The following is a 72,089-nucleotide window of genomic DNA, read 5'->3' as shown; positions in this document are numbered from 1 at the left end:
TGTAAAAGTAGCACTCATACTCATGCTTCTGTTTTTCATTGCCTATCAGCAAAATCAAATCTAAATTGTGTACTTGTTTGCAGTTCTAGCATATTGATTGTTTAACAAATAGAGACCTCATATCAGGAGGCTATCATTATAAAAAAAAGCTAAATCGACATAAAAATTGAACCCATAGACACTGCATTCAAAGTCTAAATTTGTCAGTAGAAGTACTATTTTGCTTCTTACTGCCCCTAACCCCACGCTTTTATGACTTAGCTATCTGACTTGTATTCCTGTTTTAACGGCTTGAGAATATATTGAGTCTGTGAATTTTATTATGCATCTTCTTATACTCTTAAAAGTAAGTGGAGTAATACTAATTTTTCCTTCTATGTGTGTATTTTGTAAAAGATCTAAATCGTTAACTAATGAGAGGAAAATGCGTTTAATTGTATATTTTGCTTCTTATGTAACCCTTTTACAAAACTTGTGTCAGAATTAGAAAGGCTATACCAACCTGAATGTGCTTGAGCAAAGATCAATATTACAGGAAAACTGCCAACTAAGTGATGCAAACAAAGCAGCAGGTTACCTGTTATCAGACTCCTTGTCGACTTCAGAGGACTGTTAAGTCTTTAGTAGAATTAAACAGGAAACAAAGAAGAAAGTTGCTCATTAGTACTCCATAATGCTGCTACACTTGAAAAGTGGACATGAGGTGAATTTTTTCATATTTATTAAATTGCTTGAAGGGATCATTAAGAAAGAGATTTCTGCTAAAATAGCAAGATCAATTAGAAATGGCCTAGTATAAGGTTACAAGTCATTAGAATATGAGATGTTTCTCCTCTCTCTCTCTCTCTCTCTTTATTTTTGGCAAGTATGTGTGAGGGGATTTATCTTGGTGCCTCATCAGCACATTGAATCTGAGCAAGATCAAATCATGGACTTGAAGGTGCCATAAAAATAATGAATTAACAATGAGCCTGAGATCATGCATCTGTATATGTTATTTATTTAAAAAGTGTTATCAATTCGATCTCCTCAGTGACTCTTGGAGGTAAACAGAGTTCTATTCTGATTTCAGAAAATTGGAACACAGTAATTGAGTGATGTATCTAAGGTCATGAGAGCATTGGGGGTTGAACTGCAATAATACTTTTAAAACTACTGTGTTTTTAGTTCTAAATCAATGACTTCTTGGCAAAGAATGCACACGTGCTAAAAAGAATGAATAAAAAACTGGCATTTCCATAGTTTAGTGAATGCCTTTTTCTCTAAGCAAATATTGAATTAAAAGTAAACAAAGCCAGATTTAAAAGTCTTAGAAAAATTCTAATTTTGACTATTCCTACTGATATTGGTCATAGACTGTCAAATATCTTAACATTTTCCCTTTTTTATTTTTTCATTTTTTGAGTAAATGTGAAAGTACAAAATTTATCAGTATTACCTTACAATTTAGACAACTTTAAACTTGGGAAAAATGGTAATTCTCCTTTTAGATGCAGAACCAGCTTAAATGATTATGTTTTCTTTTCTCATTTATCGTATTGCACTTGTTTTTCTATTGTTAAGACTTAAAAATAGCACTCAGACACCAAATAAATAAATTTGGCTTATGCTTCTTGCCCAGTGGGATATTTGAGATGATCTCATCCACAATCTTCACCCAATCGTGGGGCAGGTGCAAGAAAAGTGAAGCCGTGCACAAAGCCTGGAAAATCACCTTAGTCATGGTAACAATATTAACAATGGTGATAATTGAATATTGAATAAATATCAAAATAATGCTAGGTCATTTTCAAATTTAACTCTAGTGCTCATAGTGCTGCTAAAACTGTTTTTCAGTTAATAATATAATTACTGCTTCAGAAGCTATTCTGACAAAAAGGAGATATTTACAAACACTTTGAAGTGAGATACTGTGAAATGTAATAAAATCGCCAAGCAGGTTCTGGTGTTTGTGTTCTGTTTGCAGTGATTTTCTTCAAGAGAGGATGGACTATAGGAAAATAAATATAACAACTTTTTCTATATTTCTTGATGCTTAAATCTATATGTTTTTGTAGCTGCTACCTTCATTTTCACAAGTCGCCTATTCCATATATTCAAATGGTCACTTGTTAGAAATCACAGTCATAAACTTTTTAAATTATTAAAATTTTATTAAAAATATGGTATAATTAACATCGGACCAAAATGACTCAAATCTTAGGACTATCATTTCTTCCTTACCTAGGTTAGAAATATTTGAGAGATACACATAATTTGAGAAAGGGGAGAATGATTTGGCAGTAATAGAATGCAATGCCTATTTATTCCATTCCTTTCCTTTCACATTTCAGATGTAACACATCAGCATCAAAAGATCAGAGTTGTGGAATTTCTGAAATATGTTAACATTTTAAAAGTAAAAATCACTTCTTCCCCACCCAAGACTTGAGTACACACACACAAACATAAGAGAAAGCAAATTTGGTGGAAATGTAAACATTGTCAATGCCTTATTTAAAAAGTAGAAATTACTTTTATTTGTAAATTTAATTTTTACATTGTTCCTTAATAAAGATAGTTTGATTTTTAAAGGTCTGTAAGATTGGTAAAGAAGCAGCAAAGAAGTAAACGTTGAGACAGAAACTTTAAATAAATGTTTGCTCTCCTAATACCAAGTGAGATTTTTAAACAAGTAGGACAATTTGTTGTTGGAAGGAATATTGATGATTTCTTCCCATGTTGTAATCTTATACCCCAAATGTGAACATTTCTGTTAAGACTTTACTATTTAACTCATCATCCCAAAAAGAGAATAATGTCTCCTTCTTGATTGGTTGTAAACTGATATTTAGTAGAATGTGATCACATTTTACTGATTAGTTTCAATGAAAGAATCAAGGTTTCTTTTTCTCACCTCTTTCCCTCCTAGACAGCAAGCTCTCTGAGCTGGTTTTTAAGGATTTTGTACCCTAGAAAAGCCATGTTTTAATCCTGATCCATCCATTTTGTGGAGGTAGCTGTTTCCTTTAATCCCTATTCAGCATTGTAGGCTAGAAACCAAATCATTTTATCTCCACAGAGATGTGACACACCCAATTGTGGGTATTAACCCTTAATTAGAGGGAGATGTGACTGCACCCATTCCAGCTGGATCTTGATTAGTTTACTGGAATCCTTTTTAAAAAGGGAACGATTTTGTAAAAAGCTTTAGAGCCAGGATAACCACGAGAGTCCATGCAGCCAGAGACCTTTGGAGATGATGAAGGACTATGACCCTGGGGGAGCTTCATGAAACAAGAAGCCTGGAGAGAAAACTAGAGACTTTGCCATGTTCACCATGTGACTTTCCAGTTGAGAGAGTAAACTGAACTTTATTGGCCTTTCTTAAGTGAAGGTAACCACTTGTTGCCTCTGTAGCCTTGTTTTAATTTGGACATTTTCATGGCCTTAGAACTGTAAACTTTCAACTTAATAAATTCCCACTTTTTGAAAGCCATTCTGTTTCTGTTATAGCACATTCCAGCAGCTAGTAAACCAGAACACTCTTGAACGTGTGTTTCCCTCCTGGACTAGACACATTAAGGGCTTTTTTCTTCCTTTCCTGTGTCTCTGTGCTAATCACATTCCAAGTTCTGAGCGAAGTTGATAATTCAAAAACCAAGATTTATGGCAAAGCTTTAAGCAAAATAGAAGGCTTAATCTGCCCCTTCCAACTGGGTTTTTGCAGAGTCCTTCATCTGCAGTCACATGGTTTTTCACAGAGAAATAAAATGATCACTGTTTCCCATTTGGGGTATGTGTGCTTCGTTAGTAAGACTCTTCAGAAGTCTGGAGGTAATTGCTCAACATACCTGACATTTCTAATTGGGAGGACTCTAAAGAAAGAAAATAAGTATGTCAAAATTGCTTAGATCTTACAAGAAAATATATAAAATGTTTCACGGTTGCAGATGTTTTCATTAGACTGTATCTAAATATGTATAATATTGGGGATAGACAGCAATACTTCATATGTTTATTTTTCAAAGCAAATCTTAATAGGTTGTGTCATAAATGGAACAATTTAAAGCTTTGTCTAAGTGAAAAATGACAATGAAGTCACTGAGTTTTATATTTCTTTCTTCTTCATGACCACAAGTTTCCTATGTCTACTGGAACTTAAACTGTACATACCTGTATATGAACAGCATTTATCTTAACACATACCATGCCTCCATTTCATTGCAACTGCCATTAAATGGGATGCACTTTGAAAATATCTTAGGATAAATGTCCAAACATTTTGCATTATTTTGTAGACCTGAAGTGAGATCTCCCTTCCTTTTTTTGTCATGGTTTGAATTGTTTCAAAGACACATTTCAAGGACAGAGATGTTTTCAATCTTGCGGTCACAGTTCCAGTCCTACAAAAATTGAATAAATTATTTCTCATTTCCCAATATTCACAGTGGCATAAGTGTCATTGACATGAATGCTATTATTCACAAGTTTTCTTATCCCTGATGATTTTTTTAAATTAAGATATGAACACAATGGATTTTATCAACTTAAAATAACTTTAGATGAGAAAAGTTAAAAAAAAAGTGCCATACTTGTTCATGTGATACTCAAATTTCCATTGGAGGATTTGTGTTATAGGAAAAAAAACAAAAATGAGAGAAGGAGGTGGTAAATGAATATATCATTTCTATAAAAAATAATTCTATTAAACAAGAACAGGTGCTACATCAAAAATGCGATGTAATTTTTCCTATGTTGTGTTTTCCCCTCTAAAATAGTGAGCTTAGTTTACATTAAGATTGAATGTTAGGACTAAGCTAGAAATTTTGGTTTGAGTTTTGCTTGCTATTACTTAAAATACCATTCAAAAATACTTTTTTACAAAGGAGACAAAATATAGGGGCATTATTAAATTTAATTTTTAATCTCATTTAATCTGCTGAAAAAAATATAGGCAGGAGTAGTTTTATTTTTAATATTGTATCTATAAATGAAAAAATAGTGTGATACTTACATTAAAATGAAAAAAAGGTGAAATCAATGTTGATAACCAGATGAGAAAAAGAAATAAACAGAACATATTGATGGTCCCCAAAGACTCTTGAGGAACCTTCCAAGTTTTAAAATACTTGAAGTATTTGCCTTCTGAGTGTTTATCTGTAAGAGAAATGTAAACTACCTCATAAGGAAGGGAAACTTTCAAATTACCCTGAATTGATTATAGCCTGAGCAAATATATTACAACCACAGTGGAGAAAACGTTGGGTCAGAATGAGAGTTCATCAGCCATTGAAGCAAAGTGAAGTCAGACGTAATTTATCAGAGCCAAAACCAGGGGAAATAAAACATGAGACTCATTTTTCCCATAAGTTACAGCCCCACTGGAAGATTATCTGTATTATGTAATGATTCTCTATGTTAATTTACCTGACCTCCGATAAATAGTCAATTCTTTGAACTCCCTGTTCCTGACTCTATGGTTAACCATCAATCTTTCTGACTCTGATTTACTTGGCATATGGTCTACCTAGAAGAAGAAAATAGTCCCATTATATCAATTAGATGTTTAATAGCATTTCTCTCCTACAAGTTCAATTTTCTGATATTTGTTTATGAATCTACTTTTGTAGCTTAGCTCCACGTACAGAATGTTATCAATCATGTGGAATCGAAAGAAATTCATTAGAATGCTAATGAATATCTTTTTTTTAACTAAAAGGAGCAAGCCTGGTGGCATCAATGCATAGACAGAACAAATTGCTGACATTTTTAAAAAGAGGACAACATAAAAAAACATAAAAACTTGTGAAGAAATCAAACTACTCCTGGTATCCATGGAGAGAAATTGAAGTAGTAGAAAAAACAGCTCTTCACAAGTTATTATTCTTTGAAATTACTTGCATGAGGAATAGTTGATAATGATTGTACTATCACAAAACAAGGCATAAATATACATTTCATGATTAACATAGAAAAATCCAACATGCTTTATAATTTAATCTTTATTTGTGCCGAAATTTTGCAGACTAATTATTCCATAAGCTGCATTGCTAAATGCACATTTCCATTGCTCCTGCTTCCCTCACATATACGCCTAATTCCCAGTGGTGGTTAGACCTCTACCTAGTTATTTGTCTATTTATCCCCTGCCACTAAATGGCATATTTAAAATTTAGACATTATCTTGGAATTTACTAATGCTAAGGATGCAAATTCTACTCTCTTCCCCGACTGAATCACAACATATATACACAGGGTCATCCTCCTGTTTAAATGATTACGTATAAGACCATAATATGTTGATCCATTTTATGGTTCAGTGGTATGCTACTTGACATATATTAAGGGCTGTGTGTGTATATGTTTAGTAGGACATAATTATATGTTTGTGATAAAATGCTAATATTAAACATGTCGCAAAAAGTATTGTTAGGTTTAAAGATTTCAACTGTCCTTTGGGAAAATTGCGTAAGTATATTAGTGAAGTATTTAGATGTATGGTAGATGAAAGTTATCAAGTATGAAAAAAGCAATGTTCTACAGTAATAGTTGTATCATTTCAAGTACTGATCTTAACATCTTCAATATGAATGTAACATTTATATATTTTTGATACAATACACTTGTACTGGTTTGAAACTATTGTGTACCCAGAAAAGCCAAGTTTTAATCCTGATCCAATCTTGTGGGGGCAGCCATTTCTTTTATCCTGATTTAAAATTGTAGGATGTAAACTTTTGATTAGATTATCTCCAGGGAGTAGCACACTCAACTGTGGGTGTGGCCTTCTGATTAGAAGGAGATGTGAGTCCACCCGTTCAAGGTGGATTTGATTACAAGAGTCCTTTAAAATGGAAAACATTTGGGAGAAACCTCAGATGCAGACACTTGGAGAACAGTTGCTTCAGAGTTGGCAGATGTTTGGAGAAGCTTGGAGTGCCAACAGAGAGGGCAGATAACTAAAACCATGGGCAGAGCCCAGCAAATGTTGCCATGTGCTTTCCCAGGAGATGCTAAGCAAGCCAGAAGCCAGAGTTGCATCCTGGGGGAACTAAGTGAAGTCCCACAGACACAGAGAGGAAATCACTGGCATGAAAAGCTGAAAGCTACGAACCGGGAACTAGGACTAGCAGATGCCAGACACATGCCTTCTCACACTGGCTTTCCTTGAGCCAAGGTATCTTTCTCTGAATGCCTTGGTTTGGACATATTTATGGCCTTAGAACTGTAAACCTGTAACTTCTTAAATTTGCTTTTTAAAAGCCATTCCATTTCTGGAATATTGCATTCTTGCAGCTTTAACAAACCAAAACAACACTTTTGAATACAATTTCCTAAACTTTTTGATGAATCTTTTCTATCAAAAGTTGCAATTTTAAACGTTTTTACTTTGTTACTTTGTTGTATCACTCTGTTACATATATAATTATATGAAAAAAATAAGTCAACTTATTTGCTACTTTGGAGTAGCAAAAGACAAAAGGTTCTTACTGTTCATAACCAAAGTTTAAATTTATAAATATATTTGTAGTATAAGTTGTCTCCTTCTCAAAACAATCTGGCCTTTGTCTCCCATGAAGTTAACAAAAGTTCTCTTTAGCATTTCCTATTTTAGAGTTTTTCTGGAGCAGGAACTTTTCTAATACTTTTATCAACATAAAATCCTTTGTTTCTTTATTAAATGCAATGTACTTTTCCTTATTTCTAAAAGATTTATTTTCAGTATTTTTAAATATTTTGCCTAAGCAGTATTTAATCAACATTTAATAGTTCATATAAGCATTACCTAATTAATGGTGTTATGAAGGTTACTTGTATAATTATTTGTCAGCCTTCAACAAGCCAAGAATGATAGGGATAACTTTTAATGTAATAAACTTATTATGATGAATTTGTTGTGTTCTTATAAATCTACAGTGGGTTTGCCTGTTTTATTATTAAGATAATTTTATTGGTTCTACACTGAGATTATGAAAACTAATATCTCTCCGTAGCTGTACAATAATTCACGTGGGAAGTAAAGAATTATCTTATTTGCACAGTAACCTACTCTAATTCCTTTGAAGATATTGTTTATTGATACACACAGATAAACGTAGAGATGATTATTTTACAAATCACATATTTTACAAAGAAGAGATGATAAAATAATGTATTTCTGTGTCAGGTATGTTCTCACATTTGAGGAAAAAATAACTATTTACCTTTAGAGAGGAGGTGATTAATACAACCTCTCAGCATAAAGAATATAAACCTGGATTCAATCTGGCAGAGGTCAAAGCTTGGACCTGATTACTGAAGAAGTGTGAGAAGTTAGTGATTAGAGGAATAGGTGCAACATTCCCTAAAGTTAGTTGAATTTGTAAACAGATACATATTGTGATGTAAGATTTTCTGCCCTTAAAAGTTGTATGCTTGACAGCTAGAATGAGGCAGCTCTGATTGAATTGTGAAGCAGATTTCTGATCCAGGCTGTAAATTTTAACATTCTATTTGTATGGAGTGGCAAGATCATTTAAATTTGTATCTGCTAAACTTAATATACTTTAATAAGGGAGTGTAGATCCCTTGTGCAACTTACCAAATCTATGGAAGACTGGTAAATCAGTGGCCTCTGGATTGTAATAGGACATTTCCTTCTTTTTGTTATTAGTCATTTTGATTTGTGAATACTTGGATAGTATTTTGCTCACATAGTTTATGGTAACATTTGTAAATTGAACATAACTATGACAATAATGATTTTAAAATAAAGTAGTTCTGAATTTAAAGAATAATATGCTAAAGTATCATTAATATTAATGAGTATTATTAGGAGACTACATTATATATTTTGATTTTTAAATAAATTTTATAAATTGATTCTATTCAAAATGTGATTTTAATTTTTCTCTGATGATCAAAGAGTCACATTTTGGCTGGTAGAAGCACTTAATTTGGACCCTAATTTTTCTCAAAGATGCTTTACACACATCTTTCTATTTCCTTATCCTATATGAGAAATCTACTCTTTTCAAGTAACCAAAATCTCTAAAATAAAGGTAAATATCAAGCCTTTATTCCTGTTCATTTCTATGATTAGAACAAGAAAAGAAAACAAAAAGCATGGGGTCAGAATAATTATTTATGTATTTGTTTATTTTAATCCAATACTTTCCCTAAAATTTGTTTCTTTCCTTTTGTAATTTTTAACTACATGTTTTTATGGATTCCTGAGTGTAAGTAACATAATTAGTTGCTTTGTTTCTAGGTGATAAAACAGACAGTAATTATGTTATGTATATATGTATAAAGAAGTTGTAGGTTTACAGAAAAATCATGCACAAAATATAGATTTTCCCTTATACCATACTATCATTAACACTTTGTTTTAGTGTGGCACGTTTGTTACAATTGATGAAAGAACATTTTTATAATCATATCAGTCAATGGAGTCCATGGTTTATATTGGGGTTGGCCATATCACACAGTACTGTTTATTTTTAAATTGTTATCCTAATAACATACAAACTACCTAAAATTTTCCCTTTCAACCACATTTAAATATATAATGCATTGTTGTTAATTACATTTAAAATGTTATGCTACTAACACTACAATTCCTTATCCTATTTGGGGTTCTGTGGGCTTCTTGAACGTACATAGTCATGTCTTTCACTTTAGTTGGGAAATTTTCTTCCTTTGTTCTTTGAATATTCCTTCTTCCCTTTTCTCTTTCTTCTCCTTCTGGGACTCCCATAAAGCATATGTTGGAGTGTTTGATGGTGTCCCACACATTACTTAGGCTCTGTTTTTTGTTTTAGCTTGGTTATGTTTCTGTTTCTCAGCCAGAATCATTTGAATTGTCTTTTCTTCAAGACACTGATTCTTCCTTCTGCCACCTTCAATCTATTGTTGAAATCATCTAGGGAATTTTTCATGTCACTTATTCTGTTCTTCAACTACAGTATTTCTATTTGAGTCCTACTGAGAATCTTAAAACTATTCCCATATTGTTTATTAATTGTTTCTCTCATATCCTTTAGTCCTTTCTCTGTTTTTCTTCATCTCTTTTGAGCATATTAAGGATATATATTTTTTAAAATCTCTCTCCAGTAAGTATAAAGTCTGATCCTCTTAGTCGATGGTCTCTTGATTTTTATCTTGTTCTTTTGGATGGGCCATCATTTCTTTCTTCTTTTGTTTGTTTTTTAATCTTTTGCTGCACAGTATTTAATATTTAAAGTGTTAACTCTGGGAGTCCCTGAGTTCTCTGTTCCTTAAATCTGTATCTAGCTAGTGATATGACTGATATTTTTTTGAATGCCAAGAACTAATCAAAACAAGCAACCCAAAACATAAAGCATCTTTTACTGTTTTTGCAAATTAGCTCTTCTTTGGCTGGTAGTTTCATTTTAAGCTTAAACCTCTTATCAAGAAGATCAGCCCAAGGCAAATGAAAAGTTTAGAGCAGTCTTATCTGAGTTTGTGTGGAGCAATGAAACCTGTTTCTTTTCCCAGGCTTGTGCTCACTCATTGCCTTAGGAATTCCCCATTTATAGTTTATAGGAGTTCCATTGAGAATCCCTATACTCCCTTTGAAATACTTTTATCTCGTCCTGTGTGCTCACTTGTGTGACTTAACACAAGTAGTCCTTTGCCCCATGTTACTTCAATTTAATTGTTTCTCACAGTGTTCCATCTGTCTGCAAGCTGCTTCTTTGCCCTAACGACAAACTCTGGGAGGAAAAGCCTGAGAAGAGTTCCTTAGCTTAGTCCCTCAGACTTCCACCAGATACACTGTCACTGCACAGGGTCACTCTGCTCCCTTTGGAAGATGGGCAAGGACCCACAATGGAAGTGCAACCTGGCTCCACCCCACTTATGGAGGGGTGGGAGAAGGGCCAGCAATGGAGCTTCTCCTGTGAGTTTTGCAGCTGCATATTTTGTGCAGCATTTGCTCACTTAACGCAGCCCTTTAACTGTTTTCCATAGTTTTGAAGAAGGATACTTGTCTTTTACCTGAGAGGGGTTGGAACAATAGCCAACTTCAAAACTGGCCTCCAGTGATCTGAGGTAGCTAATCAAAAGTAGTGATAAGCAATCAGACAACACACAGGTCCAGAGTTTGGAGAACTATGTCTTTATGTCCCACCCTTGCACCAGACTTTACTGCAGGCTACCACAAGGCTGAAGGATGGGGGATCACAGCCAGTGCATCCAGAGTGGAACTCATCAGTTATTTTTTGCAAAGTAATTTACTGAATTAATAGCCTAAGATGTATGCCGTTCAGTAAAGAGCTTTAGTTTCCCTTAACATTCGAAGTTTCATTAATAAAGATTACAGATCCTATGTAGAGCAATTACTTTAGTAAGAAAGAATAAATAAATGTTTGATCTCATCCTTTTCCTACTTTAAGCAACAAAATAGTTGTTTATATAATTGTTTATTCCGGATGTTTATTAAAAAGGCATTAATAGAAGGGCATACCGTGTTCATGGATTGGAAGACTAAATATAGTTAAGATGTCAATCCTACCTAAATTGATTTACAGATTCAATGCAATACCAATCAAAATCCCAACAACTTATTTTTCAGAAATAGAAAAACCAATAAGCAAATTTATCTGGAAGGGCAGGGTGCCCCGAATTGCTAAAAACATCTTGAGGAAAAAAAACGAAGCTGGAGGTCTTGCGCTGCCTGACTTTAAGGCATATTATGAAGCCACAGTGGTCAAAACAGCATGGTATTGGCATAAAGATAGATATATCGACCAATGGAATCGAATAGAGTGCTCAGATATAGACCCTCTCATCTATGGACATTTGATCTTTGATAAGGCAGTCAAGCCAACTCACCTGGGACAGAGCAGTCTCTTCAATAAATGGTGCCTAGAGAACTGGATATCCATATGCAAAAGAATGAAAGAAGACCCATCTCTCACACCCTATACAAAAGTTAACTCAAAATGGATCAAAGATCTAAACATTAGGTCTAAGACCATAAAACAGTTAGAGGAAAATGTTGGGAGATATCTTATGGATCTTACAACTGGAGGCGGTTTTATGGACCTTAAACCTAAAGCAAGAGCACTGAAGAAGGAAATAAATAAATGGGAACTCCTCAAAATTAAACACTTTTGTGCATCAAAGAACTTCATCAAGAAAGTAGAAAGACAGCCTTCACAATGGGAGACAATATTTGGAAATGATATATCAGATAAAGGTCTAGTATCCAGAATTTATAAAGAGATTGTTCATCTCAACAACAAAAAGACAGCCAACCCAATTACAAAATGGGAAAAAGACTTGAACAGACACCTCTCAGAAGAGGAAATACGGATGGCCAAGAGGCACATGAAGAGATGCTCAATGTCCCTGGCCATTAGAGAAATGCAAATCAAAACCACAATGAGATATCATCTCACACCCACCAGAATGGCCATTATCAACAAAACAGAAAATGACAAGTGCTGGAGAGGATGCGGAGAAAGAGGCACACTTATCCACTGTTGGTGGGAATGTCAAAGGGTGCAACCACTGTGGAAGGCAGTTTGGCGGTTCCTCAAAAAGCTGAATATAGAACTGCCATACGACCCAGCAATACCATTGCTAGGTATCTACTCAAAGGACTTAAGGGCAAAGACACAAACAGACATTTGCACACCAATGTTTATAGCAGCGTTATTTACAATTGCAAAGAGATGGAAACAGCCAAAATCTCCATCAACAGAAGAGTGGCTAAAAAGGCATTAATATTAAATGTACAAGTTTGAGATTGAAAGTTAAACATTTTACTAAAATTAGAGCAAAATGTTTATGCTAATGTCAAAAATCAAGGATTAAAAAAAGTATTAAAATAAGTTAAATTAAAGTGTAGATTTGAATTATAGAAAGAAAAGATAATATACATTGTTATAGATCTTTCTTCCTCTGATGAGCTGCCATATCTTAAACAGGAAAAGATATTAACACAATACTAAATGAATGTTTGCACATTAAAATATTAGCGCGTACAGTGGACCACAGTGGCTCAGCAACCAGACTTCTCGCCTGCAATGCCGGAGACCCGGTTTTGTTTCCCAATGCCTGCCCATGCAATAATATTAACATAAATAAATAAACAAACAAACAAACAAGCAAACAAAATATTAGTGTGCAGATTATTTGCACATAAACAAATGCTCATTTGAATAACTACATTTTATAATTTATTTCCTCACAATAACTTTGAGATATTTTCCCGACCAGTGCATATTTAAAATGATTTCAATTAATCTGATTCTGATTCTGTCATGTTTTTAATATACAAGACATACATTATTTTTTTAAATCAAACACCCTAAAAGTCACCCTATCAGTTGTCAAAATTTAAAGTAATACAAGCAAAATTATTGAACACACCTAAAATATATTCTGTGAGTATAGTATCCTAACTTAATAAAAAATGAAATTGACACAACAAAATATGTGTCTTCAATTTGACTCTTGTAGATTGCACTTTATTTTCCTCAGAATTTCCTGATCCACTGAAATTGCAATACTTCATATAAAGGAGCTGATAAATACTTTCCATATATGTGTCTGTATTTGCAAATGTATGAGATCCATTAAGGATTTTGAAGAAGATTGAAAAATGGATATTGAAATAATGGATATTGTTTATAGTGTGTTTGGTTTCCAGGTATAAATATATAAAAATGATATTTAAAAAGTCATAGCCACAGTCTGAAAACATCGCACATTGTTTGCTGGATCTGGAAGTTATTGTCTACATGTGGAAACTGATAACCCTGTTTCAGATTAGGAATAGCATGTTCTTGAAATAAATATATGCTCTGTTTGTGTGTGTGTGTGTGTGTGAATTATAAAAACCTTTCTTTTACATATCATGCACTTGCATACAGTTCCCAAATCATTCCCAAATCCTTACATTTTTTCCCCCAAACCTCTCATTTGTCACCTGGATATTAGCAATTTTAAGTCAGAGCAAGGTTTCAAAATCAGAACTTTAATCATAATAGAAGTTAATCTTATGTATTTATTTTTAAATGTTCGTTGAGTTATAAATTATATACCAATTCACAAATGCCAAGTATACAATTTGATGGTGTTTTGACAAATGCATACAGTCATATAACTACCACTGTAATAATAATACATTGCCTCACTGGCAAAACATTCCCTCTTGTCCTTTTGCAACTAATCTACCTCCTAGTCTTGGTCCTCTGCAAACAGTTATCTGCTTTCTGTCACTAGAAGTTTGCATTTTTAGAATTTCATATAAATGGAAATATAAAGTATAAAGTCTACTGTGAGACTTCTTTTACTTAGCATGCTGCTTCTGATAATCATCTGAATTCTTGTGGATTTACGGTTACAGAGTATTGAATGCATTATTGGTGAAGAAAAATATGTTGAGACTCATTTTTCTGAAAATTTTTAAAATGATATTTTAATCGAGCCTATGTATAATGCCTCAGAGTCCAAAAGCTACATATTCACTAGTCCTCAAGATAGACTAGATCAATGCAAAGTGTTTCCCGAATCTTTATTTTAAATCTGTAGAAACACCCAGCAGTTTTCCTTGCACTGCTTGTCTGTGTTTGAGTGTGTGATTTTGAGAGGGTGAATCAACCTTTATAGGAAAGGATGTATAAAATATATGTGTGCTGACAATAGAAAAACATTGCACCCACCTCCTGGATAAACAATTAAATATGAGTTCATTGGACCACAATGACCCATCCTGGTCCCATCTTAAACATCTCGAAACAAAAACAGCCTAACAAAACAAAACTATCTTCTCATATTATTGGCTAAGCATCCCTTTGCTTTCCTTTGTTTTTCTCAGCATTAAGAGGTATAATGAACACATCATACAGTATATCAGTTTAAAATATGAAATTCAAGAGCCTTTAGTATGTTCATATAGTTGTGCACCCACCAAATTTTCTTGGCACCCTTGTCAAAAACCAACAGAGTGCAAATGTTAAGGTTTTTTTCAATATTGTGAATTCCATTCCATTGACATATCTGTCTGTTCTTCAACAAGTACCATGCACTATAGCTTTGTATCAAGTTTTTAAATCATTCATGAAAGAGTAAGTCTTACTTTGTTCTTTTTTAAGATTGTCTCAGCTCCAGATCCTTGAATTTCCATATGAATTTTAGAATCAGTGCTTCCGTTTCTGCCGAAAAGGTAACTATGATTTTGATTGGGGTGTCGTGGAATATGTAGAACAATAAGTGGGGTTGTTTGTAAATATTTACCTACAGGTTTGTATTTTTATAGTCTGTTATTTAATACGTAGCTTTTTTATTATTTTTATACAAGAAATATCATTGTATGCTTTGACTTCTTTTTTTTCCTAATATTTTGAGGGTCATTCACATGGATATGTTTTTAATTAATTTCAATTTTATAGCTATATAATGTTCCTTAGAATGTCACGATCATAATTATATATCTTTCCTATCTTTAATAAGGATTTGTATTTCTCTTCATTTCTGATTATTATAAATGATTCTGATAAAATTAGTGGAGGCTTAAAATATTAATTGAATAAAATATACTAAGCATCACTAAATGGTTTTTCAAAGTGATTGTGCCCATTAACATTTCCACCCTCACTGCACAAGATTTGATTGTTCTATAACCTTGCCAATTCTACCTATATGTTAACTTTTCACTCGTATCTGTAAGACTTGAATTCTTTATTATTTTGGAGTTAATTTGCCATACCTGACTTAATAATAAGTTTAATAATATTTTTTATATTTGTTGGACACTCACCTCCTATTTTGTTAAAAGTTACTTTTAGTAGTTTTCCCCTATCTTTTCTATTGTAGCATTTGTCTTAATGCTTCACCGAGGATCATTATATATTCTGGAAAATGTTTGGCAGTATTATATTTGGAAATATCATGCCAATGTGGGGTGCATGTTTGGCCTTCTTTATTTTTTTTGTTAATGGGATTTCTTAATGTAATATAGGTAATTTTATCATCATTTCTTTAAAATTAGGGATAGCACAGAGTTGTAACTACAATATCTTACATTATCTTCCACAAATTTTATAGACTTTCCTTTTATAGTTGTCTTATATATTTAGAACAGGTTTCAGTAAATGCACAGGTGCATATAATAGCATCTTAATTTCCATAGCTTTAAATGTTTTTATTCTGGGAAAGGCAAGTTTACCTTCCTTATGTCCTATAAAATTATTTAAAAATTTTAAACTAATCTTAAAGTCTATACTGAAAGTGAATTTTATCTATAGACATTTTTTAATTGTATTTTATTTTGTTTGCAAGTTTGCAATTTACTAGCAAGTCATATGTCTATATTTATTTATGTTGTTAGGCTCTCTTCATTATCTTTTATAACTTTCTACACAGAAACTTGCTAACTTTTCAAATCACTTCTATTTCCCGATTTTTCTGCTTCATCCATTAATGTTGATAGCAGATTTGTCAAATTCTCCTCATACGTCTATCTATACTTTTATTATATTTGAAGCTATCACATAAATTTCATACTATTTTTAATTGTTTAATCTTCTCACTGCAGAAAGATGTTCTTAGTGTCCCTCTGTATAAGCAGTGCATATATTCAGAGCCATCGTTTTAATTTTACTTTCCCCAAATCAGAGTCAGAGCAAGACTTGAGCGGAATTTGAGTCCTGAAGCACGAATAGAGAAATGGGAAACTGAAGCGGGAAGAGGAGAAAGCTTAATAGGCTGCCTGACACTGGCCGTCTGGGCTCATCCCTGCTGGTGACTCACTGGAGAGTCCTTCAGAGTTGCCCGGCCAATGGATAGTGGATGGGAGAACGTGTCTACTAATACCTGGCACCCGCAGGGGCATTACCCTTATTACACCTTCAGTATGGCACTGAGCGCGATGGACCACCTGTTCAAGCTTTGGAGAAAACCCAGAGGCAGCAAAGCAGATGCACAACAGGAATATGTTTGATGTGAGATGCTGCCGGGGCACATGATTTGTCTGAACATAGCACCGCTATCAGGTGGCTGAGGAGTAAGGGCAGTGCATGGCCGCGCTGGGCGCAGCCTCGCGGTGCCAGGAGGTGGCGCGTTATGCGGTCTTGCCACTAAGAGATTCCATCTGAGACTCTCATTCTGCCTTCAGGACTTAAGTAATTCTCTTTTGCGGGGCCATTGCTGGTCGTTGTGTGTGTGTGTATGGGTTTTTTTTTTTTTTTTTTTCAGTATTAGTCTAAATGGACATCTTAATTTTTTTTTAACCTAAATCATATTTTTAATACTGAGGGTGAGTTTGTTTTCTCTCTTTGCATATCTATGAAAAAAATACCATTTTGGTATAGACAGAAGCTTTCTCCCTTTCTGTTTCTGTCTATGGCAACTCATATAGGTTTCCTCAGAAACAAACCTTGAAACAAGGTTTTGTTATTTATTTGAGAGGCTATCGCAAAAAATACCAGTAAGGGAAGGGGCAGGTGAAAAAAAGGAAAAGAAGAAAGCCTATTAGTAAAATTACCTCTGTGAGCAATTGTATTTTCATCTCACTGGAGAATTTAAGAGAAACATTAAACATGTGGCTACAGTTATTTCACCTGAAGGTGCAGGAGCTGATTTATCTCTCTTTCCTTTCCTTTCAGTTATTGGGGTATGGGGACCTGGCAGGCAAGTTATACTTTGGTAGTCAGACACAGGCAAAAGAAAAAGAAAAAAAAGTTGTGCAGGAACAGTCATTTGGAATTTGTCCTGGCATGGGCAGAAGGTGATATGAGTGGGTCACTCACAAAGTCAACTTTACCTATGTGTTCCCTACTTAAGGGACTTAGATTGTCACCTCCCTCCTGTTAGGGAGAGGCTATGGATTGAATTGTATGTCTCCAAAAGATATGGCTTTTTCTAACCTTGGTGCATGAATTGGACTTTATTTGGCAATATGGTTTTAATATGTGATTAGTTAAAATGAAGCTGAATTGGATTAGGGTGATTCCAACTTCAGTTGAATGACTGGTCCTTATAAAATAGGAAGAGGAGAGCACAGACCTACACGGGGGAGAAGGTCACATGAAGGTGGAGGCAAGGCAGGCCAAAGAATGACAATAAATTGCCAATGAACACCAGAAACTAAAACAGGCAAGAGAGGGTTCTCCCCTCAGGGTTTCAAGCAATCCTGCAGAGTAGATTTTAGCCATTTGCAAATATTTACTATCAAATATAACTAACCAATCGTTAGTTATATAACTAACTAACTATATATATAACTATATATATAACTAACTAACAATCGCCAGTTGATTTGTACTCCTTGCAATGGATTTACACTGAAGTAAGTCCACACAAGATGTTATATTTATGAGTGATATAATTGGGATTCTAACAAAGTACTCATCAATGAAAAATGAAAGTTTTGCTTCAAGTATGGGTACACAAACTCCAGTTGTATATTCTAGCATAAAGACAGTAACTAACATAATCTGGATTATATATGCATGTAATATAAAATATGTGTAATATAATATATATTATGCACATTATACTTTTCTTTTGCCTTGCAAATGAGGGGAACCTCAGAAATTCAAACTATAAAATTACTAGATGTGCTTTATGCTTTGGATGTGATCACCGCCAGTGTTTACTCAACCTGTAGAAATATCATCAAGTGCTTTTCACCTTCAATTTGTCTCTGTGGCAAAACAACTTTGAAAAATAGATCATACCCTTAAGACATCACTGAGCAAAATATATAAGGCCAGTATACTGCTAAGCATTACATCATTGGCTATAAAAAGCTTATAGCATGGTAGACAGAATATTTTGCAATCTATTTCAAAATGTAAAATATGTCACATTTAGAGGAAAGGATGACTACATTTATGTTCTGTAGGATAATCCTTAACTATTACCTGTAGATTTTGTCTAGAATGCTATTTGTCTAGAATGTGCTTCATGGAGTTGCACATTGAAAAAACAGCTCCATCTGCAATATTGAGTGTCAGCATGAGTGCCTCTCTATTTGTATTTTTATTTGAAGCATCAATTTGTTTTTGTTTTTTTCATTAGGGATGATTGTCTCCCATACTTCAATATTGGTTCCTCCAAAATATTACTTCCTAATTATTTAAAACCTCTGCATGTTTATGTATGTGTTATAGAAATGCATAATCTTTATTTGAAGTCAGTCCATTCAAAATACACCCTTCAGTTCAGTGGAAATACTTACAATTCCTCTTTCATGAAGCATTAATGGAGAGATAAATAGTAACTCTAATGCATTTATAATGACTTGAAGAGAGTATAACATTGCATACAAATCATCAATGCCTTCTTCTTCTTCATTGTTATGTACATATATACTTTTCATTTTTAATCTCTCATTCTGACATCTCATCAGCATTTACTAGTAATATTTACCAATCTCATCAATAAAAAATCCTTTAGAGTCAGTTAAACTGTCTTATTGTTTTATTTTACCATTCCATTTTGCATCTCTAGTTTGAATCTCACCCTCTACTTACCCCTATTTACTTATTTGCTTAGACCATCTTATGTTCTTCTGTTCATCTTCACTGATCTATTTCCTTACGATTCTTAAACCACTCCATAATCATGAATGACACCAAAATCCAGTTATCAAATCCAAACCAGAGAAGCCTCAGGTCCCTCATTTATGCTATCACAGGCACTAAACTAGTCCGACACTCTGACCTCTTTCCAACAACTTACAGCAGCCTCATAAGTGGTTGTCTTAGTTTCCTTAGCTGCTAAAAGGAATACAATGCATTGGGACCGCTTAACAATGGGAATTTATTGGCTCATGGTATCAGCGGTCAGAAAGTTTTTTTCCTCCCAGTGTCAGTATTTTGGGGCTGGTCTGCAATCTTTGGAGTTTTTGACTTTCCATCACATGGCAATGCACATGCCAGCACAGCCTCCTTCCTTTTCTGGATTCCATGGACCTCCAGCTTCTTGCTTCTCCCATGGCTTCTTTTTTTTCATGCCCAATTTCCTTTGCTTATAATTACTTCAATCATACTTGATTGAAGACTGCTGTCATTCAGTTTGGGCACACCTTAATTAATAACATTTTCAAAGTTCTATTTACAAATGGGTTCACAATCATAGGACCAGGGTTGGGACCTAAACTTGAGTTTTGTGGAGAACATGTTTCAATCTTCAGCAGTGATTTTGCTTCTTTCTTGTCTCATACAAACAATTTCTGAAACAAGAACTAGACTGAGTTATTTAAATGCAAATCTAAGACACATGAGAATTTGAATAATGGCATATTTTGAAGCAAGATATGGCAATTCATTACGACTTTTATTTAAAATAGATGAAGGTCACTATGAAATACCTATGCTTAGGTATTTGTAGAGTGCTTAAATATCTAAAGAATACCTAAATACCTCTTATATAAAGTAGAAATACCTATCATAAAGTAGAAATTCCTCACTGTTTTCTAAAAATGTATTTTTAGGAGGCTTATAGTCTATGGCATATGTAATGTAAATAATACAAAAATAAGAAACAAGGAAAATGAAATTGAGGAAGAAGAAAATAAACCACCCCCAAATAACATCTTTTCAAAAGAAAAAAAAAAGGCACCATGATGTGTTTTTTATATTTTTAGACAAAGTTTCGGTAAGGGCATGGATTTTTGGAACTACAGTGTCTGTACATTCAAGTCATGTTGTAACTTGCACTTCGGTTACCTTGGAAATCCTTTTTACATGTTGACGTCTCAGTTTCCTTGTCTTTAAAATTGGAGAGGGAGGGTGGTGGTGATAAAATGTTATCTAAAAAAAAATCTATGGAACTGTGCAACACAAACAGTAAACCCTAAGTTAAACCACGTATAAATTACTATTTATAATTAAGAGTGCAATTATAAAAATATGCTTATTCAAGATGGTAATAATAGGATGGTATATGGTAATTCTGTATTTAAAAAAAAAATTTATCTAACCCCCGGGAGTTTTAATGAGTATGTGAGAGTTAAAAGTGTTGATGCAAAGCTTTTAATGTGTCCCTGACATACTGAAGTACTTTATTATTTTCATTATTATCAATATGGGTATTGAATTAAAAGAGATGCTATTTTTTTTTCCTCTCCCAAATTCCTGAATTGGTACAGAAAGTAAAGTAAGGGAAAATCATTTTATAGAAATCCTACTTAACATACCTATATGGTCATGAACTTCAGGCATGTTAGAAATTAAAAATTAAAACATTGGTGTGGATGCAGTGTGCAAAAAAGCCAGCAACCTCACAACCCACTTCTACACTCATCTGCTCCACCACCTTAGATGTTCCTTATTTAATACTAAGGAGTTTTCTCCTGGGTTGATAACGTTGGTGGTTTCTTCTCTGATTGCCATTTGACTGCTGCCAAACCTGAGATCCAGGGCTATCATTTCAAATCACAGTCTGCCCACCATATTTTCCTGAGCTCAAATTTCTTTTCATTTTTTTTACAATCATGCTCTTTCTCAAGGATTTCATACCATAAAAAAAAATTAATTGGATTATTTATTTCCTAATCCCAAGTATGCAGGAACATACTTAAAATTTTTGTCTGGTCCATAAATAAGCTTACTCCATGTTCTCTTTTCTCTTTCATTATCATCACTGGCAGCACGTTAAAAAAAAAAGATGAACATATAAATTCCAAAAAAAACATTTATTATGGTAATTTGGTATGGAGAATGTCTCTTGGCCCTTTTAGAATCTATGTAAAAAGACAAATTGCATGTGGGGGTTTCCTCATATTCATTCATCTATAAAAGAATCATCCATGGAAGCTTAGAGTAAGAGCCCACGTAAGCCTATCGTGGTATGGATTTATCACAGAATATCATTTATTACACGAAGTGGGCCTTGTGTTAGTTATAAAATAAAGACAGCTGTAGCACAAGAATGACCATCCAAACACTATTGCTCAGTGTAGAGAGCTGTTTTTTGTATATGATATAACATTTTACTTCCATCTGGATGGAAAACAAAATGACCTTAAATAAAATCTGTTGATTTATGGACATGCTCAGGAAAACACACATTTTGAACTGAAAGCAAAATAACCGGCAGGAAACTCTACAGGAAAAGTCACAACAGAGGGCTAAGGTCAGTCTTATGGGCGCATGTATCGACTTAGTCTGATATGAAGGATTTTGAGCATATTATTTGTCAGAGTACCTAAAACTCCGCCATTCAATATCTTTATTTCAGATGTTAAAGGTTTTCCTTTCAATTATCTCCTATTAAAAAATAAATGTCCTTGATAAAATCAATACACACAATTTTAAAATAAATCTTATATTTTAATAAGCTTCATTTTATATAACACTAGCTTTTAATAATTGTCTGGTGCAACTTTTTATATAAAAGGATCTCCTTTCATTTAATATGCATAGAGAAAAAAGGTTTTGCATTGATTGGCTCATTATTACAGTAATACTTTTTTTCTGAAATCAGACTTCCTTATAAAATATCAACTTTAGTAAAATTCAAGTTAAGCCTAACTTCTTAAAATAATACATCAATTTTAAGGTAGCCATCTAATCTTATATTTTGGCCATTTTTGTTTGGTGGCAATGAGACAGTATGAAATTCTAACTTTCCCTGGGATAAACATAGTGAAAAGGAACAAGAATGAGATTATATTTTAAAATTTATTATCTTAAGTAATAGGAACTGATTTTTTTTTTTCCACATGGGCAGGCACCGGGAACCAAATCTGGGTCTCTGGTATGGCAGGTGTGTCTATGCTTAAAATTTCGAATATCTATTTTCAACAGGAGGAAATCTGTAGTGAGAATCAAGTTGCATTTTGCATTTTGGATCCTTTCTTAACATGGAATAAATTTTATTAGATAATGATTTAGGGAAGCATTAGTCAATCACATTTTTATGTTATACAAAAAATATAAAACCATATTTTGTTCAGCCTTCTCCCACACTGAAACTTCTGATTAAAGAATCTAATGGATTATGGTAAAAACATGTTGGAATGTCTCACTCTATGGTTCAATAATGTACTCCAGTAGGAATGGAAAGCAAGGTGGGCAACTTTTGAGAGATTGCACTTTCGCAGCTAAGTTCTTAGTCTTCTGCTACTCAGGGGAGTAGGGTCAGAGCGCTCATAACAGTGGATCACCTTGGACACAAAGTTGACTGTCAAATCGCAAGCTGTTATATATAGTGCTGGACATTTGCCACAGTCTGTCAAACATGTGTCTCACATTCTCATTTAAATGTGCATTCAAGGCATGTGAAAATTGGTGAAATTTAATAAATTGAAATTCTGGAGAGCAAAGTTATGGTAATTAAATAGTTGAGGGGAGTTATTCATTCAGCTAAGAAATTGGGATATCGCTGATCCAGATGATAGAAATGGGATATAAGCACACACATTTGCAAAATGATCATTTTGATTAAAAGAATTAATAATTGCTTCAGCTTATTATTCTAAATCAACATTTATGATTGCTCTTTCTTTTGCAACCAAGGGTAAAATTACCAAACAGAAAAAATGTAAAGCCTCATGAAGAAATGGTTTCATTCACTAATGCATAACTTCCTGTGAAGGGAAAATATTTAATGAAGTCACTGAGAATGTTAAAGTAGATGAAACAGAAAGGGAATGATAACATTTCCATCAATATAAATGGCATTAAATTTGGCATGTGGAAGAAATAAAAATAGAAATCAAATGATAAGTACATATCATGCAGGGACTCTTATTTTTTTATCTATGAGTATAAACAATTTCTGTTCATATTTTTAATGGGTAAAACTATGATGTTTACTTTTTTGATAAACGTTTTTTAGCAAATATAATTGATAATTTTTCATTTTATATATTAATGAACTAACAAAGCAACTTTTGAAAGTGAAAAAACAGTAATAAAGATATTCTATAAACAAGATCTTTTAAAATTGAGTTAGTAATAGGAAACTAGAAACTCTTAAATGTTTATCTTTCCTCTGAAGTTCACCTCAAAAATGACTATTTTTAAGTATTTTCTATTGTTGTATTTTAAAATAGAGTATTTTGCTTCTGTTTTCCAAATTCCACCAACCATTCCATGTAATTGCTTAATCTTAAAACAGGATAAATATTTTAAGACCAACAAAGCTCTTATTAATACTTTTAAGTTAGTCTACTAGAATTAACATTGCAAAAGTAGCAACTGCTCTAATTTTTAAGAGAATCTTAATTAAAAACTGGACTAATTTTTAATTTTAGGAAAAAGGAAAATTTTCAAGAAAGTTCAAATCTCTTGTTCTTAATCTGCAAATCAAATCCTTAAGAATTACGCAATATCCCCTCTCTCAGAAATTCTTACTTAAAAATTTACTTGGACATGAAGTCAAAAGAGAGTTCTGTTTGCTGTACAATATATCTTATGGACCAATTATATTTTGCCATCGAAAATGAACATCTTTAGTCCTAGATATTCTGAATCCTAAATTATAAGGAAACTTAAGCACCTGCTTAAATTGGTATGATTAAAGCTGAATTTTTCTCATTCATGTTTTAATTAAGTCCTGTACACGTAAGTTTAAAAAACTGAAAGCCAAATTGCATCCCTGCTGTATGATATAGAGAAATGGGAGCAGAAGCTTCATCAACTAATTGAAAAAGAATTTATACAGCCTTGTATGCTGAGCTATGAGTAAACCAATTACAGGCAAATTGAAAGCATTTTAAATGTGATGTATGATATCAGTTAAAATGACTATGTGCAGAAGTAATGTTTATGGTAAAACCTGGGATTTGTTCAGTATTTAAACTTAATGGTCTGTACAAATGCAAGGTGGAAGTAAAACTGTACTTTCAACAAATCTGCTTTTATCAAATTTGTCTTCTTGTCTCAGACTTTGTTTTTGTTAGTATAGCTGTAGCATGTACTATAAACTCATTCTAAATTTCCGCAGCTGAAAAAGAGAAACAATGGTGAAATGATTTATTATCATTCCCTGCCCATTTGGTGCATAACTTTATTAAGGTTGTTTACAGGTTAAAATTTTGAGCACCTTTTCCACCCAATTGCAATTACACTGAATGGTAATAAGCCTACTCAGTCTATTTAATAGAGTTTATCCCTTACAGAAGCTATAGTATATACAGTTAAATCTCATGAATCTCTATTTGGAATGGGCCTCTCATAGAGACAAAGACAAATTTGAATAGAGGAGAGTGTACAGCTTTGGGACGTAGTCACAAGAGTTAATTACCTCTCCAATCTTTTCTGGGTTTTTTTGTTTGTTTGTTTTAATGTTTTGCTTTGGTGAAATTGCTTCCCACCAAGTACATAAAAAGGTTTCTCTAGCACCAAGTTGAAATTCTTCAGCATTAGTTCCAGGAACACATTTTGATCTTCTCCCATACTATATGTCTCTCATTATTCTCAATATTTCCAAAATTATTTTTATAAATGATTTTCTTTATTGCCACACAAGTTACCTATTGTTTCTACCTTGTTACCTTTACAAAATAAGCACTTTCTCCCTTTCTACAGTGTGGCTTCAGGATTAACCTTGTGACTCCTTTCATACTAGTTATGTCCACTCATCTTTCTTCCTCTAGTTTCTTCTCTTTTCTCAACTTCTTTCTGACACACGCAACAGTCTTTTTTTTTAACCATTCTTTTAACTCCATCGTCATGACAAACTTCCTCAGACATACTGCAAGTTCAGCTCCAGACCTGCATTAAAGTTGGCCTATCACAGGGAAGTGGATTACATGAATTTTTTGGTTTCCCAGTGCATGTTAAAATTATGTTTATACTATACAATAGTCTATTAAGTGTGAAATAGCATTATGTCTAAAAAAAAATGTAAATACCTAAATTAGAAACACTGTATTGCTAAAAACAAACAAACAAACAAACAGAAAAAAACCAGTGCTGATCATCATTTGAGCCTTCCTTAAGTCATAATCTTTTTGTTGGTGGAAAATCTTGCCTGGATATTGAAGACTACTAACTGATCGGTGTGTGGTTGCTGAAGTTTGAAGTGGCTGTGATAATTTCTTAAAATAAGACAACAGTGTAGTTTGCCACATCGACTGATACTTCCTTTCACAAAAGATTTCTCTGTGGTATGCCATGCTATTTCATGGTATTTTCCCCACAGTAAAATTTCTTTCTAAAGGAAAGTCAATCCTTTCACACCATACTGCTGCTTTATCAACTAAGTTCATGTAACATTCCGAATGTATTGTTGTCATTTCAGCAATGTCCACAACTACTTCATTGGGGGTAGATTCTATCTCAAGTAACCACTTTCCATGCCCATCCATAGGAAGCAACTCCTCATCGATTGAAGCTTTATCATGGTACTGTGGTGATTCAATCACATCTTCAGCCTGTACTTCTAATTCTAGTTCTTTTGCTAGTTCTGTCACATCTGCAGTTATTTCTTCCACTGAAAACTTGAACTGTTCAAAGTAGTCCATGAGGGTTAAAATCATCTTCTTCCAATCTCCTGCTAATGTTGATATTTTCACCTTCAACCTGAAATAAGAATGTTCTTAATGGCATCTAGGATGGTGAATCATTTCCAGAAGGGTTTCAATGGGCTTTACCCAGATCCATCAGAGGAACCATTAACTATGGCCCTCCAGCCTTACACATGAACTTCTTGAAAAATAAGACTTGGAAGTCAAAATGACTTCCTGATCTATGGGCTGCAGAATGGATGTTGTTTTAGCAAGCATGAAAACAGCATGAATCTCATCAGACACCTCCATCACAGCTCTTGGGTAACTAGGCACATTTTCAGTGAGCAGTTATATTTTGAAAGGAATCTTTTTTTTTTCTGAGCAGTAGGTCTCAACTGTGGGCTTAAAACATTTAGTGAACTATGTTGTAAACGGGTATATTGTCATCCAGGCTTTGTTGTTCCATGTAAAGGGCACAGGCAGAGTAAATTTAGCATAATTCTTAAGATCCCTAGGGTTTTCAGAATGACAAATGAGCATGGGCTTCAACTTGAAGTCACCAGCTGCATTAGCCCCTAACAAGAGAGTCTGTCTGTACTTTGAAGCTTTGAAGCCAGTCATTGGCATTTCCCCTCTAGTTACAAAACTCCCAGATGGTATCTTGTTCCAATATAAAGCTGTTTCATCTCATTGGAAATCTGTTGTTTAGTGTAACCACCTTCATCAATTCACTTAGTGTGATCTTCTGGATATCTTGTTGCAACTTCTACATTAGCACTTGCTGCTTCATCTTGCACTTTTATGTTATGGAAATGGAGTTTCCTTAACATAAGGAATGGAGTTCTTTCCTTAAACTTCATGAACCAACTGTTGCTAGTTTCAGACATTTGTTCTGAAGCTTCCTTATATTTCTCAGCCTTCATAGAATTGAAGAGAATTAGGGCCTTGATCTGTATTAGGCTTTGGCTTAAGGGAATGTTGTGGATGGTTTGATCTTCTATTTAGACTATCATTTTTTTCTCCATATCAGCAATGAAGCTCTTTTGCTTTCTTATCATTTATGTGTTCACTGGAGTAACACTTTAATTTCCTTCAAAAATTTTTCCTTTGCATTCACATATTTGCTAACTGTTTGGTACGAGAGACCTAGTTTTGGCCTCTCTTGGCTTTAGATATGCCTTTCTTACTAAGCTTAATAGTTTCCAGCTTTTGATTTAATATGAGAGAAGCATGAATCTTCATTTCATTTGAAGTTAGAGGCCACTGTCGGGTTATTAATTGGTATAACTTCCATGTTGCTGTGTTCCAGGAAATAGGAAGACCCAAGGAGAGGGAGAGAGACAGCAGATTGACTGGGTAGTGGAGCAGTCAGAAAACACACACATATCAACTAAGTTTGCCATCTTATATAAGCACAGTTTGTCTTGTCCTCAAGCAAGTATGCATTTACAATAGTAACATCAAAGTTTCCTGTTCACAAATCACCATAACAGAAATAATAATAGTGAAAAAGTTTGAAATATTGCAAGAATTATCAAAATGTGAACAGAGATGTCAACTGAACACTTGCTGTTGGAAAAATAGACTTTCTTGATGCAAGGTTGCCACAGGCCTTCAATATGTAAAAAACACAATATTTATGAGGTGCAATAAAGCAAAGCACAATAAAACAAGATGTGCCTATACTTTTTATATGCTAATATTTTCTCATCATCAAAATTAGCCCCTTCAAAGTCCTTTGAAGGACTGGGGAAAAAACATGGAACTATTAAAATTTCCCACCTGGGAAACCCCTGATACCCTCTCTAACACTAGGGAATTTCAAATTAATAGGCTAAGCCCCTGATCTTGAGGCTTGCTCTTATGAAACTTATTCCTGTAGCAGAGACACTAAGCCCACCTATAATTATGCTTAAGAGTTACTTCCAGAGAACTTCTTTTGTTGCCCAACTCTGCAAGGAAAATCATAACCCTCCTCCCTACATGAGACATGACATCCAGGGGTGTGAATATCCTTGGCAAAGTGGAACATGACTCCCAGGGATGAGCCTGACCCTGGTACTGGGAGATCGACTACACCTTCCTGAACAAAAGGAGGAAAAGAAATGTAACAACATGAGGTATCATTGGCTAAGAGAGTTAAAGTGGAGTCAAGAGGCTATTCTGGAGGCTACTCCTATGCAAGTTTCACTTAGATATTGCTAATCGCCATGGCTGTTAAGCCATAATCAACATCATTCCTGTTAACAATAAAGAACACCCAGGGCTGTATCTGAGATCCTACTAAAGTTGCATGCTCTAAGTTTATTTTTCATAAACCAAAAACCTTCAGATGTTTCCTAGGCCAGATAAGTCCTGAAAGCCAGAGGTCCAGCCTCTCCAAGAACATTATCCCATTCCATCCCCATCCCATATTGTTGGCACCCCTTTTCAATATGAAAAAAGTTAGAATGGGCATACCCCAAGCATCCCTAAAGAGTAAAAGAAGGATCAAAGGGGAAGGAGGAGTTATAGCAGAGAAGTTAGGATTTAAAAAATGAGGACAAGTGCTGAATCGCATTGATATTTCTTTTTATCCCCAGTGTCTTGGAGTAGCTAAAGGAAAAACCTGAAATTGTGACACTGTAACTCATACCAACTTTTGAAATCTGTCTTATAACTATTCCTTGAAATGCACTTTGAAATGTATTGCCTTTTTGTATATGTATTCCCAGTTAAAAATGTTTAAAAAAAATTAGTCCCTTTGAAGGGACTGCATGTTTTCCTGTAATCTTTTCCCTTTTTAAAACCTTGGAGGTGTTTCACAAAGCATTTGTAGAATGGAGTTTTGAATTAGTTTATTCAGGTCCCTTCATTAATTTATTTGAGGGTGTGATAGCAACTTTGTGATGTTTATTTGTATGAGTGAAAGAACGGTAAATCTATCATGTAGATTTACCATTAGGAGCTATCCAATATGACTTTTAATCTATTTCTATAGAAGAAAATGGGCACAACATGCTTTTGTATAGGCTACTTAACATTAATTTAACGTGTTCATGTTGAAAAAAATCTATATATTTGGAAATATAAAGAATAATACAACTCATTGAAAAGATTATAGAAAAGTAGAGTAACTTACATATGTAAATGGACAAATGCCAAAGTAAAATTATTATACATTGAAATACAGTACCCTCCATAGGAAGATAAGCATTTAGGAATGATCCAAATTTAGTGTTGTTTTAGACACAGGAAGATAAGGAGAAATAACTTTCCAAGCTATCAAAATGTAGAAAATGTACGAATGAGAATTTCGGTGTGACCCTTTAGGAAACTACAGATATTCAGTGCTAGTAAAGCAAAATACATTATTTATCTATCTATCTGTGATTTCTCATCTATCTATCTAACACATAATAGATGATATAATCAAGTTTATAATTACAATATTTATACAATGCCACTTATCTTTTGAAAATAAAAGATCTGTTTGAGACATTCCAACATTTTTCAAGAGTTACCTCATGGTAGCAGAACAGGATAGAATAAAGATGTACTTATATTTTATCTTATAGATTCCTATAATTTTAATTATAACAATAAATGTGAATGCATATAATTATAATAATTTTAATTGCAAAACTTTGAGCAGATAAGACAAATAGCTTAAGAGCAATAATCTCTGAAGTGTATGTTTATAGGTATAATTATTAGGGTGGCAGTTATATGATTATGCATTTGTCAAAACTCTTCAAATTATGTATCTAAGATTGGTGAATTTGCATGTAAATTATACTTCATAAAGGAAATTTAATTTTATTAGTGTGCTAAATTATATTGGATACTTCCTGAATGTCAAAACAGCATTTAACTCTTGAGATACATATATGATTTTTAAAATCAGGTATAACTAAGGATATAGAGAATAGGAAGGGGTTTTTCCTAGGTTGGAGGAGTTGATTAGATGTATTGTGAAGTACTGTTAATTACATGAGTTAATCAGATTATTAAGTCTTCTTGATAGATCGATTGACATATATATATATATATATATATATATATATATATATATATATATATATATATATATATATATAATAACCATCTTTATTCTGTTAATATGTCTTGTTTTGAACTCTACTTTGTAATTAATACAACCACACCAGCTTTTGGGCTTAATGTAAGCATAGATGGATATTATACATTTTTCCACAAACTTTTACTGTAAACCTGCCAGAATCTTTATACTTAAAATGCATCTCTTCAAAACAGCTTTTAGTTGAATCTTGCTTTTTAAATCCTACTTACATTTGATACAATATTGAGATGATTGAATTTATCTTGCCATTGTGCCATGCGCTTTCCATTTTTCTCTCTATTCTCTCCCCTCTGTTATTGTGTTATTGTTATGTCATTCTGTCTCCTCTACGGTATTTCAACTGCATTGTTTTTCTTATGTTTTAGAAGTTTCTTCAGGGATTAAAATATGGAAACTTAATTTATCACTGCATTGCATAAATTAATAATACTGTTTCATCACTCCAAATACAAAACCCTCTCTTTATCTATTGATGTCAAATATTTTGCATATGCATCTGCTATAGGCCCTAATAAAAATCCTTTAAAATCTTGTATAGCACAGGTCTCCTAGCAACAAATTAGCTCTTCACACACCTTATAATTCACATTGTTTATAAATAAAACTTTTACTTTAGAACAGCCTTATATTTCAAAATAATGGCAAAGATCATACAGAGAGTTTCCATAAACACCACACTCAGTCTTCCCGTGATTAAAACTTGTGTAGTTATGGTGTTCAACTGTTTGGTCAGGTAAGTACTGGCCTGATTATCACTGTGAGGATATCCTCAGTAAGCTGATTGCATCTATGGCTGATGACATTACAATGACTGAGGAGTTGCCTTCAACAATGAGAGGAGTCTCATCCAATCGGTTGAAGGCTTTAAAAGGACAAGTGATGATTTCAATAGTCAGAAGAGAGAATTTCCATCTCTACTTCAGCCAGCTGGGTCCTCCTGGGAAATTCATCAAAAGCCTTCATTGGAGTTCCCAGCTTGCAGTTTTCTCTACAGAATTTGGACTTGCCCATTGCCATAGTTGGGTGAGCCAATTTCTATTTTAAAATCTCATGGTATTTACATTATACGCATACACACACGCACATTTTGTTGATTCTGTTTCCCTAGAGAACCCTGACTAATACCATAAGCATGTTATGGTTGTTACAGTTAATTAATGTTGATACATTATTATCACCAAAAGTCATATGTTATTAAGAATTTCTTGTTTCTACCTAATGTCCTTTTTCTGTTCCAGGATGCCATCCATGATACCACATTGCATTTAGCTATCATAGCTTCTTAGGCTCCTCTTGGCTGTGGATGTTTCCCAGACATTCTTTGTCTGCGGTGACCTTGAAAGTCTTGAGAAGTGCTGCTCAAGTACTTTGCAGAAAGCGCCTCAATTAGAATTCCTCCAGTAATTAGACGGAGGTAGTGGGATTTGGGGAGGAAGATTACACAGATAAAGGGCTGTTTTCTGCACATACCAAGGACGCATGCTGACAGCATGACTGATTGCTGTGGGCATTAGCCTTGGTCGCCTGGCCCAGGCAGTGTTTAAGTTGGTTTAGATTTCTCTATTTGTAAAGTGCTTTTCGTACTTTACTCTCTGAGAGGAAGTCACTATTCACAACCTACTCTCAAAGAATGGGGAATTATCCTTCACCTTCCTGTGTGCAGAGCATCTACATAAATCATTTAAAATTCTTCTGCAAAGGAGATTAATCTCATTTCCCAAATTTACTTATGTATTCAATCATTTGATTATATCTACATGAATATTGTTCATACTTTGATTTATAATGTACTATTGTTTTATTGATTCTGTCGCACAAATTATTTGTTTACCCACTGAGGGCTCTGAGGGCTGCTATGGCCCTTTGTTATACTCTATCACCCTGTTTTTTCTTTGTTTTAGCACTTCTTTACTGTCTGGCACTATAGGGTGCGCTGCGCTTACCTAGCGAATTTCCTTCTCTAGGCCTAGAATCAACCAGTTCTTTAAGAAACTCTGTTTCCTTTTATTGGAGAATGTTATTACTAACCAAGATCTGTGCATAGGCATTATAGTTAACTCTGAGGTATTATTTCTTCTAAGGTTTCTCCCCTGACAATGCAAGGAAATATAAACGCTGTTTAGTACAGAGACGGAGGGAGAGAGAGAGAGAGGGAAAGAAGGCGATTTATATCTACTGTAAGCTAGACATGAGTTCATATTGATATATTTACAACTCAATTCCATTACCACATGAATGGTTCTCACCTTTTCTCCTATGTGTCTATAAACTCCCATTCCCACAGTGAGAACCTGCCTCCTACCCATCTACTGTCCGTTTAATTGTTCTTTTCCAATATATAATAGTACCAGAAGTATAAACCAATACTTTTGTCACAGAGAAAGAGACTTTGGCAACTAGAAGATGGGGCGGGTATACAGTTTCTTTTGTTTTCAGTTTTTTCTACTCATTTCCAAAGTTACTTAAGTCAGCAACTTTCCCAAAATATTTCAGTGAGGAGTGTTTTATATATTGCCACAGAGTTAAATTGTTTTGTCACATTCTGCACTCCATACTGGTATCACCCAATATCAGATGATTATCTAAAATTTGCATCCATTAAGGGAAATTCTTTGTCTTGTAAAGTTTTTCATTTTGAAATGTTCATATTGTAATGTGTCCATCATTACAGTATTATACAGAATAATTTCACTGGCCTAAAAAGAAATGCTATACTTCTCCTCTACCAGACCCTTAGCAATTACTGATCTCTTTGCCAATATGGTTCATCTTTATAGTTACCCCTTTTCAAAATAATTTGGATCATATAGTATGTAGCTTTCTCAGACTTTTGTCTTTTATTGTCAATATGCATTTAAAATTCATCCATGTAGTTTCATGACTTGATAGCTTATTTCTATTTATCACTGAATAATGTGGATCATATTCCTTCATAAAGGTATACCACAAATTGTTTTTCAATTTTTCTATTGAAGGGCACTTAAATTACTCCCGGTGTGTTGGCAATTATGAATAAAGCTCCTGTGAATATCCACATGTAGGGTTTTTTTCCTTAATGATGTGTTATTTTAATATTATTATTAAATTGAAGCTGAGGTTGAGAGAGAATATGCATGACTTTGCTATCTTTCCTCATAAACAGCTGCAGAAGACTACACCTTTGAAGAAGAACATAAAGAGAAACAAGAACTAAACTCCATTCAAGAATAATGCATGCAATTCAATTATTTTACAGCCTTGTACAATTTAATTGTAGTACTAGATCCAAGAATACATTTCATGAGAAGTAATCAGTAGTAAGTGTATATTTTACCATTCATCTTTAAAATTTCTTAATCAATAAATCTCAGTAATTATTCCCAAAGACTTGTCCAAGCAGAATCTTGGGTCTTATTAGTAGAAAACATATTTTAAGATGGAAAAATAATCATTATGAAGCATAAAAAGATTTCAACATTTCTTTGGAAATACATCTTGATAATAGCCACTGTTCATCACCATACAAAAAAGAGGATTAATTCACTGTGGCATAGGGAGTCCTGACATCTCCTAAATGCCCAAAATAGTTTCTCTGAGATTGTTTACATTGTCCAGGGTTCAAAGACCAAGGTACCACCTCCAGGGCTGGAAGCAAACAAGCTCTGCTTCTCTGATGCTAAGCTTCTAGTGCTCCTCTGGTAATAAGCTTCGTGCACATGTGCTAGGAAGCTGGGCAGCTTGTCAGCAGCTACTTTTGATTCTGTGCAGCCTCCCCATCCTACTCCAGTAAGTCATGACCCTTGATTACCAAACTTCCAACTGATGTCCACCAGCAGGTCCAGCTCAAGGCAACTGCATTCATGCATGTCCCAGCAGCTCACATGTCTTTAGTTCATTAACGCCCCCAGTATCTGGACCATGTTGTCAGAGGCTTCTTCACATACCTTCTTAAACTGGAGCACACGAGCCACTTCACTGCATACATGCTTCACACACTGGTAGAGTTTGAAGATGAGCACATCTTGAATGTTTGAACTCAGACTTTGGGTCCGGAGTTTCTGCAGGCTATGCTTAGACAGCTGCAGACCTCCTCAGGGCTCTATGGTTCAGGGGGAAGAGCATCCTCTATGACCAACAACATCTCTTCCAGACTGACTTTTCCTTTGGCCTGCACCTTCTCCAGCCACAGTAGTTCATCCCATTGCAGACCTTTGTTCTTAATCAGGAGCTTTGCAGCCAGGTGACAACCCATCACCCTGATACTGAAATGAAAGTTGCTACTTTTTATTCATTACCACAAAAGCTGTTGGCAATCACAAACACTGCTCCACTTAGGAGTTTCATATTAGTTGCCCTCAGAGGACTAAATTCTATTAATGTGGTAATTCCTTCTTCTGCAATAAATGATATGGACTGGTCTATGCCTCCTCCTTCAGTGCCAAAATAACGTTCACTCTTGGTGCAGATTTCTGCAAGTTCTGCCTTGGATAGGTTCATTCCCAGTGCCGTGAGTGGTACCAAACCAGCACAACAGATCAAAGCAATGGAGCTGGCGAGGCCAGAACTTGGTGTGATCTTTCCGTCTACCAGGCAATTCATTCCAGTCAGGTTATTAAGACCAAAGTGTTTCTGAATTCCTTTAAATCCACATAGGGAATAGTTGTGCCACAGAGGCATAGTTTTGTCAATCTGAATGTCATTAACAGTAGTGCTGAAGTCTGTATTGGCCAGCTGGATAGTGTGTGTTTTCACAGCTTCTACAGCTATCAGCATATCTTGTTCTACAACCATAAGAAGAACAGAATAGCTACAGTGACCTATATGCTCTCCTATTATGTTGATTTTTCCTGGTGCTCGAACCTAAAACTTGGGAATGGATCCAACCTTACAATAAAACATGTCCTTCAACTTCAACAATCTGGGATGTTCTGCCACCTGGGCTGACACGTGGCAGGGCACTCCATAGCTATACTTAACCAGACCCTTCTTTCTTTTGCAGCTTCAACTGGCAAAAGCCCACATACAGGTTTTTGTGTGGACATAACTTTTCGAAAAAATTTGGCAAATACATAAGAGTGTGATTATTATATTGCATGTTAAGACTATGTCTAGCTTTGTAATAAACTGCCAAATTATCTTCCAAGTCGACTGTACCATTTCACATTCCTACCAAGGATGTCTGAATGTTCCTGTTTCTTCTCATCCCTGTCAAATTTTCTGGATTTTAGCCAATCTAAATGTATGTCATAGATACTCATTATTTTAATTTGCAACTCCATAATGACAATTATGTTGAGCATCTTTTCATATGTTTATTTGTCATGTGAATATCTATGTTTTTACGAGATGCCTGCTCAGATCCTTAAATTTAGTCAGAGATTTTTCAATTAGGTTGGTTCTTTTCTAATTTTTGAGTTTTAAAATTTCTTTGTATATTTTATGTGTATGTATATATATGTTTTGCAAATATATTCTCTAATTGTGTAACATTTTATCAAGAAAAATTATCCTTTTTTCTTTTTTATTGATCATGCTTTGCATTGTATTTAAACACTCATTTAAAGCCAAAGTCACTTCGATTTTCTCCTATGTTTTCTTCTAGGTTTTATAATTTGTATTTTAAATTTAAGTATTTAGATGTATAATCTATTTTGACTAAATTTTTGTGAAAGGTGTAAGTTCAGTGGTCAGTGTCTTTTTTTTTAACTTTTTTGCAAATGGAAATTCAATTGTTCTACCACCATTTGTGAAAAACACTGTCTTTTCTTCATCGGATTGGCTTTAATCCTTTTCCAGTCGACTATACTTGTGTAGGTCTGATTTTGAGCTCCGTATTCTCTACCATTGACCTATGTGTCTATTCTTTCACCAATACCACGTTGCACTGAAAATTGGAGCTTTGTGGTTAGTCTTGAAGTCATGAAATGTGAGTGATTAAATGGTGTTCATCTTCTTTAAGGTTGTGTTGGCTCTTCTTGTTCTGCTTTTCCTTATAAGCTTTAGACTCCTTTTGACGATCTCTTTCTTGTTCTAAGGACAGGAATGATGGCTTCTAAGCTTTTAAGTCGGAGCTGAACCTGGAAGTCTTTCTCTTTTTTTGTCTCTCTCTGTCTTTTAATTGAATATTGGTCATAGTGTGTGAAAGTAGAATGGAACCTGACATGAATAAGATTTATACTTAGAAATGGGCATGCTTCTTTTACTATCAGATCATCACTGCAGGTTTTGAGTCAATCTAGACGGCATTTTAGCTGGGTTTGAGGATTCTCACTGTTAAAGTTTCTGTGAGTGCACAGCAAGCTTCGAATTCCTACTGTGATCACAGCTTCTGCCTTGTGCTTAGTATGAGGTCTGAACTGCCGGTGAGTTTAACTAAGTATTCCTGCTCAGATTTCCGGATGTCTGAACCACGGGAGTGACTCTCTGTATTCATGTCCCTCCCCTAACAAGAGTCCACAGGCTTGTTAACTCCTTCAAGGCTCATAATGAAGGCAGAAGATTCTTAATTATCTGACTTCCTTCTCAGTCTTGGACAGGCTCTGTGCATCTGAACTTCATGGGTAGGATTAGCTCACCATTCTTATCTTTTCCCCAATAGCAAGTAACTTCTGCACCCCTACTCATTGCCAGATGCAATGCTAGCAGATTTCCTGACCCTACTAGGGTGGCCATCTAACTCTGCCTGGTGTCAGGCTGGTTTGTCTACTCCTGTCCTACCAGCAGCTGTCCTTTGATTTGTGCCTGAGGACGGTCTGTACACAAATGATGTTCCTATGTGGTATTTGAACAGTGCCTTTTACTCACGTATGATCTAGAGCACTGACAGTGTTTTTCGAGTTTTCAAATTGAGGCAGGCCCTGCATACTAGCACCATGGTGGTTGGGGTAGGGAGTGGAGGTAGCTCTAGCAGGCCTCCTGCTTCACACCCACTGCTTCTTGGCCCTTGGAAAAGACTGATGAGATTGTCTATATTCCTCTTGTGTACAGAGTTTCCCGGATTTCAAGTGACTCTAAACTGTCATACTAGTCCACTCTGGGATATAAAAAATATATATTTTTTAGCTGTTTCCTTCTTGCCAGCTTTTATGGTGGACCCCTCTACTTCACATGCTCTAACAAAGGTGAAATAGTTTGGGTGTCATTGGGATTCAGTAAGCATAATTGTATCTTTAGATATCTGTCATCATTATTTGGCTTGTTCTAACTCCTAGAGTGGAAGACATTCTTTTGCCACTTTTACACCCGAGAGGAACTAGTTCTCTTAACTTTATATTTAAATAATAATATTTTCCTTATTTTCACTTCTATTAGTTTTAATTTTCCTTGTTCCTACACTTAATTTTTTTCTAAAAGTACATATTGCATTAACATATGCAATCAATTTGAATTCCCTAAAAACATGTAGTAATTAGAAAACACCCTCACTACACCTCCTGCAATTGTACTCATATGCTTATACAATACTTAAGTGTTACATTTTCCAGTCCCTTAAAGAAACTTTTAATCTTTTTCTTCCCATTGACAAGTTACAGAAATCCGTTTCTTTATTACAGAGGAACTTTTAGAATGCCAGTACAGTCCTGGGCATGGTGTTAAGTGATGTGAACATATAATAAAACAACAGAATATCCTCACTTTCAAGGGAATCTACCTAAGTATGGGAAATAGAAAATCAAATCACTTCCAGACCGGTTGGCATAGGCAGAAAGGTTGGCCCAGGGGCAGATAGTCAGAAGTTCTATTTCTGTTTGAAGGCATAAAGGAGCTCCATGGAGTGGAGAGATTGTATCTTGAAAGGAGCTCTATAAAGTATAGAGATGATGTCTTCACTTAGTCATACTAATTTCTAGAGGTTAGAATGTCAGGCATTCTAATTTTCATTTTCATTAATTGTGCAGCTGAGGTCTAAACTATAAGATACATGTGTTTGGATACTGAATATTGGCTTATTTTATGCCTAATATTATCAATCTTTGTTAAAAAAATAGTCAAACCACACCTAAGGATGTACATTATCCTCAATGGACACAAATGAAAACACTTCATTTGATAACCACCATTCAACTGCCTGAAAAACATTCAATTCATTCATGAAATAACCTCGAAAAAATAGCAATAATAATGGAATTTTTGAGATTAACAATAAACCATCATTGATAAATGATGTTTCATCTACACGTTTGTTTACACTGTCATAAGAAATGATGAGCCATTCTTGCAGTTATTTCTAACTTTGACTTTTTTCCATGTTTTCATTCATTTCATCCAAACTCCCGCGTTCTGCCATGTTATATAATTCGCTATAGTGGTGACAACTGTTATTTTTCACTTTATTGGGAGATAAAAACAATCACTTTGAGCCAGCCAGGCTGTCACTTCCCGTTGCTGTGGGTTAGCATGATCTGCCATCCAAAATTAACCGCCACGTTAGAGGAGCCACGATGATCATGAATGGCGTCATGGTAATAGTCAGTACAAGTCTGGCATTTGCTTCTGGAATCAATTACTGCCAAAGACATCCTACGCCAAGATTTCTAGCAAGGGAATCTGCAGAACTATAGTGAATCAATGTAAATAAAGAATGATAAGTCTTAAAGGCCAGGATGTCATATAATCCTATGGTTATGTGCCTCAGAGTTTAAATCAATATGACTTTAAAAGAGTAGAAATGTCAGGAATGTTCAAATTTAACCATGAATGATGAAAATGTGTTGGTGGTAACAACTCCGAGAAATAAACCGCTTGCTTTGGGAGAAAAATAAATAGTGCAATACATTAAAACAAGGCTTTTCTTGAGTAGAAATGTGTGTGTGAATGTGTCCAATGTGTGTGGTTGTGTTTTATTTTTTTTGCATGCTTTGTGGTGGAAGTCTCATTTCATTCTTTTTCCATATGAATATCTCCTTATTGTAGCATCATTTGTTGAATTTTTGTTTGTTTAGTTTTCATTTGTTTGCTTGCTTGTTTGTTTGGGAAGTGTGTGGGTTGGGAATCGAACCCAGGTCTCCCGCATGGCAGGCGAGAATTCTACGACTGAACTACCCTTGCACCCACAGGTTGTGCATTTTTAAATTACGTACTTAGAGAGGTAGCTTCCACAATATTCAAAAGGAAAAAAGTCAACAATAGAGCTTCCGAGTAATATGGTTTCACTATGTTATAAATAAATGGAGCAGTAGTGTGAAAGAAATTTTAAGTCTAACCTTCAAGTTGAGTTTATAGGAGATTAAGGGACTGCTGCTTTTTTAAATTTATGATTTTGGATTAATTTTAGACTTATCTTAAAAAATAGTACAGAATCCCAGCATGTATTTTAGCCAACTTTCCCCAATGATAATGACTTATATAGCTATAGAATGTTATTAAAACCAGGAAATTGACATTGGTACAATTCTACTAAACTGCACACCCTATTCAGATTTCACAAGTTATTAAAAGTACTCATTAAAGAAATTGGTATATAGTGCTATGAAATTATACCACATGCAACCACCACCACAAAGAGGATACAATACTCTTCTGTTACCACGGAGAAACTCCCTCATGCTATTTAATTATAGTTACACTGTCTCCTCCACCCAGTTCTTAGAAAATATTAATCTGTACTACATTACTGTAATTTGCTATTTAAGAAAATTACTATTATGGATTGAATTGTGTACTCCAAAAAGATTCATTCAAGTCCTAACCCCAGTCCCATGAATATAATCCTATTTAGAAAGAAGATCTTTGAAGATTTTACTAGTTAAAATGAGACCAAACTGGATTAGGTTATACCTTAATTCAATCTACTTGGTATCCTTACACAGAAAAAGAATTTGGACACAATCAGTAAGAGACAGAGAAGAGACAGCCATGTCACAGAGGCAGAAGCCTGGCCTTGCTGACACCTTGAATTCACATTTCTAGCTTCCAAAATTGTGAAACAATAGATTACTATTGTTTAAAACTATCTAGCTTGTGGTACTTTCCTAAAAGAGCCCCATAAAACTAAGATATATACATGGAATCATACAGTATAAGACTTTTTGAGATCAGGTTTTTTCACTTAGCATAATGCCACTGAAATTCATGCAAGTTGTTGAATGTATCAATAGTTCTTTCACTTTTATTTCTGACAAATAGTACATTATTCAGGTGTACTATAGTTTGTTTATTGACTCAGGATATTTCATTTTATTCCCCAGTACTTGCCTTGTATATACAAAATTACAATGTAAATTCTTCTAATTTTTTCTTGTGATCACAAGTATTCAGTGTTCTAGGGAAATACACAGGTGAAAAACTACTGGGGTAAATGGCAGCTGTATATCATGGAAGAAAATTCCAGCCTGTTTCAGTGTGGCTATACAATTTTATGTTCATATCAGAAATTAATGAGAGAACTGGTTGCTCTATATCCTCATCAAGACATAGGATTGTCTGTATTTTTTGCTTTAGAAAAGTGGGGGGCTGAATAGCCTTACTTTTTACCTGATCTTAGTGGGAATACCTTCATTTGAGCCTTTTGATATCAAATATGATGTTAAGTGTAAGTTTATGTGAATATCGTTTTATCAAGCTGTTGGGGATCTCTTGTACTTCCAATTCTCTGAGGTTTTGTCAGATGAATATAGAAAAATTTGCCAAATGCTTTTTCTGCAACTGTTGAAATGATCAAATGCTTTGCTGTTTTATGCTATTGCTATAGTGAATGAATGGATTGATTTTGGACACTTAATTCTTACATTTCTCAATTAACAAACTTGGGCATGATTTATTGCTGGATTGAATTTGGTAAAACTTTATCAATCATTTGTACTTATATGCTTGTCTTAATGAGGTACGCCAGTCTCTAGTTTTTTTGTTTTTTGTTTTTCTCTTTTAAGTTCTTTCTCTGGTATTCATATGGGAGTAATGCTGGCTTCATAAAATGAGTTGCAAAGTATTCTCTTAGTTGCAGTGTTCAGGAAGGATTTGTAGAGAATTGTTAGTGTTTCTCCCTAAAAAGTGAGGTAGAAATTTACATTATACTTCCTCCTGGCCTTTGCTATTGTAGTCGATCATTTTTACTTATACTTACATTATAAAAACCGTGCAACAAATTTTCTTTATTTCATTAAAATTACAGATTTTAGGAAATTTTAATAATAAGAATTTTTATGTGCTTCATTCCTTTGTATAGCTTCACATTTCTATTTGGTACCAGTTTCCTCTGTTGATGGCTTCCTTTAGCATTTATTTTAATGCAGTATGTCGAAAGATAGATGCTTTCAGCTTTTGTTTGTTTAAAAATATTTATCTTATTTTTATAATAAACTATTTTATAACAGATTAAAATTTATAGAAAAATTCCACAGAATACAGAGAGTTTCCATATACCTCCCCCACACACTCAGTTTCTCCCCTTATTATACATTTGATGAACCATTATTGATGTATTATTAGCAAATAAGGTTCATAGTTTGCCTTAGAGCTTATTCTTTATGTTACAGTTCTATGGGTTTTGACAAATATATAATGTCATGCAGCAGCAATTATGATATTATACAGAATAGTTTCTTGTTCTAAAATGCTCTGTGCTTCTTTTGTTCATTCTCCTACAAATACCTGAACCTGTGGCAACCATTGATCTTTTTAGCATCTCTATGGGGTTACCTTTTCCAGAAAGTTTGTAGACTTTCAGATTGGCTTCTTTCACTTAGAAATATGCATTTATTTTTTCATGGGTTAATAGCTCATTTCATTTTATTGTGGAATAATATTCCCTAATGTATTTGTCCGTGGTTTATTTATCCACTCACTTATTGAAGCACCTTCTGGTTCTTTCTAATTTTCAGCAATTAAGAATAAACATTGCTCTCTTTCTCCGCCGGCCCGCCACGCGGCGCCCAAGCCCCGCAGCGGCCGAGCCGCCCGACCTCCTTCTCCCCTCTCTTTCTCCGCCGGCCCGCCGCGCGGCGCCCAAGCCCCGCGGCGGCCGAGCCGCCCGACCTCCTTCTCCCCTCTCTTTCTCCGCCGGCCCGCCGCGCGGCGCCCAAGCCCCGCAGCAGCCGAGCCGCCCGACCTCCTTCTCCCCTCTCTTCCCCCTCCTGCTCCGGCTGCTCTCCAACCACCACGGTGCCCTCTTCCCCCGCCTTCACCGTGCTCCTCCGCCACCAGCCTCGACAGCCTTGCCGCCCTCACCTTTCCTCCTCCAGAGCAGCTACTGGGGGAGTGGAGATAATACAGAGCAGCTCCCGGAGCCACGACGGAGATCAAAGGGACAGCGGACCCCATCCTGGAACGGCTGACTATCTGGGAGAACCAGCTCCGGTGAGATCACCAAGGGGCACGGGCTTTCCTGGGTGGGACGACAAGCGACCGGAGTCCCTCCCTTCCACCTTCCTGGGCCAGCTGGTAGAATTGGACAGGCGGTCCCCTTAGGCCGCGGCGGCTGGTGCCCCCACCACACGAGGCCCCCCGGAACAACTGAGATAGTTGGGTCGGAAACCCCCAGACTGCGGAGAACAGTGACCGGGGGATCCCTTCCAAACACGTGACTCCCCCGTCAGCTGGGAACAGTGTACTCTCCCGGGCTGCGACAGCTGGCGCCCTCCCGCCACGCTTGGTGCCCCGCGCCGACTGGCTAATTTGGCCGGACGCTCACCTGTGCTGCGACGGCCGGCGACCCTCCCCACGTTTGGAACCCCGGGCCGGCTGGCATTCTTCCAAGACGCTTAGGTTGCCGAACCTCCCCTACGGCGAGAGTTTTCCAGAGTTGAGGGACCCACAGCAACTTTCGCTGGTGGAACCCACAGACAGGCGTGTGCCACGAGCGCCACCTACTGGGCAGGATAGGAAGAACAGAACCCAGAGATTGCACAGAAAAATCTTTCAAGCTGTGGGGTCGAACACCCGGGGAAATCTGACTAAATGCCCAGACGCCAGCAGAAGATAACGGATCACGCTCAGAAAATTGAACATATGGCCCAGTCAAACGAAGAAACCAATAGTTCAAATGAGATACAGGAGCTGAAACAACTAATGCTGAATATACGAACAGAAATGGAAAACCTCTTCAAAAATGAAATCGATAAATTGAGGGAGGACATGAAGAAGACATGGGCTGAACATAAAGAAGAAATAGAAAAACTGAAAAAACAAATCACAGAACTTATGGAAGTGAAAGATAAAGTAGAAAAGATGGAAAAAACAATGGATACCTACAATGACAGATTTAAAGAAACAGAAGATAGAATTAGTGATTTGGAGGATGAAACATCTGAATTCCAAAAAGAAACAGAAACTATCCGGAAAAGAATGGAAAAATTTGAACAAGGTATCAGGGAACTCAAGGACAATGTGAACCGTACAAATATACGTGTAGTGGGTATCCCAGAAGGAGAAGAGAAGGGAAAAGGAGGAGAAAAACTAATGGAAGAAATTATCACTGAAAATTTCCCAACTCTTATGAAAGACCTAAAATTACAGATCCAAGAAGTGCAGCGCACCCCAAAGAGATTAGACACAAATAGGCGTTCCCCAAGACACTTACTAGTTAGAATGTCAGAGGTCAAAGAGAAAGAGAGGATCTTGAAGGCAGCGAGAGAAAAACAATCCGTCACATACAAGGGAAACCCAATAAGACTATGTGTAGATTTCTCAGCAGAAACCATGGAAGCTAGAAGACAGTGGGATGATATATTTAAGTTACTAAAAGAGAAAAACTGCCAGCCAAGACTCCTATATCCAGCAAAATTGTCCTTCAAAAATGAGGGAGAAATTAAAACATTTTCAGACAAAAAGTCACTAAGAGAATTTTTGACCAAGAGACCAGCTCTGCAAGAAATACTAAAGGAAGCACTAGAGTCAGATACAAAAAGACAGAAGAGAGAGACATGGAGAAAAGTGTAGAAAGAAGGAAAGTCAGATATGATATATATAATACAAAAGGCAAAATGGTAGAAGAAAATATTATCCAAACAGTAATAACTCTAAATGTCAATGGACTGAATTCCCCAATTAAAAGACATAGACTGGCAGAATGGATTAAAAAACAGGATCCTTCTATATGCTGTCTACAGGAAACACATCTTAGACCCAAAGATAAATATAGGTTGAAAGTGAAAGGTTTGGAAAAGATATTTCATGCAAACAACAACCAGAAAAGAGCAGGAGTGGCTATACTAATATCCAACAAATTAGACTTCAAATGTAAAACAGTTAAAAGAGACAAAGAAGGACACTATATACTATTAAAAGGAACAATTAAGCAAGAAGACATAACAATCATAAATATTTACGCACCGAACCAGAATGCCCCAAAATACGTGAGGAATACACTGCAAACACTGAAGAGGGAAATAGACACATATACCATAATAGTTGGAGACTTCAATTCACCACTCTCATCAATGGACAGAACATCTACACAGAGGATCAATAAAGAAATAGAGAACCTGAATATTACTATAAATGAACTTGACTTAACAGATATTTATAGGACATTACATCCCACAACAGCAGGATACACCTTTTTCTCAAGTGCTCATGGATCATTCTCAAAGATAGACCATATGCTGGGTCACAAAGCAAGTCTTAACAAATTTAAAAATATTGAAATCATACACAACACTTTCTCGGATCATAAAGGAATGAAGTTGGAAATCAATAATAGGCGGAGGGCCAGAAAATTCATAAATACATGGAGGCTCAACAACACACTCTTAAACAACAAGTGGGTCAAAGAAGAAATTGCAAGAGAAATTAGTAAATACCTAGAGGCAAATGAAAATGAAGATACAACATATCAAAACTTATGGGACGCAGCAAAGGCAGTGCTAAGAGGGAAATTTATTGCCCTAAATGCATTTATCAGAAAAGAAGAAAAGGCAAAAATGCAGGAATTAACTGTCCACTTGGAAGAACTGGAGAAAGAACAGCAAACTAATCCCAAAGCAAGCAAAAGGAAAGAAATAACAAAGGTTAGAGCAGAAATAAATGAAATTGAAAACATGAAAACAATAGAGAAAATCAATAAGACCAGAAGTTGGTTCTATGAGAAAATCAACAAGATTGATGGGCCCTTAGCAAGATTGACAAAAAGAAGAAGAGAGAGGATGCAAATAAATAAGATTAGAAATGAAAGAGGAGACATAACTACTGACCTCACAGAAATAAAGGAGGTAATAACAGGATACTATGAACAACTTTACGCTAATAAATACAACAATTTAGAAGAAATGGACAGGTTCCTGGAAAGACATGAACAACCAACTTTGACTCAAGAAGAAATAGACGACCTCAACAAACCAATCACAAGTAAAGAGATTGAATTAGTTATTCAAAAGCTCCCTAAAAAGAAAAGTCCAGGACCAGACGGCTTCACATGTGAATTCTATCAAACATTCCAGAAAGAATTAGTACCTACTCTCCTCAAACTCTTCAACATAATCGAAGTGGAGGGAAAACTACCTAATTCATTCTATGAAGCCAACATCACCCTCATACCATAACCAGGCAAAGATATTACAAAAAAAGAAAACTACAGACCAATCTCTCTAATGAATACAGATGCAAAAATCCTCAATAAAATTCTAGCAAATCGTATCCAACAACACATTAAAAGAATTATACATCATGACCAAGTAGGATTCATCCCAGGTATGCAAGGATGGTTCAACATAAGAAAATCAATTAATGTAATACACCATATCAACAAATCAAAGCAGAAAAATCACATGATCATCTCAATTGATGCAGAGAAGGCATTTGACAAGATTCAACATCCTTTCCTGCTGAAAACACTTCAAAAGATAGGAATACAAGGGAACTTCCTTAAAATGATAGAGGGAATATATGAAAAACCCACAGCTAAGATCATCCTCAATGGGGAAAAATTGAAAACTTTCCCCCTAAGATCAGGAACAAGACAAGGATGTCCACTATCACCACTATTATTCAACATTGTGTTGGAAGTTCTAGCCAGAGCAATTAGGCAAGAAAAAGAAATACAAGGCATCAAAATAGGAAAGGAAGAAGTAAAACTATCACTGTTTGCAGATGATATGATACTATATGTAGAAAACCCAGAAAAATCCACAACAAAATTACTAGAGCTAATAAATGAGTACAGCAAAGTAGCAGGCTACAAGATCAACATTCAAAAATCTGTAGCTTTTCTATACACTAGTAATGAGCAAGCTGAGGCGGAAATCAAGAAACGAATCCCATTTACAATCGCAACTAAAAGAATAAAATACCTAGGAATAAATTTAACCAAAGAGACAAAAAACCTATATAAAGAAAACTACAAAAAACTGTTAAAAGAAATCACAGAAGACCTAAATAGATGGAAGGGCATACCGTGTTCATGGATTGGAAGACTAAATATAGTTAAGATGTCAATCCTACCTAAATTGATTTACAGATTCAATGCAATACCAATCAAAATCCCAACAACTTATTTTTCAGAAATAGAAAAACCAATAAGCAAATTTATCTGGAAGGGCAGGGTGCCCCGAATTGCTAAAAACATCTTGAGGGAAAAAAACGAAGCTGGAGGTCTCGCGCTGCCTGACTTTAAGGCATACTATGAAGCCACAGTGGTCAAAACAGCATGGTATTGGCATAAAGATAGATATATCGACCAATGGAATCGAATAGAGTGCTCAGATATAGACCCTCTCATCTATGGACATTTTATCTTTGATAAGGCAGTCAAGCCAACTCACCTGGGACAGAGCAGTCTCTTCAATAAATGGTGCCTAGAGAACTGGATATCCATATGCAAAAGAATGAAAAAAGACCCATCTCTCACACCCTATACAAAAGTTAACTCAAAATGGATCAAAGATCTAAACATTAGGTCTAAGACCATAAAACAGATAGAGGAAAATGTTGGGAGATATCTTATGGATCTTACAACTGGAGGTGGTTTTATGGACCTTAAACCTAAAGCAAGAACACTGAAGAAGGAAATAAATAAATGGGAGCTCCTCAAAATTAAACACTTTTGTGCATCAGAGAACTTCATCAAGAAAGTAGAAAGACAGCCTACACAATGGGAGACAATATTTGGAAACGACATATCAGATAAAGGTCTAGTATCCAGAATTTATAAAGAGATTATTCAACTCAACAACAAAAAGACAGCCAACCCAATTACAAAATGGGAAAAAGACTTAAACAGACACCTACCAGAAGAAGAAATACGGATGGCCAAGAGGCACATGAAGAGATGCTCAATGTCTCTGGCCATTAGAGAAATGCAAATCAAAACCACAATGAGATATCATCTCACACCCACCAGAATGGCCATTATCAACAAAACAGAAAATGACAAGTGCTGGAGAGGATGCGGAGAAAGAGGCACACTTATCCACTGTTGGTGGGAATGTCAAAGGGTGCAACCACTGTGGAAGGCAGTTTGGCGGTTCCTCAAAAAGCTGAATATAGAATTGCCATACGACCCAGCAATACCATTGCTAGGTATCTACTCAAAGGACTTAAGGGCAAAGACACAAACGGACATTTGCACACCAATGTTTATAGCAGCGTTATTTACAATTGCAAAGAGATGGAAACAGCCAAAATCTCCATCAACAGAAGAGTGGCTAAACAAACTGTGGTATATACATACGATGGAATATTATGCAGCTTTAAGACAAGATAAACTTATGAACCATGTAATAACATGGATGGACCTAGAGAATATTATGCTGAGTGAATCCAGCCAAAAACTAAAGGACAAATACTGTATGGTCCCACTGATGTGAACGGACATTCGAGAATAAACTTGAAATATGTCATTGGTAACAGAGTTCAGCAGGAGTTAGAAACAGGGTAAGACAATGGGTAATTGAAGCTGAAGGGATACAGACTGTGCAACAGGACTAGATACAAAAACTCAAAAATGGACAGCACAATAATACCTAATTGTAAAGTAATCATGTTAAAATACTGAATGAAGCTGCATCTGAGCTATAGGGTTTTTTTTGTTTTTGTTTGCTTGTTGGTTTGTTTGTTGTTGTTGTTTTTTACTATTACTACTACTTTTATTTCTTTTCTTTATATTAACATTTTATATCTTTTTCTGTTGTGTTGCTAGTTCCTCTAAACCGATGCAAATGTACTAAGAAACAATGATCATGCATCTATGTGATGATGTTAAGAATTACTGAGTGCATATGTAGAATGGTATGATTTCTAAATGTTGTGTTAATTTCTTTTTTTTTTTTTTCCGTTAATAAAAAATAAAAAAAAAAAAAAAAAGAATAAACATTCATGGGCAGGTTTTTGTATGGACATAAGTTTTCACCTTTTTTTGGGTACATACTCAGGAGAAGAATTGATGGATCATATAGTAAGTCTTATGTTTAGCTTTATTAGAAACTGTCAAACATCTTCCATAATGGCTTTACCATTTGCATTCCTAAAGCAGTGAGAATTCCTGTCATTCCATATTCTTCAAAGCATTTGGCACTGGCATTGTTTTGGATTTTAGTCATTCTATTTGGTGTGCAGTGATATCACATTGTTAATTTAATTTGTACAACTCTAATGAAATATTATAATGAGCAACTTTTCATAATCTTATTTTCTATTCTGCATATCTTCTCTGGTGAGGTGTGTTTGCCTATTTTTAATTCAGCTGTTTGCTTTCTTTTTATTAAGTTTTTAGAGTCCCTGGTGTATTTTAGATAACAATACTTTTATCAGATGTGTTTTGTAAATATTTTCTACCAGCCTGTGGTTTGTGTTTTCATTCTCTTAACAGTATCCTTCACAGAGGAGGCATTTTTTAGTTTTAAAAAAGTCCTACTTAATTTTTTATTTCATGGATTATGCTTTTGGGGTTGTATCTAAAAAGTTATCACTAAACCCAGTCACCTACGTATTTTCCTATTTCATCTTAGAGAAGTTGTAGAATTTTACATTTAAGTCTCTGATCAGGTTTGAATTGATTTTTGTGAAAGGCAGAAGGTCTGTATCTAGATTAATACATGTATATATATAATTTTTGCATGTAGATATCCTGTTATTCTAGAACCGTTTGTTGAAAAGACCATCTTTTCTCAAATGAATTGCTTTTGCTCCTTTGTCAAAGATCACTTGACTATATTTGTGTGGGCTTATTTCTGGCTTCTTAATTATTTTCTTTTGATCTACTTGTCAGTTCTTTTGCCAATATCGCAGTCTCAATTATGGTAACTTTATGCTAAATTTTGAGGTCAGGTAGTGGCAGTCTTCTGGGTTTTTGCCCTTGCATATAAACTTTAGAATCACTTTGTCAATTTACACAAAATAACTTGTTGGGATATTGATTGGGATTGTTTTGAATCAATATATCAAGGCAGAAGAATTGGCATTTTAGTAACATTGAGTTTTCCTAACCGTGAACAAGGAATATCTCTACATACATTTCGATCGTCTTTGACTTCTTTTATTAGAGTTTTATAGCTTTCGTCATATAAAGATTGTTCTATTATTTTTTGGAAAAAATTTTTTACTTAGTAGAAACCATTAGTTTGACATTTTTTAAAAGTACTTTAAATGTGGGGTTTCAATATCTTCTGGCTTGCATCATTCTTATTTATAAAACTATTGTGATTTATATGCTATGTGTTTTTTTTATTCCCTAGCTTCTTTTAAGATATTCTCTTTATCATTGGTTGTAACTACTTGGATTATGATATGCCTTAATGTAGTTTTCCTCATTTCCCTTGTCCTTATGATTTATTCAGCTTCTTATCTGGAGTTTTATACTTTCTATAAAATTTGGAAAATTTTTTGCTATTATTTATTTAAATATTTTTCTGAACTTCCCCCACTTCTGATAGTCTTATTCTTCAGATTTTTTTTTCTCTATGTTTTATTCTGGATACTTTCTTTTCCAACATCTTCAAGTTCATTACTCTTTTCTTCTGCAATATCTAATCTGCCATGTAGGATATTTTTCATTTGAAAATTTGTTTTCGGTCTTTTTTCCTATCTTTCATGTCTCTATTTAGTGCATTCAATCTTGTTCTAACTTTTGAACATGGAAAGCTATTTTAGTGTCCATGTCTATCAACTGTATCAAACAGCCATTTCTGAGATATTTTTAAATGGTTGATTTTTCTTCACCTTGTGGCTCAATGTTCCTGTTTTTATGTTACTGGAATCAAAAAATATATATTATTAAATGTCAGTCAGTGTGAATTTTACCTTACTGAATATTGGATATTATCGTATTTCCTTAAATATTTTTTACCCCTCTTGTGGGAAACAGTTGAATTACGGGAAAATAACAGACTCTTTTGGGCGTTGCTTTTTTTTTTTTGTATGCTGTATTACGGGGGTCACATTTCATTCTTTTTCTATGTAAGTATCCTGTTATTGTAGTGCAATTTGTTGAATTTATTTATGTTTGTTTTTTCTTTCTTTTGTTTGTTTGTTTGTTTTTGGGAAGTGCATGGACTGGGAAATGAACATGGGTCTCCCGCATGTCAGGCAAGAATTCTACCACTGAGCTACCCTTGCACCCCTTTAAGCCTTGCTTTTGAACATTTTTAGGTAGAAGCAGAGCAGCATTTGTTCTAAGGTTAATTTTTCTTTATTATTGAGGTTACTACTTCTCAATACTTTAGCCAGTGCTAGTCAACTATTAGTTCCTACTCTGCCTAGTGGGAACAGCCATCATTCCATGATTTTTGTAAACTCAAGGAAATTTTCCTCTAATTCTTTTGGGTTTTCCTTTCACCCAGCCTCTAATAGTTTTCACACAGAAGTGAACAAAGTTTTCATTTTTTAGCTCTCTCACCTCCAATCTTCTACCTTGTGAATATTGTTTGCTTTGGCACCCCAAATGCCCAAACTTCTCTCCTCAAATCAGGGAGATTGCTGAGCTCTGCCTGTGGGCTCCCTTCCTGCACAATGATTAGAAAATTCCCTGTTGGCAGTAATTTGGTAATATTGTTGGATTCACCTCCTTTATCTTTTACTGCTCAAGAGTCGCTGTCCTTTGTCTGATATTAAAAATATTTAGACCATTATTGCTTATATTTTGTGCATTTTATTTGTCATTTTTTTTCAATCTGAAAGGTATGTACTCTTACTGTTCAGATTTTAGGCTCACCAGTATTTTTGACATGGCATTCTCCCTTAGTTCTTTTCCCTTCTCCCTAGCCTTCTAATTTGACCTCTCTACCAACTTTGAAAATATATTCTTGGATTGCATTATCTAGCCATCTTCTTGCAATAACCAGACATCAAGGATCTTCATAATTGTATAAGCTATTGAAGGCAGTTGTGTCATACCACTTATCCCAAAGATGGGTCAATCTTTGAACATTTCATGGACTTTCTTTTTTTGGTTCTGGGTAAATAAAAATGAAAATTGTTTTCTCACATTAAAAATTATTGTGTGTATGTGTGTGTGCTTGTCTATATAGTGTGTGTTTATATGTGTATGTATGCATCCATGTCAAAATGTTAAGACATCTATTTTCCCCTAAGATCAGAAACAAGATAAGGATGTCCACTATCACTATCAGCATTGTGTTGGAAGTTCCAGCCAAAGCAATTAGACAAGAAAAAGAAGTACACGGCATCAAAATTGGAAAGGAAGAAGTAAAATTCTCACTGTTTGCACATGATAGGATACTGTATGTTGAAAACCAAAAAAAATCCACAGCAAAGCAATGAGAGCTAATAAATAAGTACAGCAAAGTGGCAGGTTACAAGATCAATACTCAAAAATCGTTGGTGTTTCTACACACTTGTGATGAACAATTTGAGGGGGAAATCAAGAAAAAAATGTTACGACATCTATATCAGCTGACTGCTGTGATTTGAGAAGACCTTTTTATGATTTGATCAAATATAAATGATAAAAAGAATTACAACATGGATCAGTAAAGTTTTTCTTTGCTGGATAGTAAATATTTCAGATTTTGATGGCCATATTATTTCTGAAGCAACTACTCAATTCTCTCATCATAGTGGGAAAGCAGCCATGGACAATACCAAGGCATGGACATGTCTGTTTTCCAATAACCTTTATTGATAAAAATAAGTAATAGACATGTTTGGCATATCATTATGGCATAGTTCACAAACTCCTTGGTTAAAAGATATCTTAGTTATAATTTACAGATCAACTTTCCCAACTCCTATAGATCTTCAATCCCTTAGAAATTTAAGGGATGCATGTAGGGCCAAAATTTCTTAAAATGTCCTTTAAACAATACTATTTTATTTGTTGAGGACAAGGAAAGGGTCATTTTGGAGCCATAGTAATGCCATATCTGAGATATTTAGACAATTATAAGGGAAATGTTTCCTTTAAAAAAAACAAAGGCCCCTCAACAATTTTAAATTCATTTTTTGTCCTGTTTATTGCTTCTGCAGACTGATTATATGTAATGATGATACTGCTAAAAGCTGTTCTATGTGTTTCTCTCATTATTTGTTCCACTTCAGCTATATTTTTCTGGCATGGAGAGATAAGGTTTAGGGACTCCCTGCCATGACATAAATCTTCTGTAAAATTTATTACATTTTTTTAAAACTCCAGGCATATTTTTATATACCACTTAAGTCTTGCTAGAACTAGGATTAGAATCTATTAGCTAGGGGTTGGTGTGGTGGTGGCTCAGTGGCAGAATTCTTGCCTGCTGTGCCGGAGACCTGGATTCAATTCCCGGTGCCTGCCCATCCTGCCCATGCAAAAAAAAAATAAGATATTAAACATATATAATCTACTAGATAGGCATCAGAATAAAATTGATGTGATAATTAAAGTTATGCTTATTTTTATTGACATTTCATTTATTTTTGCCTAGGTCTTCTATTATATATATTGAGTTATTTTATAAGACAGGTTCAATCTTTGCCTATATTCAGCTTCTAATCTGTCATCAAATTATGTAAAAATGAATAAATTAGCTTCAGTTGAATTAGATGTGCATCACAATTTTACACTTAAAAATTAAACTCATTTCTATATGTAAGCAACTCATTATTTATAAGTGCATTTACTAATTTCCTAGATACTCTTCACTTGGTATAGGCTATTTTACGAAAGTGGGGATTTGTTCGATCACTAGCAAAATTAAAGTCTTCATTGATAACAGATGCCTAACTTTATTCTGATGTCCTACTCTTTCCCACATAAAAGGAATTTGACTGCAACCATGGCTCAGGAATAAAACCAGATGTGCCTGCTATATGTCACCTTTAGGAAAAAGCCAGTACGTTGAATCATTTAAAGGTGAGTACCATATCCTCTCTGCTACAGCAACCCTAAATACCATCACATGATGTCAAAATATAGTTCTCTCTCTTTCAAACCACTGTTATTTTAGGTCCTTATTGCAGTAGCCAATTTTATTAGAGCACTGTTCTCAGTTCTATTCAATAAAATGTGAAAGAGTCTGTCACAATTTTTGGGACAGTTTTTTTTGTTTTGTTTTGTTTTGTTTTTTGCTTCTAAGATATAAGCACTAAAGCATTCAGCTCCAGACTGAAAATGAAGCTGAAGCTGCTGCAACCATCCTGAGACTATGAGCGGACTACTGAAGGCAAGACCCACATACCAAACCGGGATAAAAAAATATCCAGGCCCTGAATTCAATAATTTTGCTGCTGAGGCAACCAACCATTAAATCTACCTTTTTATCCAGTGTTCTTATCATATAAGATATTTAGAAAATTTTTAAACCAGTTGAGTTGGTGTTTTCATGAACCATGACTAAAGGAAGCCTGACTTTATCACCTTATATCTCCAAGGCAGGCAGGGCTAGGTTTCTCAGCAACTATTTCATTTCTCCAACTCTACCTTGTTTCTGTCCCATGTGGTAGTGCTTGGAGAAGCAGTGCTAGTAAGACAAATGTTTCAGGGCAATGTTAGAGCATCGTGAGAGAAGCAGACTGACAGCGCTTCCCCAAATTTGCTTTCTCTGTATGATGCCAAAACAAATTCACATAACTGTGGCCAACTGCTAGACCACATTAACATGGGAAGGAGAAAAATCGGTTAAGAATAGTAAACTATTATTGGCTTAGATGACATAAAGAATACAAGCAAATCAAAGACATGATCCTTGCCCTCAAAGAAATCAGATTATTATAGATATCCCATGACGTCTAAATAATTTTACTCATATTTTGCGGTAACTCTTACTACACACTCATGCACTAGACACTGGGCAAGATGGCAAGAATACAAAGGAAATCGAAGTTCCTGTACTTCCAACAACCAAACCAATGACTACAGTACAGACTATTAGGTTCTATAATTGATAAATCAGAATGCTATGGAGTCAAGAAAAGGGAGCCAGAAAATGAGATTGAAGGATATGGAAAACTTGAGGGATTGCCTTCCCTGAATTTTGAAGGAAAAAAAAAGAGCTATACAAACCAAGTTAAACTTGAGGCAGAATATAGAGTACTTCATGTCAAAAAGACTCAAACGAGACAGAGGTCATGATCTATCAGTAATCTAGAAGTAATGGAGTATAGTTGTAGCCTAGAATGCAAGGTCAATAGTGGTAAGAAGTAATGCGACAGAAGTAGAGGAAAAGGTTGCTTTACTCAGGAGCTTAAAAGTAGGCTTGGAAGAAATGCAGTCATAAATTTAAATAGTAGGGTGATATGTCTTATTTTGTATTTTAGACTAATATTCTGACAGCATTTTGCGAATTGGACTGGAAAAGGTGTGGCTCTATTACAAGGCAATTTTAGCAATGCAAGCAAGAAATGTAGGAATGATAAAATGGGGATAGATTTCAAGGCCATCCATGAGGTAAGAGAAATAAAACATAGAAATTCTTTCAAAATGTTGATATCTAAGCATTCTATATATGCTCCCCAGGATGATAAGTAAATTATCTACTTTAATCTTCATTAAAAACCACAACAGTATGAAACAGGCATTATGAGATAAAACTCCTAAGTAGCAGACTTAGGATTCAAACCTGGTGTGGCTTACTATGAACTTAATAATTTTAAACACTGCACTACGCAAGATTTAATTTTTGTTTAACAAATATTTATTTACCATGTGCCAGAAACTCTATTATAAGTGCATTTAAAATACTAACTCACTGAAAAAATATATACATATATATTAACTCAGTTTTAGACCTGTTGAGTTTATGTGTTATGTGAGAGAGTGATGTTTAAATACCCATAAAAATGCATGTATATGTATATGTATATATTTGAATATATACATTTGATAATCATCAGCCAATAGTCTTTATATAAGCCTCTCAGGGAGAGTATGCCAGTGTGGAGAAGAGATTGCTTGCAGCTGAACTGTTGGAGGAGCGAGCTCTGAAACAAGACTCAGAGGAAGAGACCAAAAATGAAATTTTTGGAAACCACATGAGCAGAAAGAGAAATGAATTAAAGAAGGGACAACATTCTCATCTCTGGCCAAGCTGAAGTAAAGAATGGATCATATTTTCCATTAGTCTTAGCCACATAATCATTGCCATCCTTAGTGGAATGGTGGAAGCAGAAATCCATACGTAAAGGTTTGAGGTGAGAAGTAGTAGTTTCACATGAGCTGGTTATGCAAAGAATAGCATGACATGAGAAATACAAGGTATGCTTCTAAGGAAGACTGAATTAGAAAGCTTCTCAGAGGAAAAAGTGATGTGAGAATAGGATAACAGACATGGTGCAAAATATTCAAAAACTTATAAGCCAAGGTTCAAATCCAAAAATATTTCTTATATGTTCAGGGCACAGGATATAGTCTGACAAAATAGAGGATAAAATCAAGCACGCTTTTCCTAATGGTCAGTACTGCAAATAATGAGTTATTTAGGGATGTGTTGGTGATGAATTGTTCTGGATGTCCTTGAAGTAGGACAAATGAGTCTCATGAATCAAGTATACTGGGGTTTGTTTGGATCTGAAAGCAGGTCACTTTGACTTTTCTGGAATTTTATTACTTGTAAAATTTAAGAAGTATTTCCATTTTTACAAAAAGGGAATGCAAATATTTCTTGGAACATTTAAGTTGTGCATGTGTTTAATGAGGATAGAGATCTATATTTAAATTTTTTAATATTAAAAATGAATTGATATTTGAATATGAAATAAATTTACATAAAATATCTATAGAGCCAGGAAGTATCAAAACTTTCTTTCATCAATCGCAGTTGCTCTGTGTTTGAAAGTAATTAGCAATGTGTTCCATGCACTAGGGGACAGCTAACTACAATTCATAATTATAGTCAAGTCCCTAATGTAGGTTTTTCCTAAGCAAGAAGGAAAAACTATAGATTTTATTTTCCATGTTTTTTATATAACAGGCATTAGGGAAAGAAAGAACAATAAATCACCAAACTTATATATCTTCTCTCTCTCTCTCTCTCCCTCTATATATAGAAATATTCAGCCAGCTGTCAGAGCCCATGCAGCCAAGAACCTCAAATGAGCTGACCTACTTTTAGTTTGGTGCAGTGTTCCCTTTTCCATCTCAGTTAATTATACCTTTAGAGACAATTCATATTTGTTTATAAAAAAGGAAGGAAAAAAGAAAATCCCCCATTTTTTTGAGTAATGATAATGACCTTATATGTCTTGTAATTCGGCTTGTTTTTAAATGTAAAATTGCTTCTCTTGTTTGGGAACAATTTCCTTTAAGTGTTTTTATTTTAATTTTTTCCTTTATAGGTGTCAAATAGAAAGTCTTTTAAATTGGGGAAATGGCAGTCACGTCTCTCCCAAGTTGATCAATGTCATTTTGCAAATGATCGCCTCTGATTTCCCAAATGTCACATGCATGCAACAGAAAAAGCTTATACAATTTGAAAAGTAGAAAACATGTGAGGGTCAGAAAAATATGCTTATTTTGTCTCCCATCTTCACTGTTGGGCCAGTCTTTTAGTCTCCTTGTGCTTCTATACAACCATCTCTAAAATGGGTATTAAAATGATGCATGATGCATGCCTTCCCAGTGCCTGCCCATGCAAAAAAAAAAAAAAAAAAGATGCATGCCACTCTCACATTTGGACCAAAGAAATTAGAAAATCATTATCTTCTGAAATTATTTGAGGTTCTCACATTAACTAGCTTAGCTGTTCAAATATGTGAAATATATTACTTCACAGTGGCAGGACAAGTTTTATTAGGGATTTTTTTTTATAATTTCACATAAAAGCACAGTTTATATACAGAGTAAAAATTGAGGGCTAAAAAGGAAAATGCATGTGAAATGAAGATCTGTTTGAAATTTTAGATATATTTAGTATTATCAATGAACATTTTCCTGTACTAACTTATACTTACAAAATCAAAGAAAAATTCTAATATAGTCATAAGAAGGTAGGTTTTGCTGTGATTTCAAGTAAACCGCCAAATCTCTATGATTCAGAAAAATAAACATCTACTGTTTCCTAAAGTAAAGTCAAATGTGGGTTAAATAGCCTTTGCCCTTTTTGAAACTGGCCTATTAGGATATGTGTCCCTATTTGTCATGAAATGTAAAAAGACCACATTGAAAGCACTGACATTTAAGAATTGTAATTCAGGCAGGAAGTGATATGCCTTTTAATCTTTCATTCTTGAGAAGTAAAGACATGAGCCCATCCAGATGCAAAGTGGTTTATTACAAAGCATCTTCTTGCCTCAGCACTAGCTGAGATTTAGAAGGGAATTAGAACCATTTTTACCTCCCCCACCAGCAGTGATGCTGGATATGTGAGTTTTTCAAGGCCACATTTTGCAGCAAACTTTGCCCTTTGCCATTCACTCACTTTAGAGTGGAAGAAAATATGTGAAATCTGCAGATGTTTCCAACAGATTCCTTAATTAGGACTAGCAAAGTTATTTTCCTGAAGTCTTCTTGTGGTAGGCAGAATTGGTCCCCCAGGATGGCTATATGTTAATCCCTGGAATCTGTGAATGTTTCCTTCCATGACAAAAGAGACTTTGCAGATGTGATTTATTAAGGACATTTGTAAGGGGATGTTTCCCTGAATTATCAAGGTGGGCTCCATCTAATCACAAGTCCTTAAAAGCTGGCAGCCTTTCCTGGCAGCAGTCAGAGGGAGATGGAATATGGAAGGAGGGCAAGAGAGATGCACCCTTGCTGGTTTTGAAGATGGAAAAAGGAGATCACAAGCCAAGGTTTGTAGACAGCCTCTAGAAACTGGAAAAGGCAAGGAAACAATTTTCCCCTAGAGTTTCCAGAAAGAAGTGCAGCTATGCCTAGATCTTGATTTTAGCCTGGTGAGAACCAGGTCAATATTTAATTTCAGAACCTCAAGATAGTAAATTGGTGTTATTTTAAGTGACTACATTGATGGTTATTTGTTATAGCAGCAATAGGAAATTAAAACACTAAGGGTTATGCACCAGATACTTTTTCTTCATTGATGCCAATGTTTTGTTAGATTCCAAATTCCTTCTTTTAAATCTCTGCTCCATAAAATATACATAGAGTTTCTGTTTTCCTAGGTAAACCCTGAATGATTCAGAAATTAGTAATATGAAGTAAGGTCCTACTGCAACAAATCCCAAATTGTTTGTTTCAGTGACCAGGGAGAGGGTAGCAGTGAAGAAGAACTAGAATTTACAAGCAAGAAAAGTAGACACCCAAGTTATGTAGCCAAACCAAAATAAAGCAAAACAAAAGTCACATTTGTTCTGAGGCCATAGCAATCTAAAGAAATAACTGGAAAGAATCAGAAAGATAGTGTGTGCTGATTTCTCCTGCTAATTAACAAAGTAGCAAGAAGAAGACAAGTTCAAACAAAGATTTATGATAAAAAATGAAAGAATGTAAAAAGTCCAAAAATTGGGGGCTAGTCACGAACAGAAAATCCGACAGTACCTGAATCTTACACAGTAGGAAATATAATGGAAAACAGAAGACTTTGAGTGACAAAAGTTCATTGTTGGGATTCCACGCCAACACCCCCAGCCCCAGAAAAGAGACTCAGTTTTGTGACACAGTTTAAATGAAAAAGTTAGGCTCCCAACTCAAAATTAGGCTTTCTATGCCCCCAAGCCTTTAAAGGGAGACAAGTAGGGTGCAGGGAGGGGAGGGGAGGGGAAAGAGAAAGCAAGTAAAGAAGGGAGAGTTGTAGAGAACGTCTGAGAAAGAAATCTGGATGTGATTATCTACATGGAACAGATTTTAGGAAAAAAGTTTATCAGTTTTCTATCCAGATTTCAGGAAAAGAGTTAAACAGTTTTCTAAATATTTTCAATAAAACCATGAGCATGGCTTAAAAAAAAAACAAAAAAAAAACCTTCTTTAGATTCCCCAACTCACATGAAGAATAGAGTAGAAAATCTGTGAAGCACTTAAGAAGATTCCCCACTTCCTGCTTCCCGTGTGGCAAAAAAGAATTCCAGGCAAAGAACTGAAAATAACAGTCATTAGGATCATGTAAGATCAAGGCATGGCAATGGTGTCCCAGAGATCAAATCTGTAATTTTTGAAGTCCCTGTAGACAACCTGCCACAGATTATTTTTACCAGAATCAAGAGTGGCAGGGAAGATGGCTTCGCGGAAGTGACATTCATACTTTAGCTGGCAAGTGCCTTGTGCCAGAGACCAAAACTGCTGGCCAGAACTTCCCCAAGCTCACCCGTGCATTTTAGTTGTAGGAACTGCAGCCTCTATCATATTCCACACCAGAAGTTGTATGTTTCTAATATTAGCAACCCAGTAAGAACCTACTGCTAAAAGAGTGATTGATGTCCAATGTTCTCAAGTGCTAATCAGAATGTTGAAACTAATGCCTTAGCCTTTGTCATTAGCTTCCTTTTAAATACAATCTGGTAACATTCTTGGGTATATTGCTCACTATTTTTTAAGTCACACCACAAATTGCTTTGTCTTTCTCATGCCCTAAAATGTTTTCCCCTTTTTACACATGTAATTATACCTAGGTAATTATTGCTATGTAATTGCATGTAAGTAATTACCGTTCCTGCTTATTTTCAGAAGTTTTTCTAGACTTCTGCTCACAACTCTGGTCCTTTATACATCCAATCATATACAGTTTTCTCCACCAGGTCCAGATGGAGCCCCTTTTTGACCGCTGATGTTCTCAATGAAGACAAGGTATTTGCTCTGCCCCTAATAATGGGGCAGACTATTGCTTATTCGCCTTTTGATGTTTCCTTGCTTTTATTTTCAATTATATATATTTATTTGCTTTTCCCCTACTTCCAATAAAAGGTAATATTAATGTGTGTCTAAATTTTGATTATTTTGTAATAGTGAAAATTGGTCAAAACGTGTGCAATTAGTATTCTTATTGTGTATTTGTGCTTCTTAATTTAAATGGCCCATCATATGATCCTCTAATGTTAAATAACTATTTAAATGTAAATATCATCTATAATACCAACTCTAAATACAGCAATGGATAGTAATTTACAATATATTCCCCTCTTCCTTCTCTAATCTTGTACTCATCCTTATAATAATGTTATCATTATTATTTGCATATCATACTATCCATATAATGTAATATTTAATTTTCTCTACTTAACATTATATTTCGAATACACTTGTATGTCTTACCTAGAGAACTACTTAAGTCTTTCCAAATGTTGATTACTTTTGCACTCTATCCGAAAACCATATTTATTTACAATCTTATTTTAAACGGGATTATGTTGATCAATAGTTGGGAGCTTTTTTTTTTTTTTTTTTTACTTTGCTTTGTTTTTAAAGTTTTATATCGCAAAAATGCCAAAATGAACATTGTTATAGATACTATGAATATTTGTGGGAATTTGGGGGGAACACTGTTTGAAATATAAATGTTTGATCAAACATTATCCTATTTGGAGTTTAGTCAATAAGGCAAAATCTTCCACAAAATATTCCTAACAGTTTAGGAGATGAGCCATGTGTTGGGTAGAATAAAGCTCCCCTTCCTCAACAACGTTCATACCCTGTTCTCCAGAACCTGTGAATATGTTACTGTACATGGCAAATTACTTTGCACATATAATTAAGGTCAAGGACTGCACTCAATCTGATATTTCCGGGTTTGAAAATGGAGAAAAGGCATCTGAACCTAAGGGAAGTGGAAAACCTCCAGAATTGTCTCCATGAGCCTCCAGAAAGAAACACAGCCCTGCCAACATCTTAATCTTGGCCTGGTGAAAACCTCTGAACATTCACATCTTTTAAGTCAATAGATTTGTGGTAATTTGTTCTAGCAGCAATAGAAAACAAATAGAGATCATCGCCCACATCCTTGTTAGAAATAGATATCATCTTCATTTTTTTTTTTTTTAGGAATCTGAACATTGCATATTGTTGTTTGACTGTTTACTTCAATTATACATGAATTTGAGCCTGTGTTCATATTTTAGTGGCTAGTCTGCTATTTGGAAATTTTACTGACTTGATAATCTTCCCACATCTGTTAAAGAGCCCACATATTTTAATGGAGTAAAGGTGGTATGAATTCTCTATAAATGAAGTGTCTAGAGAAAAACACCAAGGTGTTTTTTTTACTTGATTCAAGACAGTTATATCATCTGTGGTGGGTAATTCTTTCTATCTTGAGGAATTCTCATTTCTCCCAAATATTCATAGCTATAGGAGTCACTAACCAGTTATAATAGCTGAATGAAGGAATACTTCTGCCAATTTAACAGCAGAATATTAAACTTGTTATCAGGAGATAAATCACCTATCTGATGTAATGTAACAATTTAATAAATTGTCACTAGGCCAATTAGTATTTGCTTGTACCTAGCTCTTTCTTGACATCCTTTTATTTCCAAGTCACTTGAAAAGACAAGATATTTTTGTTAGTTGATGCCCAGTGTAATTAGCTTTCATTGAAGAATTGATTTTACATTAAGGAAGATAAATATTAAAGTATCGGCAGATTCATGTTGTTTTTATAAAGACTGACATTTTACAGATAAAAAGACATTTCAGTGTCATTACATTGTCCTTTTTGTGTGATGACAGCATGTATAATACTTGTACCGAATATAGCAAGTCTGAACTTTTGACTTTGTTGAAGAGGGCAGGTTAAAACCTTTAAATCTGTATTAAATAACCATGTAATCGTACCTATTTATACAAAATGCCATAACACGACCTTTTTCTTTTCTAAGGAAATCTATCCTTGGAAAACTTGCAGGCCATTTAATATGACATAGACTAAATTTCCACAGACTTTTTGAATTGTGTGAGTAATTACATGTACATCTTTACCTTGGCTTTATTTATGACTAAGACGATATTGGTAAAAGGAAGTGATTATTGAGTCAATTACTTTGGTAACTTATTTTGTACATTTTGATGTGTGTACATGCATGCATGTAGACATGTATGCATTCTTTTATCTATGGTGAAATTGTCAGGAATCAAAATTTTCAATTCCTGTATTGAAATTAGATTAATTTTTCAAGATAGTTCATGAATAACACAAAAATCAAATTCTTTAAAAGTAAAAACAAAACAAATAACTAAAAATGTAAATATTGAAGAATTGTGATCAATGTTTCTTGGAATAAAGTGATATGGAGAATAGAAACTTGAATTCTTGTAATGATATATATATATATATATAAAGTTTTCAAATTAGTATTTTATAATAGTCTTGCAGTAAATATTTCTTCAGACCAATTCAGCATGGGAATTTGGACATTAAGCAAGATCATTGCCCTAAAGAAATCTATCTCCATGTGGTACCCTTTGATCTTTAGACACAAATATCTACCCACAGATTAGATATCTCTTCTTGGCTGAATAACAGGTAATCTTCTTCAGTTTAAGGTTTTCTTCCGTTCCTCCAAAACGTAAACCCTTTGTGCTTCCCATCACAGTGAATGATATTATTGAAAATGCCGTCTGTTTTAATCCTCCCTCTCCCTCATCTTACTCCAAGCCTGCTTGTTCCCCAAAAATCTAGAAGCCCTGAAAAACTGTGACAGGATTGGGGAGTGGCAACTTTATCTAATCCTAGTGTTTAGATCTGTTTTAATAAATGCAATGGCCAATGATTTCTCTAAGGTGTCTGGTAAACCTCCTTAAGGTTCTTCCTTGAAAACATGACCTTCCCCCTCCATTTCCAAAAACTAGAGTCCTTTAGCTCACACCAGTCTTTGGAAATCTCACTAGTTGCTTCCATGCTTCTCATAGGCAATGCCTCTTTAGCAAGTTAACATATCCCCTTCATTTTGCTTCCGGCTTTTGTGAAAATCCACTCTTTAAGATTATTTATGCTTCCTATGATCCCTTCTTTGGATTCATTCCACTTCCACCCCAATCTCTGAGAGGCAAAGAAATACAAAGACCCAATTATAGTAATATCAAAGGAAAAATACTTAGAATAGCACATGCAATTTGATATCTCAAAATGTATTTGGCTATAAGTATATATGTAGTTTTGATGTTTTCTTGTGTTTGTGTGTGCGTGTGTGTGTGTATGTGTGTGTTTGTTTGTGTTTACTGATTTCCTGGACTATTTTATACTTCCTCTAATTGTAGGAAAACTTAAAATAGCAATAAATCAATCTTCTTTTTCTTTCTTAAACTACTATCAATAAAAAGTTGATTTGTTTTCTTAGCACCTTATTGTGATCTGTTGAGTATCAACCAATCTATAACAATATTTTCATACTAAATGTATCCACAGGTATATGGAGATCTGTGTATAGACACACACTTAATTGTCAGAGTTTTTAACCTGTGGCCTATGGATGCTACAAGATGTGTAAATATGATTTAAGGGATCTAAGAACTTCCTAATAATATGTGAAACATTTTTGTTCATTTGCAAGTTTCTAGGGCTAGTAACCATAGTTTTCATCAGATTTCAAATGGATGCCTGGACCTCATAAACGTCTGGAAACAAGTATTTCATTTTCTCATGCTATCCAGGGAAATGAGGGTGAAATAAAATTTCATCATATTTCAAACATGGGATGAAATAAATGGCATACTTCATGAAAGCTGAAATTAATTAACACACTGATTTTGTTTTCAATTAAGGAAAACAAAAAGGCATATACACAAAACTGAAGGTATCCAGTTTCTCTGAATGTCAGAGAGGCAGAGGGAAATAGGACAGAAAACAATGCTGTGATCTCCTTCAAATTCTAGCTTAATTTTTAGGCCCTAAAATTAGTTGCATTCACTTCTCTGTGTACTGCAACTTATTCCAGTTGGCCTGAGGCCACTTGCCAATAGTAGCTTCCCCTGTAGAATAAGCATTGAAAAGTTATCCATGGAAATTTCTTTACACAATTCTAATCGTGAGATGTGTTTTCACTTTAAATAGTACCTGCTTTGAAAAATCTTTCACATCAAGCAACACATATTTTGAATAGAAATACAAATGGGAAATTTCTCCGATTTGATTTTTGTCATTCTCCTTATTTTGTGTCACATTATCACATGTTTGCGCTCATAATATCTTATGTTAAAGCATTTTTTCCTGAGAGGTCAAAAAATAAAAAGCCATAAAATCTGGGTGCTTATACATGGTCATTCGATGAGTTTTAGATTGCATAAAACATGCCTAAATAGCAGCCTTAGCCAAATTAACAGTAGGTAGTTTGAATCAGTATTAGGAAAGAAAAAGCACTCACCCACCAGAGCAAATAGGTCAACGAAGTGTTTCCCATTAATTTTCTGATGCTTGACATAAATAGGGCAGTGAAGGAACAAGTTGCCCTGGGGTACTGTTGATGATGTGAAAGTTTCAATCTCTTCTGGATATGAATCATTGCCAGAAGGAGCCGTTCGGTCCCGAGGTAAGTCCAGCACCTGACACCTTGATCATTGAGCATATTGCCTCCAGTTTATTCCTTTGATAATGGGCCTCTTTTTCAAGGTTAGGAGGAAGTATCAAATATCTCATAAAATAGCCTGAGCCTGTGGGAGAAAAAGAAATAATTTCAGTAGAGAGAAGAGAAAATGAAGAGTGCAAGCAAAGTTAAACTTGAGGTTTAATTGTATAACTGGAACATCCACACGTGCCTAAACTGAGGTAAAGGAATTTACTGGTGCCCAGTAAGGCAGGAAAAACTTCTTCACTAGGTTGACCAGAAGAAAAATAAAAATAAAAAATTCTTTTTTATTTACACCACCGAGGTCTAAATAAAATAACTGAACACAGTTATTTTTGGATCATAATGACATTTCCTTTACTTCAAGTTCAATCAGCATTATTAATTTTCTCTTTAATATAATCAACTTTAACAGCCATCAATTTACCCAGTGTTAACAAGATTACTCTTTTCAACACAAATTTATTATGAGATATGTATATATATACATACACATAGTTAAAATGAATACGTCATTGTTCTAGTTGGCTAGCTGCTGGAATGCAACACACCAGAGATGGATTGGCTTTTAATAAAAGGGGATTTATTTTGTTAGTTCTTCAGAAGAAAGGCAGCTAACTTTCCACTGAGGTTCTTTCTTACGTGGGAAGGCTCAGGGTAATCTCTTCTGGCCTTCTCTCCAGGCCTCTGGATTCCAACAACTTTCCCCGGGATGATTTCTTTCTGCATCTCCAAAGACCTGGGCTGAGCTGCGAGTGCTGAGATGATGTATGCTGAGCTGTTTGGGCTGTGCTACATTGAGCTCTCTCATTTAAGCACCAGCCAATTAAGTTAAACAACATTCATTGCAGCAGGCACTCCTCCTAACCGACTGCAGATGTAATCAGCAACAAATAAGTTCACGTACCATTGGCTCATGTCCACAGCAGCAGAACTAGGTGCCTTCACCTGGCCAAGTTGACAACTGAATCTAACTACCACAGTCATAGTTAAGAAATATATCCCAAAATGCTGGTAAACCATACATGGATGGTTAGACATTATAATAGGCAAGAACTACAGGAATTCAAACTTTTATTAATTTATTCCATAACTTATTTTATAAATAATTAGTTATTTTTTTTTAAATATAGATGTACCCATGAATTATTTATCTCAATAACTGCATTTCTATTGGGGTCATCTTGTTAGTTTGATTTAGCTCTCTGTTGTGTTTTATCTATAAAGATTCTTTCTGGAAGCTTAGCCTCCTGCCCCCAGTCATCCTGTAAGATACAATACATTATTTTGGCACTGTTGATATCCCATGGAAAAAAAAAATTGATTAGAAACATTATTGCTGCCTTTGGAGATTACCCAGATATTTGCCATAAATGTGGTCTCAATTCAGCATATATTAGTGGGACTTTATTTCAGCATCTTAATGTCATTGTCCTGGAAGGCATCACTAATATTCTCTCAAAAAGTATTTTTTTCTCTTCTTCCTTTCTCCGTCAATTGATCCACTTCTTTCTTTCATTCTTTTTTGTCAGTATCATGAATGAAAAATATTTTATATTACTGAGAAATAGGAAGTTACTACTGAAGCACACATGCAAAACAGATTACTTGTGACTGATTTCCAACCTGGGACTGGAAATACCATCATTCACTTTCAAATGAAGGCAATAATGATTCAATAATGATTTGAAATAATGATTTCAAATGATCCAAGGCAATAATCCAAAGGTGGGCCACTCTCGGTATCAATCAATAGAAGTAAGCTGATCAAAAGATATTGAGATTAGTAGCTAAAGAATCTGTTCTCTAATGTGTACAAATCTCGTGAAAGCGGTGAAATTCAATCTTCCTATTTAAAACTAATGGCATACAAAGATAAGCATCTTAGTCAGAGGCTTTTACCTCCTTTCTTAAATGTATTAACTTTTCTCCTTTTTCTTCCCCAAATAAGAATTTCACAAACTTTCACACCTGCACCTTGCCTAAGAACTACTAAAAGTTCAATCTCCCAGAGTATACTGTTATGATCTTAACCCACAATAACTAATACCTCTTTTATACACATTGCAAAGGCAAGTGACTTTCCAGCTTCTCTCAGTAAGAGCTGGAATCACGTTTCCTATTCTTCATATCTTATAAACTGCTTTAATCAGTATAATATTGTGGAAGTGATTTTGTGTGTTTTCCAAGTCAAGGGCTAGGGAGCCCTTGCAGATTTTGCTTTCACCTTCTTAGAACCAGCTGCCACGTGAGGCAGCCTAATTTATGCACATAGACAATCCTCTGGGAGGAGAACCTAACAGCTCCAGACTAAGTCTTGGCATGTGGGAGGGGTGATAGGAGATCAACCAATACCCGGTGGACATGCCAACTGCACGATGAGCCCTCCTGACACTGCAAGGAGTTGATAAGAACCATCTCAGCTGAGATCTGCCTAAATTTTCCAAACCACAGAATTTTGAGCAAATAAATAGGAATTTCACTTAGGGATGATTTGTTAAAATATTATACATAATTAATACAACAGCTTTCCCACATTCGGAATGAGAGACAGAAAAAAAACTAGAAATATAATGATATTAATGCTAGCGGAGATGAACTTTTCTTTATTAACTGCTAGATTTATCTCATTTAATTCTCACCTGCTCCTTACAGGTAAGTATATATAGATCTATATCAAGAAAGACCAACAGTATCTTTCTATAAACAAAGAAAATGATTATATATATATTTATTTATTTATGTGTATATATATATGTATATATGTATTGTATGTATGTATATTCAGAATTAAAAATGAATCTCATCAGGGCTAAGGATGTTGATCAAAAAAATATGCATCAACCAAACAACATGAACAAAAGTTGTACATAGATTCCCTATTATTACAACAACATAGATTATTTCTCCAGTAATAAATCAATATAAATTATTTTAATGTATTTAGTCATTCTTATGATACTTACAGTATCGTAAAACATCAACAAGCCATTATATAAGTCATAATACTTAACAGCTGCTGAATTTATGGAATCAATAGCCTTGTTGCACATTGCCCTTTGTCTAAATTATTATATAAATAAACTTGAATTTTTTAAACATTTACTATAGTAAGGTTACTATACTCTTGCTTATAGTTCATGTTACTCTTTTTTCTTCTGAGAAGGGCCCTCATGGGGATTTTTCCTAGGGAATTCAATATAACTTCTATAATATGTATAGCATTTCATTTTGACAAATAGGGTTTTATATATTTTAGTAGTCATTTCATCAATTTTTAGGTTGTATACTCTCATTTTTCATTGTTAGTTAAAAATCTTAATCCTCATAGAGCTGAATGTTTACCCATATTTGTCTGAAGCCATTTGTTTTATACTTATATATTTAATCTAGCTGAAAATAATGTTACTATAAAGTGTGAAATATAAAAAGTTTTAATATTTTCCCCAATGTTTTAGCCAGATTTTTTAGTACCCTCTATTGAATGAATCATTTCTTTTCTCCATTAATTTTAAACGTCATTTTTGTCATTAGGGAAGATTCAGTTTCTAGGTAGTCACTTGTTTACCTTTATCCATCTGTGTTTATTTTCATAAGTACCATACCACAATGTTTGCAACAGCTTTATACTATACGTCACTGTTCAATAGCACACAGCTCTCCCTTTCCCATTCAAACTGCACCTGGATATTCTAAATGCTTTCATATTTCAGAAAATTTCTATGCAAATTTTTCAATTTCTCTCCCACACTGCCCACTCAGCCCCTAGTTTTGCCTGAAAACTTAAGAGAAAGTTGTGTAGACCCATAATAAATATTGAATCTTGTCATAAGTAATCTTCATGTTTCTTGTTTGATATCGTATGATCATTTACATTAATACATGCATGCCTATGTGAATATACTAGTAGGGATTCTTCAGAGAAACATAATGGACAAGAGATAAATATATTGAGTTTTATTATAGAAACTAGCTTAGGTGACCATGGAATTGACAAGTCTGAATTCCATAGGGCATATTGCAAGCTGGTAACTTAAGGGAGGTACATTTGCATTCCCAAGAGACGCTGGCTGCTTGAAGTAGAGATAGAAATTTTTTCTCACTGCTGAAATCCGGTTTTCATTTTAAGGTCTCCAACTGAATGGATGAGGAGACCCCTCTCACGGCTGAAGGCATTCTCCTTTGTTGATTGTCCAAGTAATCAGCCATGGATGCAGCCACTGACCTGATTTAAATCCATCTATGAAATACTTTCTTTAAAATGCTTTTTTCAGAAGAGAATTCTTTATAACTCCTAGTTTGCAAATGATGTATTCATTTAAAATAAGGTATTAGATTTTATCTGAAGTGTTTTCTGCATTTATTAGAATTGGACAGTACTTATTTTTCTTTCACTTACTCTCTCATATCTATTACATTACTTTATTGCTTAAGAGAATTCGTCATCAGACCACTATTATAAGAGCTAATTGCTTACTTTATACTCTGCATTTCTTACTCTAATTGATTTGGTAGAATTTTAGGAAGGATTTTTTGTTTTATGTACCTCTGAGAGAATGTTCAGTTATGCTCATGCCCTTTTTTTTTTTTTAAGAAATTAACCCAACATTTAGAAATCATACCATTCTACATATGCAATCAGTAATTCTTAACATCATCACATAGATGCATGATCATCGTTTCTTAGTACATTTACATTGGTTTAGAAGAACTAGCAACACAACAGAAAAAGATATAGAATGTTAATAAAGAGAAAAGAAATAAAAGTAATAATAATAGTAAAAAACAAACAAACAAAAACCTATAGCTCAGATGCTGCTTCATTCAGTGTTTTAACATGATTACTTTACAATTAGGTATTATTGTGCTGTCCATTTTTGAGTTTTTGTATCTAGTCCTGTTGCACAGTCTGTATCCCTTCAGCTCCAATTACCCATTATCTTACCCTGTTTCTAACTCCTGCTGGACTCTGATACAATGACATATTCCAAGTTTATTCTCGAATGTCCGTTCACATCAGTGGGACCATACAGTATTTGTCTTTTAGTTTTTGGCTGGACTCACTCAGCATAATGTTCTCTAGGTCCATCCATGTTATTACATGCTTCATAAGTTTATCCTGTCTTAAAGCTGCATAATATTCCATCGTATGTATATACCACAGTTTGTTTAGCCATTCTTCTATTGATGGACATTTTGGCTGTTTCCATCTCTTTGCAATTGTAAATAACGCTGCTATAAACATTGGTGTGCAAATGTCTGTTTGTGTCTTTGCACTTAAGTCCTTGGAGTAGATACCCAGCAATGGTATTGCTGGGTCGTATGGCAATTCTATATTCAGCTTTTTGAGGAACCGCCAAACTGCCTTCCACAGTGGTTGCACCATTTGACATTCCCACCAACAGTGGATAAGTGTGCCTCTTTCTCCGCATCCTCTCCAGCACTTGTCATTTTCTGTTTTGTTGATATTGGCCATTCTGGTGGGTGTGAGATGATATCTCATTGTGGTTTTGATTTGCGTTTCTCTAATGGCCAGGGACATTGAGCATCTCTTCATGTGCCTTTTGGCCATTTGTATTTCCTCTTCTGATAGGTGTCTGTTCAGGTCTTTTTCCCATTTTGTAATTGGGTTGGCTGTCTTTTTGTTGTTGAGATGAACAATCTCTTTATTAATTCTGGATACTAGACCTTTATCTGATATGTCATTTCCAAATATTATCTCCCATTGTGTAGGCTGTCTTTCTACTTTCTTGATGAAGTTCTTTGATGCACAAAAGTGTTTAATTTTGAGGAGTTCCCATTTATTTATTTCCTTCTTCAGTGCTCTTGCTTTAGGTTTAAGGTCCATAAAACCGCCTCCAATTGTAAGTTTCATAAGATATCTCCCTACATTTTCCTCTAACTGTTTTATGGTATTAGACCTAATGTTTAGATCTTTGATCCATTTTGAGTTAACTTTTGTGTAGGGTGTGAGATATGGGTCTTCTTTCATTCTTTTGCATATGGATATCCAGTTCTCTAGGCACCATTTATGGAAGAGACTGTTCTGTCCCAGGTGAGTTGGCTTGACTGCCTTATCAAAGATAAAATGTCCATAGATGAGAGGGTCTATATCTGAGCACTCTATTCGATTCCATTGGTCAATATATCTATCTTTATGCCAATACCATGCTGTTTTGACCACTGTGGCTTCATAATATGCCTTAAAGTCCGGCATCGCGAGACCTCCAGCTTCGTTTTTTTTCCTCAAGATGTTTTTAGCAATTTGGGGCACCCTGCCCTTCCAGATAAATTTGCTTATTGGTTTTTCTATTTCTGAAAAATAAGTTGTTGGGATTTTGATTGGTATTGCAATGAATCTGTAAATCAATTTAGGTAGAATTGACATCTTAACTATATTTAGTCTTCCAATCCATGAACACGGTATGCCCTTCCATCTATTTAGGTCTTCTGTGATTTCTTTTAGCAGTTTTTTGTAGTTTTCTTTATATAGGTTTTTTGTCTCTTTAGTTAAATTTATTCCTAGGTATTTTATTCTTTTAGTTGCAATTATAAATGGGATTTGTTTCTTGATTTCCCCCTCAGCTTGTTCATTACTAGTGTATAGAAATGCTACAGATTTTTGAATGTGGATCTTGTAACCTGCTACTTTGCTGTACTCATTTATTAGTTCTAGAAGTTTTGTTGTGGATTTTTCCGGGTTTTCGACATATAGTGTCATATCGTCTGCAAACAGTGATAGTTTTACTTCTTCCTTTCCAATTTTGATGCCCTGTATTTCTTTTTCTTGTCTAATTGCTCTGGCTAGAACCTCCAACACAATGTTGAATAATAGTGGTGATAGTGGACATCCTTGTCTTGTTCCTGATCTTAGGGGGA

The 72,089-nt window shown here is 34.8% G+C and overlaps 1 long non-coding RNA gene and 1 pseudogene across 3 annotated transcripts; one reads left to right on the top strand and one right to left on the bottom strand.

Moving 5' to 3' along the window:
* Window positions 1–31,385: 31,385 nt before the first annotated feature.
* LOC143660990 (uncharacterized) lies at window positions 31,386–60,596 on the top strand. Of its 3 annotated transcripts, none has more exons than XR_013164368.1 (5): window positions 31,386–31,508; window positions 33,628–33,781; window positions 53,587–53,679; window positions 55,083–55,212; window positions 60,453–60,596. It is a non-coding gene; the product is annotated as an uncharacterized LOC143660990 (long non-coding RNA). The 3 variants fall into 3 exon arrangements; XR_013164366.1 differs by lacking the exon at window positions 60,453–60,596 and adding an exon at window positions 56,811–57,010; XR_013164371.1 differs by lacking the exons at window positions 33,628–33,781; window positions 60,453–60,596 and adding an exon at window positions 56,811–57,010.
* On the bottom strand, window positions 34,067–35,363 carry LOC143675099 (N-acetylgalactosamine kinase pseudogene; annotated as a pseudogene).
* Window positions 60,597–72,089: the final 11,493 nt, after the last annotated feature.

The sequence above is a fragment of the Tamandua tetradactyla genome, chromosome 2 (assembly GCF_023851605.1).
Source record: "Tamandua tetradactyla isolate mTamTet1 chromosome 2, mTamTet1.pri, whole genome shotgun sequence".
NCBI lineage: Eukaryota > Metazoa > Chordata > Mammalia > Pilosa > Myrmecophagidae > Tamandua > Tamandua tetradactyla.
Note: the sequence above shows the minus strand (reverse complement) of the source record. Positions and strands in the feature narration are given on the sequence as shown.